This window comes from Lotus japonicus, chromosome 3, assembly GCF_012489685.1.
Source record: "Lotus japonicus ecotype B-129 chromosome 3, LjGifu_v1.2".
In the NCBI taxonomy this organism is placed as follows: Eukaryota; Viridiplantae; Streptophyta; class Magnoliopsida; order Fabales; family Fabaceae; genus Lotus; species Lotus japonicus.
This window is the reverse complement of record NC_080043.1, coordinates 37,530,958-37,603,046: the sequence shown is the minus strand read 5'-3', so window position 1 is coordinate 37,603,046 and position 72,089 is coordinate 37,530,958. Positions and strand designations below refer to the sequence as shown.

The 72,089-nt window shown below is 41.0% G+C and overlaps 3 protein-coding genes across 3 annotated transcripts; 1 reads left to right on the top strand and 2 right to left on the bottom strand.

Annotated features, from left to right (window-relative positions):
• Positions 1-12,434: 12,434 nt before the first annotated feature.
• On the bottom strand, positions 12,435-16,165 carry LOC130744085 (uncharacterized). The gene is made up of 5 exons (XM_057596280.1): positions 15,266-16,165; positions 14,534-15,202; positions 13,903-14,481; positions 13,016-13,704; positions 12,435-12,930 (listed from the first exon to the last, which is right to left on the bottom strand). The coding sequence occupies exons 1-5, from the start codon at positions 16,163-16,165 to the stop codon at positions 12,435-12,437; spliced, it is 3,333 nt and encodes a 1,110-aa protein (XP_057452263.1).
• A 15,660-nt stretch (positions 16,166-31,825) lies between these two features.
• On the bottom strand, positions 31,826-32,602 carry LOC130744084 (uncharacterized). Its single transcript, XM_057596279.1, has one exon. The coding sequence runs from the start codon at positions 32,600-32,602 to the stop codon at positions 31,826-31,828; it is 777 nt and encodes a 258-aa protein (XP_057452262.1).
• Positions 32,603-56,234: 23,632 nt separating this feature from the next.
• Positions 56,235-57,269, top strand: LOC130744083 (uncharacterized). The gene has a single exon (XM_057596278.1). The coding sequence runs from the start codon at positions 56,235-56,237 to the stop codon at positions 57,267-57,269; it is 1,035 nt and encodes a 344-aa protein (XP_057452261.1).
• Positions 57,270-72,089: the final 14,820 nt, after the last annotated feature.

Here is a 72,089-nt window from a genome sequence, read left to right as displayed (position 1 = left end):
TGGTTCACCTTGCATTAATGATGAATAACGGGAATGGTTCATCATTCGGTGAATAACGGGAATGGTTCACCAAGGATGAATAACGGGAATGGTTCATCCAGGATGGATAACGGGAATGGTCCATCCATAGTGAAAATGCTTCACTTGTGGCGAACGGGAAGGCGTCACAAATCCGGATTCATATTGTGCATTTCACGCATACATTCATGCTGACTGAGACTGTGTGCTGTTTGTTTATTGAAGCAATGTTAGAGCCATAACATGCTAGGATTACTTATATGCTTATATAACAACTTATATATATACCCTGTCACATGTTGAGTGTATATGTACTTATTGCTGTGAGTTGACCCTAGCGCCTTGGCTTTGGTTGTATGTTTGTGTTTGGGCGGTCGGCCTGCTGCCAGATGTCGATGGCCGACTGGTTCTCGGTGGTCTCTCCCTCGGGGGGGATCAAATATGAGCTGCAGGATCGGGATGCCCACCGCTTGGGTGATCGATGTTGCTGGTCACCGGGCGACGTATCGGGGAAGGGTCATGGAGGACCGGACTGACGAGCGTGGACGTCTGACGAAAGGAGTTCTATGGCGCATGGAGTTGAGCTTCAACTTGCCGACTTCAGATCGTTGTGGGTTTGGCACTGGGAGGTTAGGTTTGGGCAGGCGCCATGTTTTGTGTAGAGCTCTGATTCGTTTTGCTTTTGGGATCGGGTAGGTTTCCGACGCATGACTTTTCGTGTGGTTCTCTTACTGAGGGATCACAGTGAGTCAGTTGGACCATAGGGGTCTTTGCTTAGGCCATATTGAGGCCGACTTTCTCCTAGTGGTTTGTAATTATAGTTTTCTCATTTACACTTCTGGGTCTGTATATATTTGCTTACGGGCACACTGCTTTGGAGTCACTGCGAGTGCGCGTGACGTGGGAGTGCAGCTGAGGCTGTACATGTTTATATTTGATGTATGTTGGTTAGTTTAGTAGTTGGGTTTTGTCTTTACTTCCTTATCGTTTTGATTTAAAGGAAAGAAAACGAAAAAAAAATTACCTGTTTTCAGCGTAAAGTCTATTTTTGGTTACTAAAGTGACACCTGGAAATCGGGGTGTTACATTGTGGTATCAGAGCTTAGTCGAGTCTTTTGGGAGTCTTTGGGGAATAGGTCTTCTGTGCTAGGTTGTGTGACTCTGCAAAGAGTGAAAATTGATTGTCTGCAGAGCGATTTTCGCTCTAATTGCTTGCGTTACTACTCAATCGGATTGAGTGGTTTGTCTAGTGCTACCGTATGGTTAGTACTAATCGGACGTTCGATGGGATATAGGATGGTGGACCTTAACCGGATGGCGGGGGCAATAGCTACACTGATCGAGGCAATGATGAACCAGGCTGCGGAAGACGCTTATATGCGCGCTGAAGAGGCTGCACGTGAGCATCACCAACAATTGATGGCGACGGCGATGTATCAACAAAGAGGAATGAACCGAACAGGAGCTGGGGACCAATGAGGTCAGGATCTCAAGGCTACAACAGAAGGGAGAGCTACCATCAGTGGGGACCGTATCAGCGTTTCAAGGGAAGAGATCTTATCTCAAGAGTCTACAAACCAACGACTGCTGATACTGGAGGGGAGCCAATTGGTGACAAAGGAGTGACATGTACTCGTTGCAGAAAGTTTGGGCATTTTGCTAACAAATGCTCAGTGATTGGACGGAGATGCTTCAAGTGTAACCGAGAGGGGCATCTAGCTGTGAACTGCAAGACACCCCAGGAGGAAACGTCTGATAGTAAGATGAAAGGGAATGATGCTACCGAAGGGACATGAAACAAGACTTCGGGAAGAGCAGTGACGTGTTACAGGTGCAGGGAAGTAGGGCACTATGCTAGTAAGTGCAAGACCAAAGAAAGTCTATGCTTCAATTGCAACCAACCGGGACATTTCTCCCAAGATTGCAAGGCACTCAGGGGCGAATCATCAGGGAATGTTGGGAAAGGAAAACAACTTGCTACAGAGGAAAGGATTCATATCAAGGGAGGAGCAAGAGTTGAGGAGTCGAACGAGGAAGAACGTGGGAACGATGGTAATATTTTAACTGTTCTCGTATTCTAGAATAACTTACTCTTTTATATTCAAGCGAGTGTGACGCGCCTAACTTGTATTTACTACTTAGACTATGATCCTATGATTATTATCCCTAGTAGGACCTTATTCGAAGTTGCTCGTGATTTAACTATAGAGGTTACACGAGATCTAGAATAGCACGCGGAGCTAGGGAGTTGTTTTACCGAGGCGTTGATAAGGAAGCTAGGATCTCAGGGAAATTCCTTATGGGTACGAATCGTAGGATTTTAGGGCGTTTAGTTTTGAAGCGGAGTCGTTAGAGGATCTTTCGGCAAAAGGGATTCATTCGACCGAGTGTTTCACCGTGGGGAGCGCCAGTGTTGTTAGTCAAGAAGAAGGACGGAAGGTCGAGATCGTGGGTGGATTATCGACAATTGAACAAGGCGACGATCAAGAACAGATACCCGTTGCCGAGGATAGATGATTTGATGGACCAACTACGAGGGGCTACCGTATTTTCCAAGATAGATTTGAGGTCAGGCTATCGTCGGATCAGAGTGAAGATTGAGGATATACCGAAGACTGCTTTCAGGACACGTTAAGGACACTACGAGTACCTAGTGATGCCGTTTGGAGTGACGAATGTACCTGCTGTTTTCATGGATTACATGAACCGCATCTTTCAGGAGTTCTTAGATCGGCGTGTGGTGGTGTTTATTGAGGACATATTGATCTATTCGAAGGACGCGAATAAACATGAAGGACATTTGCGCCAAGTTTTACAAGTGTTGAGAAAGAAAAAGCTGTATGCGAACCCTTTCAAGTGTGAATTCTGGCTGGAGGAAGTCAATTTCTTAGGCCATGCTATCTCGAAGGAGGGCATAGCTGTGGATCCGGCGAAAGTGGAGACTGTTTTGGCTTGGGAGCAACCGAAGATGGTGACAGAGATCAGAAGTTCTGTGGATTTAGCTGGATATTATAGACGCTTCATTGAGGGATTTGCCAAGATTGTTGGACCTTTGACTCAATTGACGAGGAAGGATTAATCTTTTACATGGATTGAGGGTGTGTGGTTCCGTAGCGGAATCGTTAGGAACTTGATATCAGGATATTTGTGGTTGCTGAATGTTAGGAACTCATTGTCTGTTCCAGTGGGTTTTTCTAAATTTCCACCTTCGATGTATTAGGCCTGATCAACCTAATATTGAGGGGGTGATATTCGGAATCACAGCTGATAATGGACCTTGATAGAAGGATGTGTAAGATGAATTTGAATTGATTGAGGATTAGTCGGATTTGGGAGGAGAGTTCGTGTTAAGCATTTGATTGTGAAAGATTAAGATTTAAATCTTTGGAAGTTGATGAGTGTCGTATAGACGTTAACTGGTTAGTTCGTGTGATTACTCCAAGTAGAGGTAGACCAAGTCAAGAGATTTAGTGCTGGAAAAGTATTAAGTAGTTTCTCGGAAGTTATGAAGTCATAGGTTATGTGATTGCTGAGGGGAGTTGTTAGAGACTAAATAAGTTGGATTTAATCAGGTTTTAGATGATACCTTGATGGTAGCAAGAGTGAGAAGAATTAACTCTGAACTAGATTGTTATAGTCGAGTTCGAGCAATAAGTTTCGCTAAGCGTTTGATTAATATGTGGAGACATTATAGTCTTAAGAGATGAATTTTTGCTTGAAAAGTGTTGAATTAATGATTAAGTTGGAGAAAGAAAGTTTTAGCATAAGTTGAATACTTGAGGTTGGTGATATGGATTCCAAGGAAATATGCTGAGATTACTAAGTGAGATTTACTAAGTTGGATTGAAATCTTAGGGTTAAGATTGAATCTTGAGAGCCGAGAATCACGTACGAGTAGGAGATCTTATGGTTGTAGGTGTGACAATAGGAGTTGAATCTTAGAAGATTGAAGACCTGAAGGTGAGTTTCGGGTTAAGACCATTGAGGTGTAGTATAAGAGAGATCTTGAAGTAAGGGAATTCTGGGTTGTGTGGAGTGTTAAGGTTGGTGATCGATTGATGTTGATTATGAGGTTGCGGACATAATGACCATGTGATAAGATTTGAATGATGTTAGCATAATAAGTTATGATTATGGATATCAGGACCAAGGGGTGAGTGTGGAAGCATGACGACACTTATCAGGTCGTTGGGTAAGTGAAGGAGTTATAGTTTTTAAGAAACGGATATTCATTTAAGAAGTATTGAAGGATTAAAGGTCATTAGAGGACCAAACTTGGTGAAGGTTTAGGCTTTAAATCTATGAATGTCTATCTAAGGTGTGTACGACTCGAAGTTTGTCAGAATTTGATTGAGAGATTAAGAGGTTGATTGACAAGATGGTGATTGAGTGACAAAAAGGAAAGTGTTAGTATTAAGATGAATACTTGAAGTTGTTATGTTTGATCAAGTTTCTTAGAGCTTAAGAGTGGATGAAACTTTGTTATGGATTTTGATGATGCATATTACGGTTAACAAGTGAATTTTACTAAGGTTGAATGAGAATCCTAGGGCTAAGGTTGACCTAGTGAGCTGAGATTCATGTACACATACGAGATTTAGTGGTGTTAGCGGTTACGATAGAGTTAAATCTCAGAATGTTGAAGGATCGGATGATAAGATGGCTAGTTAAGTCCCTTGAGGTATAGTTATGATGTAATCTACTAGAGGATAAGTCTCGATTTATGCGAAGTGTTAGGGATTTCAGTAAGTGTAAATAGGTTTGAGTGAGGGAAGTTCTAAGGAAGAAAACGATAATAATGGATTGTTAGATATTAAGAAGAGGATTATCTTATAAGTTGTTGGTAACTTGATGTTGAAGGGGATAAGATTAGTGAAGGACAAGAAATAAGGACATAAGTCGTTTTTTAATTCGAATGGTGACTAAGTAGGAGATTGATTTCATTGTGCGAGTGATGATAGTTACGAAGTTGGATGTGACGTTAATGGACTACTAGATTCCAACGCAATATTTCGTCTAGGAGTTATCGAACGGACAAGTGGAGTTTTGGACTGTAGATGAAGATCACGAGGACGAGTTGAGTATTTACCTTAAGATGACAGAGAGGCACCGAGTTTAAGAAGAATTTCGGACGACCGAAAGTAAAGAAGTAAGTGGCTAAGATTGTGCGACTGCACGGAATGCCAACCGGTATCATTTCAAGCAGAGATCCGACGCAAGTGATCGAGCCAGACGACATGAAGTTGAATGATGGTTTGTCTTTTGAGACACCGACAGTTAGCAGTGGGGATAGAAGAGTGAAACAGTTAAGGGGAAAACAACTGGCTTAAGTAAAGGTTATGAGGAACAATGACACGGGCAATGCTACATGGGAATTGGAAGATAAGATCAAGGAACTGTATTCCGAACTTTTTGCAGAGCTCTGAGTTTCGAGGACGAAACTTTCTTTTTGGAGGGGAGTATTGTAAGACCTGGATTTTCAGAACAAGTTAAGTTTCCGACTCACACGTAGAAATAGTGTAAGCGTGACAGGAGTTTGACATTTGAGAAAGATTAATGAAGAAGAAAGTTCAGGAATTGCTTGAGGAATGTTGCGTAGCTGTTTTCGGAGTTAGTGCGAGTCGTCTGCACACCTGCCTTATGGCAAGCGTGTCCAGAATAGGCTATTTCGCTCTTAAAGCAACGTTTTGAGTGAGATTTCGAACTCTCGGAAAATTTAAAGATTCTTTTTATTTTTCCATCGACCAGCGTTTCATTTCGGAACTCTGGACTGTACGCACGATAGGTTTCACTTTTCGGATGTCCGCCGACGCTAATTTCTTTGCTTCGAAACCCTATTTTCGAGCAATGGATGAATACTTTTTCTATTCGGGACTTCTAACGAAGATTCCGTCCGCGTAGTCAGACTTGTTTCGACGTTTCCAATCTTTCTTCAGTTGGAAGTTTTGTCGTTTGAGCATCACAGCAAAAAGTAGTTTTTCGGGGCAGATTAACCGACACCGCTTTTGAGTTTTTCGATATCGTTTTTCCCAAATCCTAGATATTTGTTTTGAGTTTTGGAATTCTGACGCTAGAATCTCTCTTAGAATTCCACGGTGATGGTGCTGCAAAAATCGGAATCGCGAAATTTTCATTTTCCCGCGATTTCACCCGCCTATAAATAGGCGAAAAAGCAAAAATCTTGCCATTTTCACCCATTCTTGGCCGCGAGTTCTAAGGGGAGGGGAGGAGAAGAATTTTTCGCGAAATCTTGACCAATCTTCGTGCAGTTCGTCCCTACTTCTAGGTATCGAGGTAACTATCATGAATCCTGCCTCTGATTTCTGTTTCTGCTGAGTTTCTGAAGTCGTTTCTGTGCTCTAAGTTTTGAGCTTTTTCTAAAATTGTCCGATTTCTCTGATTTCTCGCTTGGGTTATGTTCCTTATGTTCCCCTGAGTCTAAAACCTCTGTCAGTAAACTCTGATTGCGATTCAGTTGTCCAGGATCTGAAAAATTGACTCAAAACTCTTTTTGTCTCACATTTCGAAACTTTATTGTCGAAAAGACTTAATCTGACTTCGTGCCTTTAGGATTTGTTGTCACGGATGTCATGAGGATCATTGCTGTCAAATTTGTTTTCAGAACGGATAACTTTGAAGTTTTGAGCCTTTATTTTGGACCAAAATGCCCCTGCGTAGTCGTATTTCGGCCCGATTGTCCGAAAATTGTTCTGACAGTTTCTTTGCCTTAGTTTTACCCTAAAACTACCTTGTAAACTGATTTGATCGAAGAAAAAGAGCCGAAGCTCTTTTCTCCTTATGGCCGTGGGCTATTTCCTAAGGGGGGGGAGTTTTTCGTTTTCGAAAACTTGTCTTTTCGTACCTGATTGTCCTATTCTGAAGCTTTAATGCTTTGTCTATCGTTTATGTATTGTTTTGCGATCGAACTAATCGATTTTGTTTGGATTCTGCTTTGTTTTTCTCCGAGGTTCAGTTGAGGGAACTTTGGAAGACTCAGAGCAATTGTTTGAGGAGAACTTTGTTTGCGAAGCTGGAACAGCTCGAGGTTAGGGCAACTTACTATATATTAGCTATGACTGCATGATAGGCGTCGATAAATTCGACTTATGTTTTATCTGATGTTGTTTTTGATGATGAGTTGATGTTATGATGCTTTTCCATACTTGTGATGTTGTGCTTTTGTTGGATTGAGCGTTTTGACGCAATTTCGGAGTGGAGATTCATTGATCTGGTGATCTTTGATATTTCGGGTTGGATGAACAACCCTAGGCAAGTCCAAATGTGGGGTTTGAGACTTAGCCATATGTTGGAATTCTTAGACTTTCTCCGGGAAATGTATTTTGGGTGGTTGATCTTTGAAAACTTAGAATGATAGAGCTTTGAAAAACTAAAGACTTGGGAAACTTAGACTTTGAGAAATAAACTCATAACTTGACTAATTCGAATTGAAACAATTTTTATTAACGTTTAAGCATAGGAGAACTGAAGGGGAAAATATTTACGAAAGACGGGGAAAAGTCGACTTTGTTGTGGGTTGGAGAGTTATCGGAATTGGGGGAAGCCACTAAGGTGAGCTATGGTGATGATTGAAAGTCACCGAGTACTCTAGTACTCTTGGGGAGTGTTGTGGAGCCGTGTTGTATTGACCGACACCTGGTGCTCTTGTTGTTTGGGCTGTGTTGTATTGACCGACACTAGACCCTTGTGTTTTCTTGTTGGAGTTGTGTTGTATTGACCGACACTTACTCCGAGTTGTGTTGTATTGACCGACACTAACTCATTGGGTTTGGTTGAGATTGGGTTGTGAGCTAGACACTTTCGTGGTAAGGACGATTCGTTGTTTGGCTAACCACGTTGCATTCAATCGGGTGAATAACGGGAATGGTTCACCTGTGCATATCATGGTGAATAACGGGAATGGTTCACCTTGCATTAATGATGAATAACGGGAATGGTTCATCATTCGGTGAATAACGGGAATGGTTCACCAAGGATGAATAACGGGAATGGTTCATCCAGGATGGATTTCATCCAGGATGGATAACGGGAATGGTCCATCCATAGTGAAAATGCTTCACTTGTGGCGAACGGGAACGCGTCACAAATCCGGATTCATATTGTGCATTTCACGCATACATTCATGCTGACTGAGACTGTGTGCTGTTTGTTTATTGAAGCAATGTTAGAGCCATAACATGCTAGGATTACTTATATGCTTATATAACAACTTATATATATACCCTGTCACATGTTGAGTGTATATGTACTTATTGCTGTGAGTTGACCCTAGCGCCTTGGCTTTGGTTGTATGTTTGTGTTTGGGCGGTCGGCCTGCTGCCAGATGTCGATGGCCGACTGGTTCTCGGTGGTCTCTCCCTCGGGGGGGGATCAAATATGAGCTGCAGGATCGGGATGCCCCACCGCTTGGGTGATCGATGTTGCTGGTCACCGGGCGACGTATCGGGGAAGGGTCATGGAGGACCGGACTGACGAGCGTGGACGTCTGACGAAAGGAGTTCTATGGCGCATGGAGTTGAGCTTCAACTTGCCGACTTCAGATCGTTGTGGGTTTGGCACTGGGAGGTTAGGTTTGGGCAGGCGCCATGTTTTGTGTAGAGCTCTGATTCGTTTTGCTTTTGGGATCGGGTAGGTTTCCGACGCATGACTTTTCGTGTGGTTCTCTTACTGAGGGATCACAGTGAGTCAGTTGGACCATAGGGGTCTTTGCTTAGGCCATATTGAGGCCGACTTTCTCCTAGTGGTTTGTAATTATAGTTTTCTCATTTACACTTCTGGGTCTGTATATATTTGCTTACGGGCACACTGCTTTGGAGTCACTGCGAGTGCGCGTGACGTGGGAGTGCAGCTGAGGCTGTACATGTTTATATTTGATGTATGTTGGTTAGTTTAGTAGTTGGGTTTTGTCTTTACTTCCTTATCGTTTTGATTTAAAGGAAAGAAAACGAAAAAAAAATTACCTGTTTTCAGCGTAAAGTCTATTTTTGGTTACTAAAGTGACACCTGGAAATCGGGGTGTTACACCATACACATAGAAGAAGTGGGAATCACCCACATGATTGTCTTGAGGATGGAGCCAAGGGCGCTCAAAGGATGAGCAAATTCCGTAGTACATAAGGTTGTCAAGGAGTTTCTCGTGACAAAACCCACCAGATTCCGAAGAAATTTCTTGAATGGATGGCCATTCCTCCAAGCTAGACGGTTGGTTAGGCATCGTCCCGGCGGGAAGGGCTCTTACCGCGGGAACTGGCAAAGACTCCAAGGTTCTCGTTCGAAAGGCAACAATGTCTTTTTCCTCGAGTGGAGCTCCCCCCGGGGGGCGGGTCGACGGGAGGAACCACCTTAAAGGGGTGGCGACGGTGATGTTGCGATTAGAGTTTCTGGTTTAGCGTTTCGAGGTCATTTCGAAAAAAGGGGATAGGAAGTAGAGGTTATTATAACGATGGGAAAGCTCGCCGGGAAAGGGGTTGGCGCGTGGGAAGCTGTGAAGGCAGAGGCAATGATCTATGAAGGGGAACTCGCGCGTGAAAGAGGAATCAAACGGTCGTGGTTATGAAAGGATTAAAGGGTAAAATGAGCAGCGTCTTTATAAGCAGGGAGGGATGATTGAGGGAGAACGTGTGAAGGGAAGCCGGGGGCAGTTGTTGGGGAATGTGGAGGAAAGGTGGGAGATCGTGTCCCATAACAGAGGAAAATGATTGCAGTTGCAAGATTTAGGGAAGTGGGAATGACACAGTAAGTGGAAAACTGCAGCGGTTAAGGATAATTGGTCCAGTATCCAAGCTGACAGGCTTTATGGAGATTCGAGGGGACATTTTGGAAAGACAGTTGAGATTTTGCAGACCTCGACTGACACGTGCCATAAACCTTGTGCACATCAGAAAATCACAAATTAGAGTACGCACGTAACGGTAACAAGGCAAGCAAACCAAGCGTCATCGCCACAAGCTCACTTGTGGACTTGAGCCGCCAGAGGAACGTAGCAAAAAGTTCAAAATGATAATTTTTTAAGTTTTAATTACCAAGCCATGTTGGCCATTACTCTATGTTGTTAGACTTAAAGTTTTAGCATTAAATTGGCTTCTCATGGCCATCGCCCTAGTTTTTCTACTAAAAGACACACTTAGCTCTCATGCTTCGAGCTCGGTGTCTTGTGGACTTGTTGACTGGGCGAGACCCCAGGGTCCCTCACCCAGGAGCACCAGCTTAGGGCGACGAGTTGACCAGGGACTTGGGCCTCCTCCCAGAGGCCCAACCAGCCCATTAGGAAGGGTTAGGGACGTCAGGCCCAACTCCACATCTATAAATAAGGGATGAACGTCAATTGTAAAGGACTCTTGGCTCATTTGAGAAATAACAAGATTGAAATTCATTTACTATCTCTCTCTAAAGCGGTTACGCTCTCATTCTCTCTAAGAATCTCGCATCATGTTCCTTACACTCTAGGTACTATACCTCATCTCAATGTTCATGGATAGAACAAGTAATGAACCCCTCTTAATTACCAATTAATCAGAATAAAAGCCAAATAAAACAAACAACTTCTCCCCCAAGCAAAGCTAAGTGTCCGGCGACCACATGGAACATTAGGGTTCCAAAACCCTAATTTCCATCTTCTCCCAAGCCCAAGTCCAATCCTTGCCCGATTAGGTTTTATCACACTCCACTTAAGCCCACAACCTCTGATTAGGTAATTAATTAAACAATTAATCACTAATTTAAAGGAATAATACAAAATGCAATTTCTTACTTTTAGCAAAATTCGTAAGAACTGTACAGCCAGACCTACAGTCACTAAAACGTGAATATATCGGGCTACAGAGATCGGAATGACATGAACCAACGAGAGATTTTAGCTAACTCAGAGAGCTAATACTCTCATGAAGAAAGCTTCTCAAGATTAGGTCGTTAAGACCTCTCACAAATTCACACAAAGTCACGGACAGATTTGCAAATAACTCAAACTTCACTAAAACTTGACTTGTATTCATTAACTCACATAAGCAATACATTAGTAAGTTTAGGGTCTTACATCCAACACATCATTGATGACTTGAGTTGCTTCTTCATTGGGAACACCGTCTTCTTGATCAACATCAACCTGGGGGTCAGGCACTGACTCATCAGAGATGTCCTGAACACTAGAAGCTTTTTATGTTCCTTTATTGACAACAACATGCTTGATTCTCAGACTTCTCGTCCTCTTGGCTGGTCCAGAAGATTATGGAGAGGCAATTTTAGCAGAGGAGCGTGTAACCCTAGAGAGTGTGGAGGATGAAGTCTTCAATCCAAGGAATTTGACTCCATGAGAATTCTGAACAGGCTTGGGACCGGCAACGTTCTTCTTTCCTGAATCTTGAGTCATGATTGTGAATAACTTGAGACAAATACAAAAGTAACCGTTAGAGGTTAGAGAGCAAGATGAGTGAGAATAACTAAAATTTGTGGAATCAAGAAAGTGTAATACTGTGACTTCCTCAATCTCATCAAGGGTGGTTAAATAGTGAGAAAAGTAGTGGTTGCCCTTAACATGTGTAAATAACTGCTATAAGTCAATTATTACACAATTTCCTAATTTTCCTCTAAGTTTTTCACACTTTGCCACATCCAAGGCCTTAGTAAAAATATCTGCTAACGGCAGATCACTTTCCACATGTTCAAGAGTGATAACTATTTCTTCAACCAAATCTCTGATAAGGTGATGACAGATATTAATATGCTTGGTACGACTATGTTGAATAGGATTCTTTGAAAAGCTGATGGCGCTCAAGTTGTCACAGTATAATGTCATAACATCTTGTAAGACATTGTATTCCTTCAACATCTGCTTCATCCACAGCAATTGAGTGCAACCACTTCCAGCAGCTATATACTCAGCCTCAGCAGTGGATAAGGAAACACAATTTTGTTTCTTGCTGAACCAAGAGATAAGATTATTCCCCAAAAAGAAACATCCACCCGAAGTGCTCTTCCTGTCATCTGCATTTTCTGCCCAATCTGCATCACAGTACCCTACAAGACTGGAGTTTGTATGATGAGCATAAAAGATGCCATAATCACTAATTCCACTAACATACTTGATAATCCTCTTTACTTGTATAAGATGGCTTTCCTTAGGAGCAGCTTGATACCTTGCACACACTCCTACTGCAAAGGAAATGTCAGGTCTAATAGCAGTGAGGTACAGAAGACTTCCTATCATACTCCTGTATAGACTTTGATCAACATCAGGTCCACTATCATCTTTTGTCAATTTAATGTGAGTGGTTGCTGGATTTCTCTTATGAGTTGAACCTTCAAGACCAAACTTCCTGACTAATTCTTTGGCATACTTGCTCTGTGAAATAAACTTAGACTCTTTCATCTGTTTCACTTGCAATCCCAAGAAATAGTTTAAATCACCAACCAAACTCATTGTCTGACATCCCTCCAAAGACAATGTCATCAACATATATCTGGGCTATCATGATATTTTCACCATCATTTTTCACAAATAGCGTCTTGTCTATCCCTTCTTTGTTGTATCCCTTGTTTGTCAAAAATTCAGTCAGTCTTTCATACCAAGCCCTTGGTGCTTGCTGTAATCCATACATTACCTTTCTCAACTTGTAAACATGATCTGGAAATGTTGGATCTACAAAGCCCTTTGTTTGTTCTACATAGACCTCCTCATTCAGATAGTCATTCAAAAAGGCACTATTTACATCCACCTGATACAGTTTGAACTTCAGTAGACATGCTACTCCCAACAACAATCTGATTGAATCCAAACAAGCAACTGGAGCAAATGTCTCATCAAAATCAATTCCTTCAATCTGAGTATACCCTTGAGCAACTAATCTGGCATTGTTTCTCGTTACAGTACCATTTTCATCTGACTTTTCTGAAAATCCACTTGGTACCAATCACATTCACACCATCCGGTCTTGGAACAAGATCCCACACTTCATTTCTCTTGAATTGACCTAGTTCTTCTTACCTGACATTCATCCAGTACTCATCTGTTAGAGCTTCCTTGATGTTCTTTGGTTCAATCTTGGAGATAAAACATGCATTTTCTATGATATCTATAGATCTAGTAATGACTCCTTCATTTAGATTCTCTATAATGTTCTTTTTGGGATGAATTTTCTGAATCTTGATTGATGGAACAACCTCCTTTGGTGACACATGCTCATTTTGTTCTTCCGACTCAATGTCAGACCTGATGTTTGTGACATTTGTTCTTTCATCAACTGTCTGAGGCACATTATCATCTCCATCTGCATTGTCTTCTTCCAGATTGTTTCCACTATCATCAACAACAACATTTATAGACTCTTTCATTGTCTTTGTGCGAGAATTAAAGACCATGTATGCCTTACTATTCATTGAGTAACCCAAAAATATCCTTTCATCACTCTTGGGATCCAGTTTCCTTCTTTGTTCTCTATCAGTCAAAATGTAGCATTTACTTCCAAAGACATGAAAGTATTTAACAGCAGGTTTCTTGCATTTCCACAACTCATATGAAGTAGAGTCAGTTCCTGAACGAACAATTACCCTATTGTAAATGTAGCAAGCAGTGTTTATGACCTCAGCCCATAAATGATAAGGAACTTTCTTTCCATGAAGCAACATTCTAGCAGATTCTTGCAGAGTTCTGTGCTTTCTTTCAACTACACCATTCTATTGAGGAATGATAGGAGTTGAAAATTCATGCTTGATTCCTTCATTGACACAGTATTATGAGAATTTACTATTCTCAAATTCCTTTCCATGATCACTTCTAATTCTCACAATTCCATTTCCCTTCTCTCTCTGGAGTTGCTGACTTAGCTCTCTGAAGATTTCAAAAGTTTCTGATTTTTCTGCAATAAAGCTCACCCAAGTGAATCTTGAAAAATCATCAACACAGACAAAGACATGCTTTTTCCACCAAAGATTTTCTTTCTGCATTGGTCCCATTAAATCCATGTGTAGCAGTTCCAAAGATCTTGTTGTAGCAACATGAGTTAGTTTCTTGTGAGAAGTCTGAGTCTGCTTTCCAACCTGACATTCTCCACACACTTTGTCCTCTTCAATCTTCAGTCTAGGAAGGCCTCTGATAGCTTCCTTAGAGATGACCTTCTTCATGCTTTTAGGATTGAGATGCCCTAGTTTTTTATGCCATAGCTTTACCTCATCTTTCTTTGACATGAGACACATTGAAGTCAGAGCCTTGTTCTGTGGAGACCATATATAGCAGTTGTCTTTGGATCTCACTCCAATCATGATCACTTCCTCATTCTCATCAGTAACTTTGCAACCAGCTTTGTTGAATGAGACATTCAGATCCAGGTCACACAGTTGACTTATACTGATTAGGTTTGCAGTTAATCCTTCCACCAGTAGCACATTATTCAGATTTGGAGAGCCACCACTAACAATCTTCCCAGATCCTTTGATCTTTCCTTTAGCACCATCCTTTGGTAGAATATGGCTTGATGTTGTCAAGATACATCTTCACGCCTGTCACATGCCTGAAACAACCACTATCAAAATACCAATCCTCCTTAGAAGACACTCTCAAAGAGGTGTAGGCAACTAGTGATGTAACATTGTTCTTAGGTTTCCATTCTCTTCTTTTTGGATTAGCATAAGTATACTTCTGAATGAGTTTCCAGTTCTGAGGAGCCCCATAAAGTCTGTAACAATAAGGTCTTATATGTCCATGCTGACCATAGTGATGACATCTCCAACTTGAGCTTCTCACTTTCTGAACCAGAGGATAAGAATCATCAGCATAGCCTAAACCTGTCATATCCTTTGCCACTTTTCCTGTTTCCAAAATCAGATCAAACACATCAGTCCCTTTATTCAACATACGAACAGATTTTATCATACCTTCAATCTTTGATTTCAACACAGTGACTTCTTCTTGAAGATTGTCATTTACGATCAGCAAATTCTGCTTCTCAATTTCCAGATCCTTGACAGTCCCTTCCAATTTCTTTCCCTTTTCACAAGCATCCTTCCAGTTGTTGAACAAGAGTTTATAGGTTTCAACAAGTTTCTCCTCAGATACTTCACCATCACTTGACTCAGTTTCAGAATTACATTTCACAGTGAGACCCATGACTTGAGGTTCATCTTCCTCTTCTGAATCACTATCTGACCAAGTAGCCACCATTCCTTTTCCAAGCTTCTGCAGATAAGTTGCACATTCTGCCTTAATATGACCATATCCTTCACATTCATGACATTGAACTCCTTTGCTTTTGTTAGGTTTGTATTCTTCCTTGTTTCTGTGAGCATAACCAGAGTTCTTCCCAATGTTAGACCGCTTTTCTGGCACATTTGGTCTAGGCCTTCTTTCAAACCTCCTCATAAATTTGTTGAATTTTCTTCCAAGCAGTGTTATTGCCTCAGACAGATTTTCATCAGACTCTTTCTCACTTAGATCGTCATCTTCAGTATTTGACACAAATGTTATGCTTTTATTCTTCTTATCTGACCTTTCATTAAGTGACATCTCAAAGGTTTGCAAAGAGCCAATGAGTTCATCAACCTTTATAGTACCAATATCCTGAGCTTCCTCAGTAGTTGTAACCTTCATATCAAATCTCTTAGGTAAGGACCTGAGAATCTTCCTGACAAGCTTTTCTTCAGACATTTGTTCTCCCATAGCAAATGATGCATTTACCATGTCTCGCACCCTCATGTGAAATTCAGAAATAGTTTCATCCTCCTTCATCTTCAGGTTCTCCAATTGAGTAGTGAGAAGTTGAAGTCTTGACACTCTCACTCTTGTAGTGCCTTCATGAGCCAACCTAAGGATTTCCCAGGCATCCTTTGCCACAGTGCAGGTGTTGATCAATCTGAACATGTTCTTGTCCACTCCATTGAAGATGGCATTCAGTGCTTTTGAGTTACTGAGTGCTTTATCATCTTCTTCCTTGGTCCATTCTTCCTCAAGCTTCAGTTCAGTGGTTGAAGTTCCTTCTTTGTCTCTCTTCATAGGGTGCTTCCAGCCTTTGACAATAGATTTCCAGGTCTTGCTATCAATAGATCTAAAAAATGCAATCATGCGTGCTTTCCAGTAGTCATAGTTAGTACTATCCAAGATTGGTGGCCTATGAACAGATCCTCCTTCCTTGTTGTTGTCCATAATACCAGAAGTATTTTCCTAGATCTCACCCAATAGCAGAACAGGGGTGCCTGCTCTGATACCAATTGAAATTATGGCAACTGTAGGACATATGTTTTACCAGATGTCTAAGACATCTTGTACAACATTACACAAAACACAGCAAACACTTAAACAAGTTAAAGTCAAGAAAAGCTAAAAATCACACAAGAGATTGTTAACCAAGTTCGGTGCAATATCACCTACGTCTGAAGGGTTTTCACCCGAGAAAGATAATCCACTATTATAGAGAAATTGTACACAAAAGGTCTCAACAGAACTGCCCCAGTTCAACTACCTTTTCTACCTATCTCTACCTGTTGCTTATTACTTAGTTCTCCCCCTAAGTATGAGAATCCCTCTCACTTTATTACTCTCAATCACTGGCACAATTATTGAACTCAAACAAGAGTACAAAGACAGATCTCAAGATCACACGGCTAACACAACTCTTAGCTTACAACAATGGCATATAGCTGCTAAGAGAACACTCAGAATGAACTCAATAAACCCTAATACAAAACACACGGTCAGCACAGAGTCCATAAACATGCAATTGGGAAGTTGTTTCAGAAACAAAGAAGTAACAAATCTGCATAGAATCTCCAGACCGTGAATAAGGTGCAGATACAAACTTCCACAAATAACCCCAAATCAAACCCTCGTGAGCCGGATTTGATAACACTAAATATCTCCTTTGACGACGCACAGAAGCTTCCAACAATAACCTAACTTGATCACAAAGTAATCAACACAAAGCTTCAGAAAAACTGCCAAGTAACAGAACGTCTCCCAGGGACAAATGTCATAGCACGATGTTACAACATCTTGTCCGACAACTTGGCACACACAAGCATCAGCTAAAATGCAGACAACCATAACAATGGAACAACAATAATAAATTATCGATCCCTCGAGGATTTTGATTCAATACTAATTCTCTTAACTTCTAAGATTTAGATTATGAAAATAAAAACCAATTTTAAGGATTTTGAAGATTGTAGAAATCACTCATAAAAAGTAAGAACGAAAATTAAAATAGTTTGAGAAATCAGTTGAGAAGATAGGACTTGGGTCTTGTTTCACCTATTCGGCTTATGCCTTCATTCTAACAATGTTCATATGAATCTAATAAACTTCTATACGATGATTTAGCCTATGTTCTAAGATGTTGATATCTCACACGCCCTAGACTTTCAATTCAATTACTAAGTCTGTTTTACGAGCACCTACACCAGGGAATTGAAGATTAAGTCCTGTTTAAACTAGGCAACGCAATTAGGTTCTACTCTTGAATCAAGCAGTAGGGAACGCCTAATCTAATTGTTTCCTTGTTTCTCTAATTCCTAGTCAACTTTCGTTCTTATAAGAATCAGTAAATTACTTGCATACATTCAAGTATAATCAAGATAAATTGAAATAACTACGTAGATTGGAAAATAGAATTCATATGAAGCAAATGTTCGAATCAAAACATAATCCTAAAAAGGATCCACAAACCAAGTACTAAAAGAGGTTTACTCAAGCATGTCCATAATCAAGATTACAAGAAAGAAGAAATAAAATCTAGAATCTCCAGTAGAAGCCTTGGAAAGGCTCTGAAAACCCTAAGAAATTCGTGCTCAATTGCAATCCTGAAAGCTCAAAGTGTTCCAACGTGAAAAAGGGTAAAGAGATCATATTAAAATCAGGTTTTATACCCTTTCAAGAGGAGTTTGGCAAATTTTCGCCAGGAAACACATAAATTTGCATGAAAATTCGGGCCAAAATAACACAACACGATAATTGCACGAAATAAGGAAGGAATTGAGCGAATTTTCACGCCAAAAATTCCAGCAACCATGATGCTCAAGTATTTGCGCGAGAAACAAGCTAAATTTGCACGGATTTCATGCCAAAATCTCCAGCCCCTCCATATATTCTTCTTTTCTTTATTTCCTTTAAATATTAACCTAAAATAACAAAGGGAAATAATTAATAATTATAACCAGAATTAACTAAAAGATAGAAAAAAATAACAACTTCAAATAACTTGATTAAATCCTAAAGAAATCTAGAAAAATAACCTAAAAACTATAACAAGATAATAAAACTAATTAAAATAACAACATACTAAAATAATGCAAATACTTAACTAAAAATAATGAAATAACTTAAATAAACCCCACAAAACATGTAAATTACCACATCAAAGAACCATAGAACCGTGGGTTATCACACCTCTATACTCAACGACAGCTTGTCCTCAAGCGTAAACTTAAGCAAGCTTGTTCTCAAGCACAAAACAAATTAACTCCAAGATAAATGCCAAAACAAGTAGTAAACTAGATACACATGCTCAACAAAGGCAATTAGTTCATGAGCATACTGAACCAAGAAATAAGGGACCTAAATCAGAGAGGGTGAAAACACTAGGGCAGTGGGGATCATAAATCACATCAAACACTCACCCACACAAACATGCATCATCAATCATTTAGTGCATCTGGCAATACAAATACTATGTCTCGATTCAGATAATCAATCACATCAAAACAGACAACGTAATGTTATGCAACCAGTAAGAGATTCAAATGGGTTGCTATGTGGCTAAGGTGTAACGTTAGGTAGGATAAGAAAAGAACGCACAAGGCTACACACAAGAGCAGCTAAGTGATCTATTTCATTGATAACTCAGAGCATTATTCAAAAAGCTCTTAAGGTTCTTGTCTCTCCTTTTATTCATTTTCGTTCTATTCCTTCTTCTTCTTTTTTTCTGTTTTCTTTTCCTTTTTGTTTCCTTTTCACATTTTCCATTTTTTTCATCTCCACAAACTTTGTAACATTTTCACTTGCACTAAGAGAGAAAGAGAACCTTTTCACACACATTTTATGATTATCTCTATTCACGGCTAAGATCACTTAACAATTCACAAATATGTTTACAATTAGAGATCAAGAAAATATTACAATCATGTTCAACTTTGGCAACTAAGGATTAACTAAAACAATATCTGAAAGCCATAAAATATGCCTAAAAATCTTACACCCGTCACAAGCATAACACTATCAATTCAACATGCATTTCAAAGCAGAACCAGAAAAGTGCAAGTAAGTCAGGAATCAGTATAAAACATTCAACACTCAGCAAAAACAAGGGGTAAAATGATGGACCCCGAATGAATTCAGACCAACACCACCCAACGGCTCACCCCGCAAACCTAGAATTCTCTCACCTCTCTCAACAGAATGTCATGTCCCAATAACTTCACAGAACAAGTGTATCGAAAACTTTTGAAGACAAGGCATTTAGCCAGAGTTAAATCCACTTGAGAGGTTAAGCATATGAGAAATAATAACTAAGGTTAAAAGAATGTGCAAAACTAGTGTTTGCAACTAAATAACTTAACGCATAATGCATAATCATAAAATTAAATGAGAGATGAGTGGTTTAATAAAACTCTCTGTACTCAATTTGGGTGCAAAAAGTGATAGCATCAGGGCTCTGTCAGTTGGCCCCTCCAACTCAATTTCAATCATGTAAAATTCTTAGTCCTTGCAAAAATGAGCACACTAAGACTCAGCATAAAATGAAGAGTCAAACTAAAAAGTAAAATATTTTGTTTTTTTAAACTTAGGTTGTCTCCCAAAAAGCACTATTTATAGTCTTTGTTAGAATCTCCTCCCCACTCAGTTGGGAGGGTCAGTCTGCAATATTGCCTTCCCTCTAAATATTTCTCCCCCATAGTAGAGTTTCAACCTATGTCCATTGACAGTGAAATTATACTTTGAGGTTGGGTTCTCAATCTCAACAACACCATGGGGAGAGACCTTAGTAACCACGTATGGTCGTGACCAGTGAGACATGAACTTACCAGAGAACCATCTTAACCTAGAGCTATACAATAACACTTGTTCCTCAGGCTCAAACTCTGGCTTGGTCCAACCTAAAGCAGATTTAAACTCTCTCAAAATTTTTAACGATTTCTCTTCTTATAAAGGAGAAAAAGAACTACTTAAGATCACAGGTGGTACCTCTCCTTCCTCAAGATAAGCATTGTAAGACCTGGATTTTCAGAGCAAGTTAATTTCCGACTCACGCGTAGAATCATGTAAGCGTGACAGGAGGTTGATATTTGAGAAAGATTAATGAAGAAGAAAGTTCAAGAATTGCTTGAGGAATGTTGCGTAGTTGCTTCCGGAGTTAGGGAGAGTCGTCTGCACACCTGCCTTATGGCGAGCGTGTCCAGTATAGGCTATATCGCTTTTAGAGCAACGTTTTAAGTGAGATTTCGAACTCTTGGAAAATTTAAAGATTCTCTTTATTTTTCCTTCGACCAGCGTTTCATTTCGGAACTCTGGACTGTACGCACGATAGGTTTCACTTTTTGGAAGTCCGTCGACGCTTATTTCTTTGCTCCGAAACCCTAGATTCGAGCGATGGATGAAGACTTTTTCTATTCGGTACTTCTAACGAAGATTCCGTTCGCGATGCCAGATTTTTTTCGACATTTCCAATCTTTCTCCAGTACAAAGTTTTGTCGTTTGAGCATCACAGCAAAAAGTAGTTTTTCGGGACAGATTAACTTACACCGCTTTTGGGATTTTAGATATCGTTTTTCCCAAATGTCAGAGATTTGTTTTGAGTTCTGGAATTCTGTCGCCAGAATCTCTCTTAGAGTTCTTCAGTGAACGTGCTGCAAAAATCGGAATCGCGAAATTTTCATTTTCCCGCGATTTCACCCGCCTATAAATAGGCGAAAAAGCAAAATATCTCTCATTTTCTTCACATTGGGGCCGTGGATTGAGGAGAGGAGAGGGAGAGGAGATTTTCGCGAAAACTCGACCAATCTTCGTGCAGTTCGTCCCTACTTCAAGGTATCGAGGTAACTAGCTTGATTCTTACCTCTGATTACTGTTTCTACTGCGTTTCTGTGCTCACAGTTTTGAGCTTTTTGTAAAACTGTAAGTTTTCTCTGATTTCTTGCTTGGGTTATCTTCCCTACGTTCACAAGAGTCTAAAACCTCTGTCATTAATCGCTGATTGCGATCGAGCTGTCCAGGATCTGAAAAACAGATTCAAAACCCTTTTTGTCTCACATTTCGAAACTTTATTGTCGAAAAGACGTAATCTGACTTCGTGCCTTTAGGATTTGTTGTCACGGATGTCGTGAGGATCATTGCTGTCAAATTTGTTTTCCGAACTGGTAACTTTGAGGGTTTGAGCTTTTATTTTGGACCAAAATGCCCCTGAACGGCCGTATTTCGACCCGATTGTCCGAAAATTGTTCTGACAGTTTCTTTGCCTTAGTTTTACCCTAAAACTACCTTGTAAATAGATTTGATCGAAGAAAAAGAGCCGAAGCTCTTTTTCCTTAAGGGCCGTGGGCTGTTCCTTTAGGGGGGGGGGGGGGAGTTTTTCGTTTTCGAAAACTTGTCTTTTCGTACCCGATGGTCGTATTCTGAAGCTTTAATGCTTTGTCTATCATATATGTGTTGTATTGCGATCGAACTAATCGATTTTGTTTGAATTCTGCTTTGTTTTTCTCCGAGGTTCAGTTGAAGGAACTTTGGGAGTTTCAGAGCATTTGTGTGAAGGAGATTTTGATTACGAGGCTGGAGCAGCTTGAGGTTAGGGCAACTTACTATATTAGCTAAGATTGCATGATAGGCGTCGATAAATTTGACTTATGCTTTATCTGATGTTGTTTATGATGATGAGTTGATGTTATGATGCTTTTCCATAACTTGTGATGTTGTGCTTTTGTTGGATTGTGCGTTTTGACGCAATTTCGGAGTGGAGATTCATTGAACTGGTGATCTTTGATATTTCGGGTTGGATGAACAACCCTAGGAAAGTTCAAATGTGGGGTTTGAGACTTAGCCATCTGTTAGGATTCGTTTGAATACTTAGACTTTCCCCGGGAAACTTCTTTTGGAGGGTTTTTGGAAAACTTAGAATGATTAGAATTTCGAAAACAAGAGACTTTGGGAAACTTAGACTTTGAGAAATAAACTCATAACTTGACTAATTCGAATCGAAACAATTTTTATTAATGTTTAAGGATAGGAGAACTGAAGGGGAAAATATTTACGAAAGATGGGGAAAAGTCGACTTTGTTGTGGGTTTGGAGAGTTATTGGAATTGGGAAAGCCACTAAGGTGAGCTATGGTGATGATTGAAAGTCACCGAGTACTCTAGTACTCTTGGGAGTGTTGTTCGAGTCGTGCTGTATTGACCGGCATAGACTCTGGGCTTTGTTTGTGGGTTTTGTTGTGGGAGTTGTGTTGTATTGACCGACACTAACTCCGAGTCGTGTTGTATTGACCGACACTGACTCTGGCTTTGATTTTGGGTTTTGTTGTTGGGGTTGTGTTGTATTGACCGACACTAATCCCATGGGTTATCTGTTGTTGGAGCCGTGTTGTATTGACCGACACTTAGTGCTTTTGTTGTTTGGGCTGTGTTGTATTGACCGACACTAGACCCTTGTGTATTCTTGTTGGTGGAGTTGTGTTGTATTGACCGACACTTTCTCCGAGTTGTGTTGTATTGGCCGACACTAACTCTTGGGTTGTTGAGATTGGGTTGTGAGCTAAACATTTTCGTGGTAAGAACGATTCGTTGTTTGGCTAACCATATTGAATCAATCGGGTGAATAACGGGAATGGTTCACCTGTGCATATCATGGTGATTAACGGGAATGGTTCACCTTGCATTTACGATGAATAACGGGAATGGTTCACCAAGGATGAATAACGGGAATGGTTCATCCAGGATGAATAACGGGAATGGTTCATCCATAGTGAAGAACGGGAATGCTTCACTTGTGGCGAACGAGAACGCGTCACAAATCCGGATCATATTGTGCATTTCACGCATACATTCATTCTAACTTGAATTGTGTGCTGTTTGTTTATTGAAGCATTGTTAGAGCCATAACATGCTAGGATTGTTTATATGTGTATATATCAACATATATCTATACCCCCTATCACATGTTGAGTGTATATCTACTTAATTCCGTGAGTTGACCCTAGCGCCTTGGCTTTGATTTCATGTTTGTGTTTGGGCGGTCGGCCTGCTGCCAGATGTCTACGGTGGAGTGGATTTCGACGGTCTCTCCCTCGGGGGGGGGGGGGGGAATCAGGTATGAGCTTGTGGATCGTGCTGCCCCACCACTTGGATAACGATCTTGTGTGTCATCGAGCGACGTACCGGGGAAGGGTCATGGAGGACCGGTCTGACGAGCGTGGACGTCTGACGAAAGGAGTGCTATGACGCATGGAGCTGAGCTTCAACTTGCCGACTTCAGATCGCTGTGGACTTGGACTCTGACTCCGACGCCGAAGTTGACTGTTACTCGCCGAGCGACGAGGATGAGGAGGAGGAGCTAGAGCGGTACCGGAAGGGTAGGTTTAGGCAGGCGTCATATTTTGTGTAGAGCTCTGATTCGTTTTGCTTTTGGGACAGGGTAAGTTCCCGACGCATGACTTTTGTGTGGTTCTCTTACTGAGGGATCACAGTGAGTCAGTCGGACCATAGGGGTCTTTGCTTAGGCCATTTTGAGGCCGACTTTCTCCTAGTGGGTTGTAATTAAAAAATTTCTTACTCACACTTCTGGGTCTGTATATTTTTGCCTGCGGGCACACTACTTGGAGTCCCTGCGAGTGCGCGTGACGGGAGAGTGCAGCTGAGGCTGTACATGTGTATATTTGATGTATATTGGTTAGTTTAGTGGTTGGGCTATGCCTTAATTTTCCATCACTTTATTTAAAAGGGATCATCGGAAAAAAAAATTACCTGTTTTCCGCGTAAAGTTTATTTTTGGTTACTAAAGTGACACCCAGAAATCAGGGTGTTACATTATGTTATCAGAGCTTAGTCGAGTCTTTCAGGAGTCTTTGGGGAATAGGTCTTCTGTGCTAGGTTGTGTGAGTCTGCAAAGAGTGAAAATTGATTGTCTGCAGAGCGACTTTCGCTCTAATTGTTTGCGTTACCACTTAACCATCTTGGATGGTTTGTCTAGTGCTACCGTAGGGTTAGTACTAATGGGACGTTTGATGAGACATAGGATGGTGGACCTTAACCGGATGGCGGAGGCAATAGCTACACTGATCGAGGCAATGATGAGCTAGGCTGCGGAAGACGCTTACATGCGCGCTGAAGAGGCTGCACGTGAGCATCATCAACGACTGATGGCGACGGCAATGTATCAACAAAGAGGAATGAGCCGAACAGGAGCTGGGGGACCAATGAGGTTAGGTTCCCAAGGCTATAACAGAAGGGAGAGCTACCATCAGTGGGGACCGTATCAGCGTTCCGATGGAAGAAATCGTATCTCAAGAGAGTACAAACCAACGACTGCTGATACAGGAGGGAAGCCAGTTGGAGACAAAGGGGTGACATGTTTCCGATGCGGAAAGTTTGGGCATTTTGCTAACAAGTGCTCAGTGATTGGACAGAGATGCTTCAAGTGTAACCGAGAGGGGCATCTAGCTGTGAACTGCAAGACACTTCAGGGGGGGACGTCTGACAGTAAGATGAAAGGGAGTGATGCTACCGGAGGGACAGGAAACAAGACTTCGGGAAGAACAGTGACGTGTTACAGGTGCAGGGAAGTAGGGCACTATGCCAGTACGTGCAAGATCAAGGGAAAACTATGCTTCAATTGCAACCAACCGGAACATTTCTCCAGAAGTTGTAAGGCACCCAAGGGCGAATCATAAGGGAATGTTGGGAAAGGAAAACGACTTGCTACAGAGGAAAGGATTCATATCAAGGAAGGAGCAAGAGTTGAGGAGTCGAACGAGGAAGAACGTGGGAACGATGGTAATATTTTAACTGTTCTCTTATTCTAAAATAACTTACTCTTTTCTCTTCGAAGCGAGTGTAACGCGCCTAACTTGTATTTACTACTTAGACTATGATCTTATGATTATTATCCCTAGTAGGACCTTATTCGAAGTTGCTCGTGTTTTAACTATAGAAGTTACACGAGGTTGGGAATAGCACACTAAGTCTAGAAAGTAGTCTTCCACCGATGCGATTATGAGGAAGCTAGTAGCTGAAGAACGAATCTTAGGGACATTCCGTATGGGTAGTATACGTGATATGTTGAGGGTGTGTAGTTCCGTAGCGGGATCATTAAAGGATTTAGTATCAGGATATTTGTGACTACTGGAGGATAGGAACTCATTGACCGTTCCAGTGGGTTTTTCTAAATTTCCACCTTCGATGTATTAGGCCTGATCAACCTAATATTGAGGGGGTGATATTCGGAATCACAGCTGGTAATGGACCTTGATAGAAGGATGTGTAAGATGAATTTGAATTGATTGAGGATTAGTCGGATTTGGGAGGAAAGTTCGTGTTAAGCATTTGATTGTAAAAGATTAAGATTTAAATCTGTGGAAGTCGATGAGTGTCGTATAGACATTGATTGGTTAGTTCGTGTGATTACTCCAAGTAGAGGTAGACTAAGTCAAGAGATTTAAGGCTGGAAAAGTATTAAGTAGTTTCTCGGAAGTTATGAAGTCATAGGTTATGTGATTACTGAGTGGAATTGTTAGAGACTAAATAAGTTGGATTTAATCAGGTTTTAGATGATAGCTTGATGGTAGCAAGATTGAGAAGAATTAACTCTGAACTAGATTGTTATAGTCGAGTTCCAGGAATAAGTATTGCTAAGCGTTTGATTAATATGTGGAGACATTATAGTCTTAAGAGATGAATTTTCATTTGAAAAGTGTTGAATTAATGATTAAGTTGGAGAAAGAAAGTTTTAGCATAAGTTGAATACTTGAGGTTGGTGATATGGATTCCAAAGAAATATGCTAAGATTACTAAGTGAGATTTACTAAGTTGGATTGAAATCTTAGGGTTAAGATTGATCTTGAGAGTCGGGAATCGCGTACGAGTAGGAGATCTTATGGTTGTAGGTGTGACAATGGGAGTTGAATCTTAGAAGATTGGAGATCTGAAGATGAGTTTCGGGTTAAATCCATTGAGGTATAATATAAGAGTGATCTTGAAGTAAATGAACTTTGGGTTGTGTAGGGTGTTAAGGTTGGGTATAAGTTGGTGATCGATTGATGTTGATTATGAGGTTGCGGACATAATGACCGTGTGATAAAATTTGAATGATGTTAGCATAATAAGTTGTGAATGTGAAAGCATGACGACACTGGTCAGGTCGTTTGGGTAAGTGAAGGAGTTATAGTTTTTAAGAAACGGATATTCATTTAAGAAGTATTGAAGGATTAAAGGTTATTAGAGGACCAAACTTGGTGAAGGTTTAGGTTTTAAATCTATGAATGTCTGTCTAAGGTGTGTAGGACTCGAAGTTTGTCAGAATTTGATTGAGAGATTAAGAAGTTGATTGACGAGATGGTGATTGAGTGACAAAAAGGAAAGTGTTAGTATTAAGATGAATACTTGAAGTTGTTATGTTTGGACAAGTTTCTTAGAGCCTAAGAGTGAATGAAACTTTGTTATGGATTTCGATGGTGCATATTACGGGTAACAAGTGAATTTTACTAAAGTTGAATGAGAATCCTAGGGCTAAGGTTGACCTAGTGAGCTGAGATTCCTGTACACATAAGAGATTCGGTGGTGTTAGAGGTTACGATAAGAGTTAAATCTCAGAATGTTGAAGGATCGGATGATAAGATGGCTAGTTAAGTCCCTTGAGGTATAGTTATGATTTAATCTTCTAGAGGATAAGTCTCGATTTGTGCGAAGTGTTAAGGATTTCGGTAAGTGTAAATAGGTTTGAGTGAGGGAAGTTTTGAGGAAGAAGACGATAATAATGGATTGTTAGATATTAAGAGGAGGATTATCTTATAAGTTGTTGATAAATTGATGTTGAAGGGGATAAGATCAGTGAAGGACATGAAATAAGGACATAAGTCGAGTGTTAATTTGAATGGTGACTAAGTAGAAGATTGATTTCATGGTGCGAGTGATGATAGTTACGAAGTTGGATGTGACGTTAATGGACGAGTTGAGTATTTACTTTGAGATGACAGAGAGGCACCGAGTTTAAGAAGAATTTCGGACGACCGAAAGTAAAGAAGTAAGTGGCTAAGATTGTGCGACTGCACGGAATGCCAACCGGTATCATTTCAAGCAGAGATCCGACGCAAGTGATCGAGCCAGACGACGTGAAGTTGAATGATGGTTTGTCTTTTGAGACACCGACAGTTAGCAGTGGGGAAAGGAGAGTGAAACAGTTAAGGGGAAAACAGCTTGCTTAAGTAAAGGTTATGAGGAACAATGACACGGGCAATGCTACATGGGAATTGGAAGATAAGATCAAGGAACTATATCCCGTACTTTTCGCAGAACTCTGAGTTTCGAGGACGAAACTTTCTTTTTGGAGGGGAGTATTGTAAGACCTGGATTTTCAGAGCAAGTTAATTTCCGACTCACGCGTAGAATCAGTGTAAGCGTGACAGGAGGTTGATATTTGAGAAAGATTAATGAAGAAGAAAGTTCACGAATTGCTTGAGGAATGTTGCGTAGTTGCTTCCGGAGTTAGGGCGAGTCGTCTGCACACCTGCCTTATGGCGAGCGTGTCCAGTATAGGCTATATCGCTTTTAGAGCAACGTTTTAAGTGAAATTTAGAACTCTTGGAAAATTTAAAGATTCTCTTTATTTTTCCTTCGACCAGCATTTCATTTCGGAACTCTGGACTGTACGCACGATAGGTTTCACTTTTCGGAAGTCCCACGACGCTTATTTCTTTGCTCCGAAACCCTAGATTCGAGCGATGGTTGAAGAATTTTTCTATTCGGGACTTCTAACGAAGATTCCGTCCGTGTTGCCAGATTTGTTTCGACATTTCCAATCTTTCTCCAGTACAAAGTTTTGTCGTTTGAGCATCACAGCAAAAAGTAGTTTTTCGGGACAGATTAACTTACACCGCTTTTGGGATTTTAGATATCGTTTTTCCCAAATGTCAGAGATTTGTTTTGAGTTCTAGAATTCTGTCGCCAGAATCTCTCTTAGAATTCTTCGGTGAACGTGCTGCAAAAATCGGAATCGCGAAATTTTCATTTTCCTGCGATTTCACCCGCCTATAAATAGGCGAAAAAGCAAAATATCTCTCATTTTCTTCACATTGGGGCCGTGGATTGAGGAGAGGAGAGGGAGAGGAGATTTTCGCGAAAACTCGACCAATCTTCGTGCAGTTCGTCCCTACTTCAAGGTATCGAGCTAACTAGCTTGATTCTTACCTCTGATTACTGTTTCTACTGCGTTTCTGTAGTCGTTTCTGTGCTCACAGTTTTGAGCTTTTTGTAAAACTGTAAGTTTTCTCTGATTTCTTGCTTGGGTTATCTTCCCTACGTTCCCAAGAGTCTAAAACCTCTGTCATTAATCGCTGATTGCGATCGAGCTGTCCAGGATCTGAAAAACTGATTTAAAACCCTTTTTTGTCTCACATTTCGAAACTTTATTGTCGAAAAGACGTAATCTGACTTCGTGCCTTTAGGATTTGTTGTCACGGATGTCGTGAGGATCATTGCTGTCAAATTTGTTTTCCGAACTGGTAACTTTGAGGTTTTGAGCTTTTATTTTGGACCAAAATGCCCCTGAACGGCCGTATTTCGACCCGATTGTCCGAAAATTGTTCTGACAGTTTCTTTGCCTTAGTTTTACCCTAAAACTACCTTGTAAATAGATTTGATCGAAGAAAAAGAGCCTCCTTAAGGGCCGTGGGCTGTTCCTTTAGGGGGGTGGAGTTTTTCATTTTCGAAAACTTGTCTTTTCGTACCCGATGGTCGTATTCTGAAGCTTTAATGCTTTGTCTATCGTTTATGTGTTGTATTGCGATCGAACTAATCGATTTTGTTTGAATTCTGCTTTGTTTTTCTCCGAGGTTCAGTTGAAGGAACTTTGGGAGTTTCAGAGCATTTGTGTGAAGGAGATTTTGATTACGAGGCTGGAGCAGCTCGAGGTTAGGGCAACTTACTATATTAGCTATGATTGCATGATAGGCGTCGATAAATTTGACTTATGCTTTATCTGATGTTGTTTATGATGATGAGTTGATGTTATGATGCTTTTCCATAACTTGTGATGTTGTGCTTTTGTTGGATTGTGCGTTTTGACGCAATTTCGGAGTGGAGATTCATTGATCTGGTGATCTTTGATATTTCAGGTTGGATGAACAACCCTAGGAAAGTTCAAATGTGGGGTTTGAGACTTAGCCATCTGTTGGGATTCGTTTGAATACTTAGACTTTCCCCGGGAAACTTCTTTTGGAGGGTTTTTGGAAAACTTAGATTGATTAGAATTTCGAAAACTAGAGACTTTGGGAAACTTAGACTTTGAGAAATAAACTCATAACTTGACTAATTCGAATCGAAACAATTTTTATTAACTTTTAAGGATAGGAGAACTGAAGGGGAAAATATTTACGAAAGACGGGAAAAAGTCGACTTTGTTGTGGGTTTGGAGAGTTATTGGAATTGGGAAAGCCACTAAGGTGAGCTATGGTGATGATTGAAAGTCACAGAGTACTCTAGTACTCTTGGGAGTGTTGTTCGAGTCGTGCTGTATTGACCGGCACAGACTCTGGGCTTTGTTTGTGGGTTTTGTTGTGGGAGTTGTGTTGTATTGACCGACACTAACTCCGAGTCGTGTTGTATTGACCGACACTGACTCTGGCTTTGATTTTGGGTTGTGTTGTATTGACCGACACTAATCCCTTGGGTTATCTGTTGTTGGAGCCGTGTTGTATTGACCGACACTTAGTGCTCTTGTTGTTTGGGCTGTGTTGTATTGACCGACACTAGACCCTTGTGTATTCTTGTTGGTGGAGTTGTGTTGTATTGACCGACACTTTCTCCGAGTTGTGTTGTATTGGCCGACACTAACTCTTGGGTTGTTGAGATTGGGTTGTGAGCTAAACACTTTCGTGGTAAGGACGATTCGTTGTTTGGCTAACCATATTGCATCAATCGGGTGAATAACGGGAATGGTTCACCTGTGCATATCATGGTGAATAACGGGAATGGTTCACCTTGCATTTATGATGAATAACGGGAATGGTTCATCATATGGTGAATAACGGGAATGGTTCACCATAGTGAAGAACGGGAATGCTTCACTTGTGGCGAACGGGAACGCGTCACAAATCCGGATCATATTGTGCATTTCACGCATACATTCATTCTGACTTGAATTGTGTGCTGTTTGTTTATTGAAGCATTGTTAGAGCCATAACATGCTAGGATTGTTTATATATGTATATATCAACATATATCTATACCCCTATCACATGTTGAGTGTATATCTACTTAATTCCGTGAGTTGACCCTAGCGCCTTGGCTTTGATTTCATGTTTGTGTTTGGGCGGTCGGCCTGCTGCCAGATGTCGACGGTGGAGTGGATTTCGACGGTCTCTCCCTCGGGGGGGGGGGAATCAGGTATGAGCTTGTGGATCGTGCTGCCCCACCGCTTGGGTAAACGATCTTTTGGGTCATCGAGCGACGTACCGGGGAAGGGTCATGGAGGACCGGACTGACGAGCGTGGACGTCTGACGAAAGGAGTTCTATGACGCATGGAGCTGAGCTTCAACTTGCCGACTTCAGATCGCTGTGGACTTGGACTCTGACTCCGACACCGAAGTTGACAGTTACTCGCCGAGCGACGAGGATGAGGAGGAGGAGCTAGAGCGGTACCGGAAGGGTAGGTTTAGGCAGGCGTCATATTTTGTGTAGAGCTCTGATTTGTTTTGCTTTTGGGACAGGGTAAGTTCCCGACGCATGACTTTTGTGTGGTTCTCTTACTGAGGGATCACGGTGAGTCAGTCGGACCATAGGGGTCTTTTCTTAGGCCATTTTGAGGCCGACTTTCTCCTAGTGGGTTGTAATTATAAACTTTGTTACTCACACTTCTGGGTCTGTATATTTTTGCCTGCGGGCACACTACTTGGAGTCACTGCGAGTGCGCGTGACGGGAGAGTGCAGTTGAGGCTGTACATGTGTATATTTGATGTATATTCGTTAGTTTAGTGGTTGGGCTATGTCTTAATTTTCCATCGCTTTATTTAAAAGGGATCATCGGAAAAAAAATTACCTGTTTTCCGCGTAAAGTTTATTTTTGGTTACTAAAGTGACACCCGGAAATCGGGGTGTTACAAGCATATTTGAGGGTAGGAGCAAGAGGTTTTAGCTCCAATTTTTCATAACTAATCGAAGTCTCCTCATCTCTTTTTAATTCTTCTCTGCAAACATTCCTAACCAAGAGAGATTAGACTGACTCCAATTGATTCACAGTTTCAGTATCACATTCAGAGAGATCGGGCTCAAGTCCTTCCATGATCACAGCTTCTAACGAGTCTTTCATAGATATCTTCATAAATTCCTCACAACCCAACTCATCCACTACCTCAACACTAAAAACACTCTCATCATTCTTATGTTTCAATGACTCAAAGACATTAAACCTCACTTTCTCTTCTTCTGCTTCTAAAGATAGAATTCTCTTCCTAAAATTAATTTTTGCATTGCCAGTTGCTAAAAAGGGTCTTCCTAGGATGATAGGTATTCTAGCAGCTTCTTCCATATCTAATATAACAAAACCGGCAGGGATAATAAATTTATCCACCCTAACAAGAACATCCTCTACGATCCCATAAGGAGTTTTGAGTTACCTATCAGCTAGTTGTAGGTTGATCATGGTGGGAGTGACCTCTCCTAAACCCAACCTCTCAAATATTGTGAGAGGCATCAAATTAATGCTTGCTCCTAAATCATAGAGAGCCTTAGCAACAGGTAGACCTTCAATTTCTACAGGAATTGTGAAACTACCAGGATCCTTCATCTTCTGAGGGAGCTTCCTTTGTAAAATAGCCCAACACTCGTATGTCATCATTATGGTTTCCTTTACGTCACTCAATTTTCTCCTCCCATACATAATATCTTTCATGAATTTAGCATAAGCAGGCATCTGTTCCAAAGCTTCAGACAATGGAATTTCAGAAAATGGAATATTAATTTGCAATTTTTTGAAAACTTGAAGAAATTTAGAAAATTGCTTCTCTAAATTCTTTTTCACCAAAGCTTTTGGAAAATATGCCTTGCAATTTCTATCAGTGGGGATGGTAGTGCTAGTTTTGTTCTTGTCCTTTTTTTTCTTTTCAGCTTCTATCTTATTCTCTCCTAAAGGGTCAATATCTCCTACAAACTCATCATTGACATTACTATTTTCTACCTTTTTTTGTTCAGACCCATTCAAGGTAACACCACTCCTAAGAGTTATGGCAGAACAATTTTCTTTAGGATTAATGGCAGTGTCTGAAGGAAACATACCTGGGGGCCTTTCTGTCATTTGTTTAGCCATCTGTCCCATCTGAGTCTCCAAATTTTTTATAGCAGCTTCATGATTTTTAAGACCAGTCTCTGATTTGTTGATGAAATTCTCCATCAGTTCTTCCCATATTTTCTTCCCACTTCCACTGCCTTGATCCTGAGTTTGTTCGGGTCTTGAATTCTGAGACTGAAATCTTTGATTTGAATATTGCCTTTGATTATTACCTCCTTGATTGGAGTTGTTTTGTTCCCTCCAGGAAAAGTTAGGATGATTCCTCCATCCTGGATTGTGATGTTGGAATAAGGATTATTTTGGGGATTGCCCAAAACCTTGACTTCCTCTTCAAAATCTGCTATGCAATCTTAACTGGCATGAGGACCACCACATGATCCACAATGGATGCTATCCACATTAGATATATTGGTTGTCTGGAACTGTCCTTGCATAGGTTTCATTTGTTGAGATAATTGCTTGTTTGAAGCAACCATCCTATCATATGCTTCTATTTCCCGTACACTCTTTCTGTTTTGGCGATCATTGGTACAGTTAATTGCCTTGCAGCCATTTTATCGATTAAGTCCCAACCTGTTGGAGCTGAAAGAGCATCAAATTTGCCACTAGTTGTTGCATCCAAGTATGATCTAGCAGAATAATCCAAACTGTCATAAAACCTCTCCACCTGCTCTCCCAAAGTGAGGTTGTGCTGAGGGGACTTCCTTAACAGTTTCTTGAACCAAGGATAACTCATTGGTCGGCGGTCTCAACCAGCACCCCTGAGTGACCCCTTGGCGCTCGCCTTTTTGACAATAGATTGTTCGCGGATATTCCTGCCTCATTCATCATTCCCATTGCATCGCCCACTATTGAATTTCCTTAATTTAAAAATTTGGATTTCTACACAGAATGTCAAATGTTAAATAAGTGAAAATGATTAGGGGCGGGCAATACCTCGTCATCAATCGGGCCGCTTCAATCAAACGTCACTCCATCCTCAAACACACGTTTCTGCGAGTTCCAAGGAGAGTTTCCATCATTATCATTGATGTCAGTTGTCTTTTCGCGCACATTATGAGAATTTCCCTCGTTTGGTGAAAACCCTAGGGTTTCCCAGCATGTCGTTTCGCAATCTCTTTCTCTCTCTTCCATATTGCTTATAAAAGCAACCCTTTCCATCATTTTTCAAAACTTTTCAAACTTCTCCGAGTCGTTCTCGTTCACCTAGGACAAACGTGTTACACAATGTTCAGGACATTGTGTACAACATGCAAAAATAACGATCATAGTCAATTATGCTCTTAAGAAAACAATAACATAAAACACAAAAGAATACACAGAATTGGTAACCCAGTTCGGTGCAACGTCAGCTATGTCTGGAGGGTTTTCACCCAAGAAAGGAAATCCACTATTATTAGTTTAGGAACACCCGGTCTTACAAGAACACACCTTGTTCAAAACCTTACAACCTAAACCCTACCCAATGTATTTCTACTTAGTACTCCCTCTAGGTATGAAAGCACATCTCACTTTCTCTCAATCACTCACCATAGTGATTGCTTCAAAACAAGATAAAGATGTAGAGATTGAAACTCAACTAAACACAACAACTTAGTGCCTAAGTTAACAATGGCAGCACTAGAGTTGATTACAATACTCACACGATGGACTCACAAAGAAACCCCTAATAGCATAAGCAACACACTAACAATCCACAAGGCAGTTAGGGTTTCTTGATCTCCTTAAGTAGACGTTCTTCTCAGACCTTGTCTTCAATGGGCTGAACGTTACCGAGTCCATGCAAAAATAGAACCAAATCTTCATGCTTTGATTGGTTCACACAGAATTAATCCTGATAACCTGATTAGATTAATTATAACAAATACTCAGAATGTCTTCACAACTTGAAACGTGTATTACCATATCATCTTATGAACAAATAACACTTCAATCACACAGGATCCAGTAGCATAATGTTCCGCCATATGCTAGCACAATTGGTTGCACATCAGACAAAAAATATTGTTTAACACAACACAACCAATACAATTACACCTCATACTAGAACATATTGTTTAAGCAAAATGCAACCAATCCTACAACCAAAATACTCAACAGGAATAAGTAAAATAATACCAAATCCAGCACTTGGCCCGAATCTCTCTGCCTGACCAAGACCGTGCTATGCTGGCAGTCATGTCCTCGTCGAGAACCCGCCAATGACGATTATGAGGTCCTTATCTTGAATCTCGCTTGTACTTGTGGCGGGTCCTAGACTTGTGAAGGACTCGCCTAGCCCACAAGACATTGTGCTCGAATGTTCTGAGAGCTAAGATGTCTTAAGATACTTTAGCTTTTCATGGGTACAACTCCTACTTCCAATCTCTAGGCGTTATCCTAGCCCACAGAACATCATACCCAAGTATGATGAGGGCCATGATGTCTTAGATCTGAAGGTGCGAAAAACACTAGAAAGGGGGGGTTTGAATAGAGTTTTTGAATAAAGGATATACTTTTGGAAGTTTTTCTAACTCAAAGATAAGAACTAGATGCTGAAGGATAAGAAGTGAAGCACGCAAGTATTTTATCCTGGTTCACTCGAGATAAAAGCTCAAGCTAATCCAGTCCACCTGTGAAGGTGATTTCTTCCTTCTTCTGATGAAGGCAATTCACTAAAATCAATGAGTGTTACAACTGCACTTTGCTACCTGCTAAGTGACTAACAATACACTGATTTTCTCACTAGTATCCTCTTAAGAAGCTGATCTACCGATCCTCTTAGGACTAGCTAAACACTGAATCAACCTTGATTCAGTCCTCTCAAGATCCGACCAACCTTGGCCTCTTAAGGAACTTTACAATGTAATGTAAAAGGTTTCGGGTTTACAAGAAGTGCTTCTAAAAAGCTAATAGTAAACTCAGATGTTTAAGAACAGTGAAGAAATAATGCTAAGAGATTGGTTCGTATATGTTGAATGATTTCAGCAAAGTTTCTTAGCCTCTTTCTTCTTTCTTCAGCCTTTATATACTCCGAGACTTGTGATGTAGCCGTTGCTAGGGTTTTGTCCATTGGAGTGGCAGTCTTGTAATATCAGACTGCTAGGCTGAACAAGGTAGGTGGCGGACAGACTGAGGCTTGTACGATGTTGTACTATGATAGCGACCTGACCTTTCACCAGTTGACTTGTGATCTGAAGTGCTTCAGATGAACGTTGGTGAAGTTTATGATCATCGTCAGATTAAAGCTTGGATTCTTCTGACCTTGCAACTTCTGCTTCTGAACAAGTTCCTCAGAACTTCTGAACGTCAGAGCTAGAATAGCTTGGGTCTTCAGAACCAACTTCTTGCAGGTCTTCAGAACTTGAGTCTTCTACTTCTGGACCGTTCCGCTAGAACATCTGGTCTTCAGAACTTCTGACTCTGGTTCTTCAGAACCTCTTGAGAGCTTGTATCTTCAGAACTTCTGAAGGATTTGCCACTACTCTGAACGAACATGGTACGCTTTAGAGCTCTCTTTTTAGTATCCCTTGGTTCTTCTTCTTCTGAATAAATAGGCTTGGGTTTGATTCAGAACCTGTTTGTCACAACTAAAAAAGACAAACGTTAGGGTACCACAATTGTTCATCATCACAAACCTTAATTGTAATCATCAAAATATAGAGATGCAACCACTGATCAAATCTTGATCTTACAAGATCTTCTCAAGGTACCAAACAGTTGAGTCAAGGATAACTCATTGGTCAGCAGTCTCGACTAGCACCCCCTTGGCGCTCGCCTTCCTGCCTCATTCGTCAATCCCATTGCATCGCTCGCTATTGAATTTCCTTCATTTAAAAATTTGAATTTCTACACAGAATGTCAAATGTTAGATAATTGAAAATGATTGGGGGCGGGCAATACCTCGTCATCAATCGGGCTGCCTCAATCAAACGTCACTTCATCCTCAAACACACGCTTCTGCGAGTTCCGAGGAGAGTTTCCATCATTAGCATTAATGCCAGCTGTCTTTTCGTGCACTTCCGAGAAATTGCCTCGTTTAGTGAAAACCCTAGGGTTTCCCGGCATGTCGTTTCACAATCTTTTTCTCTCTCTTCTCGATTGCTTAGAAAAGCAACCTTTTCCAACATTTTTCAAAACTTTTCAAACTTCTCCGAGCTGTGCATGTTGAAAGTGAAAATATGTTGTGTTTGTGTGTATATATGTAAGTGGTTTAGATTTCATGTTTGGATCAACATATCAAAATTAATATGAGATATAACTAATTTTTGTAAAATTAATTATAGTAATAGTGAGAAGTAGCATGGGAGACCTAATTGGTTCTTGTTGATACTCAAATCCTCATGTTCAGGGTCTAAATCATGTCGGTAAGTAGATTAGTAATAGTGATTTTAAACAGAGGTAATTTATTTGAATACATTTCATAAAGTAATATAATTTGGATGAGTTTTGTGATAAGTTCAAATGCTGATTACATCGTTTATCGTATTTTGAATGATAACAATTTTCAAGAGTATAACTGTAATGGTTAAAATTTCATTTGAATTATATTTTAGAAAACAATACTTCTGACTCACATCCCTCATTGTTTGATGTCCAAATTGCAAGACAAGGCAAGAAGACATTCCATTCAAGAGAAGAAAGGTCAAAGCTACAAGGTAGACTCTACTAGCAAAGAAACGTTTAATCCACTAGATCATCTGAAAGAAGAGAAGACTACACTTAGTGAAGATTTTCATCGTCTATCTCTAATCCACTTAGTGAAGACTACATTGAAGATATCTCTCGGACATTCTTGAGGAGAAAGTCAAGTGCCAAGAATCACGTGATATTCTACAAAGCACATTGATCAATGAAACAAGTACAACGTTGCCAAAATCAAGTTTCATTTTTCTCTCTCTAAAGGACTGGAACGATGCTGCATATGCTACCAACCAACTAACAAGATACACTTTGTAGCAATTTGTCTTAGCTAAAGGACACAATGCATTTAATGCACCTGACGAGAATACCGTTTAATCCAACGACTAGAACTCAAGATGCTCTATACGCTTCAAAGGCTATCATCTAAATCTAAACAAGCTATAGAAAGATTGAAAGAAGAATGAGTGAAGCAGAATGATGTCTGAAGGAAGGAAAGACGATTGAAGCAAAAGAACGATGAAAGCATAACATATGAAGGAAGCAACATCTATCATAGAAGGAAAGCTGCAGTGCCTGAAAAATGACCGTTGCAATCAAATTGGAAAAGAGCTCAGAATAGCTTCTTGAAGAAGTCTCGCAAGACAAGATCACATGTTCTGCAAAGTACAATGGTGTCACTATCAAATTACCATATCTTTACACCAACGGATAAAAACTCAGACCTATACCACCTACTAGTTGACAGAATACTCATTTCTGGGAAAAAAGGTCTTCATCAAACAGTGCCATGCATTTAATGCAACTGGCATCAAGTACACAAAAGCACTGTTTGATCCAACGGCTAAAAGCTTTGTGAAGAACACGCTCCTGTGGCTATCTATCTCTCACATAAGACTCAGAAGTATAAAGGGAAGATATGAAGACCTGCAGTAGTAGCTTTTAGCGCTAAAAAAGAAAATAGTTATTATGCTCACGAATGATAAGCCTTAGTACTCACAAGAAAGAAGCCTTCGGCTCACAATTCAAAAAAGATCATTATCATTGTCTGCTTCAACATGAAGAGAAGATTTTGTAAGATCAAGTTTTGATCTAGTAGTACAACTCTATGTTTTGATGATTACAAGTTAACCTTTTGATATGAACATTGTGGTACTCTAACGTGTTTTTCTGAGTGTGCTATTTACAGGCTCTGACCTCAACTCAATCTCACACAAATCAGAAGCACTGTGTATAAAGAGCAACCCAAGCAACGCTTTCGCATTCACCATGTTCAGTATGAACAGTGGAAAAGCTTCAGAAGTTCTGAAGTTATACAAACTCTGATGTGGACTCAGTCACTAGAAGTTCTGAAGATCCAGAAAGTCTGATAACCAAGAAACACTGAAGGCTCAGATATTCTGATGGTGTAGAAGACTCTGAAGATCTAGAAGCTGATTAGTGAAATTCTGTTGTCCAGAAGCAAGATACTCTGAAGACCATGTTCTTCCCTCTGAGTTCAGAATCAGAAGAAACAATGGTCAGAGGATCTGGGCTTTCCCTCTGACTCTGATCAACCGGCTTCACAAGTTCCAATATGAAGCATTCCCCTGATCAGAAGTCTCCTAGGTTTAAAGGTCAAGTCGCTATCCAAGTACAAAAGCAACTGTACCTTCCTGACGACCTACCTAACAGTCTCAGACACAGCAGAAGCTGGATTTTCCAGAACTGCCCTCCAACGGTAGCATTTCCCATGCAACGCTCAACCCTAATCCTTGGAGTATATAAAGAGGCTGAAGACTGAAAGAAACGGCTAGAAGCATTCACATACGCGCAAGACAAATTCAAATTCTTCTAAGCTTTCTTTCATCTGAAATTCATTGAGTTTACTATTAGCTTTTTAGAAGCAAATCTCTTGTAAACAATTCTTTGATAAACAGTTTGTTTAGTTCCTTTAGGAGATCAAGGCTGATCGGATCCTAGAGAAGACTAAGAGAGTGAATCTTAGTGTGAGCTAAGTCAGTGTAATTGTTAGTCACTTGTAGGTTTCAAGTGCAGTTGTAACTCTTACCTGATTAGTGGATTGCCTTCATTCTAAGAAGGAAGAAATCACCTTAACGGGTGGACTGGAGTAGCTTGAGTGATTTATCAAGTGAACCAGGATAAAATCCTTGTGTGCTTTTCTATCTCTTATCTTTAGCACTTAAGTTCTCGAAAGATTTGTCAAAATCTTTAAGGTGGAAGTTTTATACTAAAAACGTTATTCAAACCCCCCCCCCCTTTCTACCGTTTTTCATACCTTCAATTGGTATCAGAGCGCAAGTTCTGATTACCACACCTAACAGTGTTCAGTGATCCGGGCCGGTGTGCAAAACAATGGCTGCCACCACCAGTGAAACTCAAAGAGATGGTTACAATGCAAAGCCTCCTATGTTCGACGGTCAAAGGTTCGAATATTGGAAAGATAGACTGGAAAGTTTCTTTCTGGGTTTCGATGCAGATCTCTGGGATATTATTGTGGATGGCTACGAGCGTCCAGTTGATGCAGATGGCAAGAAGATCCCAAGGTCAGAGATGACTGCAGATCAAAAGAAGCTGTACTCACTGCATCACAAAGCAAGATCAATTCTTCTAAGTGCTATTTCCTATGAAGAGTACCAGAAGATTACAGATCGTGAGTTTGCGAAAGGCATTTTCGAATCTCTGAAGATGTCTCATGAAGGAAACAAGAAAGTCAAAGAATCAAAGGCATTGTCTTTGATCCAAAAGTATGAATCCTTCATCATGGAGCCAAATGAGTCCATTGAAGAAATGTCCTCCAGATTTCAGTTGCTTGTAGCTGGCATACGACCTCTCAACAAGAGCTACACAACAAAAGATCATGTCATAAGGGTCATCAGGTGTCTTCCTGAAAGTTGGATGCCTTTAGTGACTTCAATAGAGCTCACGAGAGACGTTGAGAATATGAGTTTAGAAGAACTCATCAGCATTCTGAAATGCCATGAGCTGAAGCGCTCAGAGATGCAAGATCTGAGGAAAAAGTCCATAGCCTTGAAATCTAAATCTGAAAAGGCTAAGGTTGAGAAGTCAAAAGCTCTTCAAGCTGAAGAAGAGGAATCTGAAGAAGCATCAGAAGATTCTGATGAAGATGAGCTGACTCAGATCTCCAAGAGACTCAATCGCATCTGGAAGCACAGGCAGAGCAAATACAAAGGCTCTGGAAAGGCAAAAGGAAAGTCTGAATCCTCAGGTCAGAAGAAGTCCTCACTTAAGGAAGTCACATGCTTTGAGTGCAAAGAATCAGGGCACTACAAAAGTGACTGTCCAAAATTGAAGAAGGACAAGAAGCCAAAGAAGCACTTCAAGACAAAGAAGAGTCTGATGGTGACATTTGATGAATCAGAGTCAGAGGATGTTGACTCTGATGGTGAAGTCCAAGGACTCATGGCTATTGTCAAAGACAAGGAAGCAGAGTCAAAGGGAGTTGTTGACTCTGACTCAGAATCAGAAGGAAATCCTAACTCAGACGATGAAAATGAGGTATTCGCTTCTTTCTCTACCTCTGAACTGAAATATGCATTGTCTGATATTATGGATAAGTATAACTCCTTATTGTTTAAGCATAAGAAGCTGAAAAAGAACTTATCTGCTGTTTCCAAGACTCCTTCTGAACATGAGAAAATTATTTCTGATTTGAAAAATGATAATCATGCCTTGATGAATTCTAACTCTGTGCTTAAGAACCAGATTGCTAAGTTAGAAGAAATTGTTGCCTGTGATGCCTCTGATTGTAGAAATGTATCTAAGTATGAAAAGTCTTTTCAAAGATTCCTAGCTAAAAGCGTGGATAGAAGCTTAATGGCTTCAATGATCTATGGCGTAAGCAGAAATGGAATGCATGGCATTGGCTATTCTAAACCAATTAGAAATGAGCCCTCTTTGTCTAAAGCTAAATCCTTGTATGAATGCTTTGTTCCCTCTGGTACCATATTGCCTGATCCTGTACCTGCTAAAGTTGCTAAAAACCCTCTTAAAAAGGGATCTATCTCTATGACTAAATATCATGCAAATATTCCTTTAAAATATCATGTTGAGACACCCAAGGTGATCAGAACCTCTGGGGTAACTAACAAGAGAGGACCCAGAAAGTGGGTACCTAAGGACAAGATTATCTATGTTGCAGATATCCTTGATAGCTCCACTGAAACACCAATCATGGTATCTGGACAGTGGATGCTCGCGTCACATGACGGGAGAAAGGCGTATGTTCCGAGAGCTGAAACTTAAGCCTGGAGGCGAAGTTGGCTTTGGAGGAAATGAAAAGGGTAAAATTGTTGGTACTGGTACAATTTGTAGTCCATGCATTGATAATGTGTTATTGGTAGACGGCTTAACACATAACTTATTGCCTATAAGTCAATTAGCTGACAAGGGTTATGATGTTATATTCAATCAAAAGTCCTGCCGGGCTGTAAGTCAAATCGATGGCTCTGTTCTATTTAACAGCAAGAGGAAGAACAACATTTATAAGATCAGATTATCTGAGTTGGAGGCTCAGAATGTGAAGTGCCTTCTGTCTATTAATGAAGAGCAGTGGGTATGGCATAGACGGTTAGGGCATGCCAGCATGAGAAAGATTTCTCAGCTGAGCAAGCTAAACCTTGTCAGGGGCTTACCCAATCTGAAGTTCGCTTCAGACGCTCTTTGTGAAGCATGTCAGAAAGGCAAATTCACAAAAGTCCCTTTCAAGGCAAAGAATGTTGTCTCAACCTCAAGGCCGTTAGAACTTCTGCATATCGACCTTTTTGGACCAGTGAAAACTGAGTCTATAGGTGGCAAGAGATATGGGATGGTAATCGTTGATGACTATAGCCGCTGGACATGGGTAAAGTTTCTAACCCGCAAGGATGAGTCTCATGCTGTGTTCTCTACCTTCATTGCTCAAGTGCAAAACGAGAAGGCTTGTAGGATTGTGCGTGTCAGAAGTGACCATGGTGGAGAGTTTGAGAATGACAAGTTTGAGAGTCTGTTTGATTCCTATGGAATTGCACATGATTTCTCTTGTCCCAGAACTCCTCAACAAAATGGTGTTGTTGAGAGGAAGAACAGAACTCTTCAGGAGATGGCTAGAACCATGCTCCAAGAAACTGGCATGGCTAAGCACTTTTGGGCAGAGGCAGTAAATACAGCATGTTACATTCAGAACAGAATCTCTGTGAGACCAATTCTGAATAAGACTCCTTATGAATTGTGGAAGAACATAAAACCCAACATTTCTTATTTTCATCCTTTTGGCTGTGTTTGTTATGTTCTCAATACTAAGGATAGATTGCATAAATTTGATGCTAAGTCTTCTAAATGTCTATTACTTGGTTATTCTGAGAGATCTAAAGGTTTTAGATTTTATAATACTGATGCTAAGACTATTGAAGAATCTATTCATGTTAGATTTGACGATAAGCTTGACTCTGACCAGTCAAAGCTAGTTGAAAAGTTTGCAGATTTAAGCATTAATGTTTCTGACAAAGGCAAAGCTCCAGAGGAAGTTGAGCCAGAGGAAGATGAACCAGAGGAAGAAGCTGGTCCCTCTAACTCACAAACTCTGAAGAAGAGCAGAATCACTGCAGCTCACCCTAAGGAATTGGTTTTGGGCAACAAAGACGAACCAGTCAGAACCAGATCTGCCTTCAGACCCTCTGAAGAGACCTTGCTCAGTCTGAAAGGATTGGTGTCCTTAATTGAACCCAAGTCCATAGATGAAGCTCTTCAGGACAAGGATTGGATTCTGGCCATGGAAGAAGAATTGAATCAATTCTCCAAGAACGATGTTTGGAGCTTAGTGAAGAAGCCTGAGAGTGTCCATGTTATTGGAACGAAATGGGTATTCAGAAACAAGCTGAATGAGAAAGGAGATGTAGTCAGAAACAAGGCAAGGCTAGTTGCTCAAGGCTACAGCCAGCAGGAAGGAATAGACTACACTGAAACATTTGCTCCAGTAGCAAGACTGGAGGCAATCAGACTGTTGATTTCTATTTCAGTAAATCACAACATAGTTCTACATCAGATGGACGTGAAGAGTGCCTTCCTAAATGGTTATATTTCAGAGGAAGTCTATGTTCATCAACCCCTAGGTTTTGAAGATGAGAAGAAACCAGACCATGTGTTCAAATTGAAGAAATCACTCTACGGTCTGAAGCAAGCTCCCAGAGCATGGTATGAGAGACTTAGCTCATTCCTTATGGAGAATGAGTTTGTAAGGGGTAAAGTAGATACAACTCTTTTTTGCAAGACTTATAAAGATGATATCTTAATTGTGCAAATTTATGTTGATGATATTATATTTGGTTCTGCTAATCAATCTCTATGCAAAGAATTTTCTGAGATGATGCAGGCTGAATTTGAGATGAGTATGATGGGAGAATTAAAGTACTTTCTGGGAATACAAGTTGATCAAACACCAGAAGGAACATATATCCATCAGAGCAAGTACACTAAAGAACTTCTGAAGAAGTTCAATATGCTGGAATCTACAGTGGCCAAGACTCCAATGCATCCTACATGCATTATGGAGAAAGAAGATAAAAGTGGTAAAGTATGTCAGAAGCTCTATCGTGGCATGATAGGTTCACTTCTATACTTAACTGCATCTAGGCCAGACATACTATTTAGTGTTCATTTATGTGCTCGTTTCCAATCAGATCCAAGGGAAACCCACTTAACTGCTGTTAAGAGGATCCTAAGGTATCTGAAAGGCACCACTAACCTTGGCTTGATGTATAAGAAAACATCAGAGTATAAGCTTTCAGGTTACTGTGATGCTGATTATGCTGGAGATAGAACAGAGAGAAAAAGTACTTCTGGAAATTGTCAATTTCTGGGAAGCAATCTAGTCTCATGGGCAAGCAAGAGGCAATCAACCATTGCACTATCAACTGTAGAGGCTGAATATATCTCAGCAGCAATATGCAGCACTCAGATGCTCTGGATGAAACATCAGCTGGAGGATTATCAGATCCTTGAGAGCAATATCCCAATCTATTGTGATAACACTGCTGCAATCTCATTGAGTAAGAATCCTATCTTGCATTCAAGGGCAAAGCACATTGAGGTAAAGTATCACTTTATTAGAGATTATGTACAGAAGGGCGTACTTCTTCTGAAGTTTGTTGATACTGACCATCAATGGGCAGATATCTTTACAAAGCCCTTAGCAGAGGATAGATTTAATTTTATTCTGAAAAATCTAAACATGGACTTTTGTCCAGAGTGAAGATGGATCAGAACCTCTGACTATGATACTTCTTGATCAGAAGATGTCTAGTCCAGAAGGTAACTCAATCAGAGTGTGTGTACCCACTGGTACTGACTCTGAAGCTGAGACAGCAACACGTGTGTCAGTATTTCTGATGCATAGTTCCTTGTGCCCGTGTGACAGTCTGTTATGATTGCGTGTAGATGTGCTTCTCTCCTGTGTGTGATTTGTGTATTTACTGTTACTATCTATCTTTAATTTTCAACCGTTGATCTTAAATTGCTTTTTGAATCAACAACGGTTATTTGTCAAAACCCACTATACACACACGATCTCCTTCACTTCCGGTTTTTACTCTCTCTCTCTGCTATTTCGAAACCGCTTATCCTCGTTTTCTCTCTCGATCTCTCTTCATATTTCAACCTTCATCTTCTACCTCAAACCTTCAACCGCTTCAAAAATGGTGAGTCAAACCAGAAGAGCTACTGCAGATGCAACCCAGTTTCCTCACATGGTAGTTGGTCTAGCAACGGGTCAAAGGGGCCCTGAGAATCCGACACAAGATCAAGGTCAAGCTCAAGAGCAGATTATTCCAATTGCAGAACGGGGCTGTGCCGTACACTGCGTATATGCTCCTGAGGAACTTCAAGTCCTGGCAGAATGGAGATTCGACCTCGACAACCTGGCTACAAATGGGTATGATCTTCGTCCTGAAGTCCAAGTTCAAGGTTGGGGAAATTACTTCAACAGACTTCGAGGACCGGTGTATGATAAACTGGTCAAGGAATTCTGGAAGCACGCCGACTGCGATGATACTCAGATGATATCTCACATTCTTGGAAGAAAGATCATCATCACAGAGAAGTCCTTCGTGAACTTGCTGGGTGCAGAAACTGCTTTTGGGTATCGTTTCCAATTCACGGAATCGAAGCTGAAACCCAAGACGAAGGATGAGATCAACAAGGCCCTGTACACCAATTACAAACCGGGCAAGACGAATTACAAGGTGATGGACCTTCATCCCAAGCTCAGGATCTGGCACAAAATTTTGCTCCACTGCATAAACCAGAGACCAAAGGGCAGTTCCCCAGACTACATCAACTTCAACCAGAAGGTGATGTTGTTCTTCATCCAAGACCAGAAGAAGATCTGCCTTCCCTACTTCCTGTTCTCCTACTTGAAGGAATGTATCCGGAAGTCTCGTACCACTGCCTCCATCAAGTCAGCGATCAAGTATATTCCCTTCGGGAGACTTTTGTCTGATCTCTTCATTGAGAGTGGCCTCATTCAAGATCTGATAAATGCTGGATGCACAGAGGATCTGACCACCATTGTCAGTGATGTCTTCACGGCAAATTCTCTAAAGAAGATGGGCCTAATCAAGAAGAAGATTGCTCCTGCCCATGAAGACACATCTTCTGAGATCAGAAGTAGAGGGATGCCTCTGAATGACTACCCTTTGTGGACACAGGCAGACAATCCTGACGCCATTAGGTGCTATGTTGAAGACCTAAGGGCTCAAGGATTCGAAATTGATCTCGATGACTTCTTCAGCAGACTGCCGCCAGCTCCAGAGTTTCCTTCTTCTCCCAAGAAGAAAGTTCAGAGGAAGATGATCCTAGAAGAATCTTCTGAGGAATCAGATGTCCCTCTGATAAAAAAGAAGAAGGCTGGTCAATCCAAGAGAAAGCAAGATGAAACCAGCAAGCCTGATGATGGTGATGATGGTGATAATGAGGATGGTCCTCCTAAGAAGAAGAAGAAGCAGGTCAGAATTGTGGTGAAGCCTACTCGGGTGGAACCAGCTGCTGAAGTGCTCCGAAGGACTGAAACTCCTGCCAGAGTGACAAGATCATCAGCACATTCAAGTAAGTCTGCAATTGCTTCTGATGATGATTTGAATTTATTTGATGCACTCCCCATATCTGCCATGCTCAAACACTCTTCAAATCCCCTCACTCCTATTCCTGAATCCCAACCAGCTGCACAAACCACCTCTTCATCACATTCCCCAAGGTCTTCATTTTTTCAACCTTCTCCTACTGAAGCACCTCTCTGGAATTTGCTCCAGAACCAACCCTCTAGGTCAGATGAACCAACCTCTCCCATCACCATTCCATACAACCCATTAACTTCTGAACCCATCATTCTTGAACAACCAGAGCCTACCCAAACAGAACCTAGACCCAGAACCTCTGATCACTCTGTCCCAAGAGCATCAGAACGTCGGGCTCTCAGACCCACGGATACAGACTCTTCCACCGCCCTTACACCTGTATCCTTCCCAACCAATGTTGCTGACTCTTCTCCCTCCAATAACTCTGAATCCATTAGAAAATTCATGGAGGTCAGAAAAGAAAAGGTGTCTACCTTAGAAGAATATTATCTCACTTGTCCAAGCCCTAGGAGATATCCTGGCCCTAGACCTGAACGTCTAGTTGACCCAGATGAACCTATCTTGGTCAATCCTTTACATGAGGCACACCCTTTGGCTCAACAAGCTCACCCTGCCCCTGACCAACAAGAGCATATTCAACCAGAACCTGAACCAGAACAATCTGTGTCTAACCAATCCTCGGTTAGATCATCTCATCCTCTGGTTGAAACTTCAGAACCTCACCTTGGAACCTCTGAACCCAATGCTCAAATGTTTAACATTGGCTCTCCACAAGGTGCCTCTGAAGCTCACAGCAGCAATCACCCAGCCTCACCTGAAACCAACCTCTCCATAATTCCTTACACTCACCTCCGACCCACATCTCTCTCTGAGTGCATCAATATTTTCTATCATGAAGCCTCTTTGATGCTACGCAATGTGCACGGTCAGACTGACCTAAGTGAGAATGCTGAACGTGTGGCTGATGAGTGGAACAACCTGGGCACTTGGCTAGTGGCTCAAGTTCCAATTATGATGCAGCTCCTGCTTGCAGAGGGCAGTCAGAGGATTGAGGCTGCAAAGCAAAGGTTTGCTCGAAGGGTGGCTCTTCATGAACAAGAACAGAGACATAAGCTTCTTGAAGCTATTGAAGAAGCCAAGAGAAAGAAAGCTCAAGCAGAAGAAGCTGCGCGTCAAGCAGCAGCTCAAGCTGAACAAGCCAGATTAGAGGCAGAGCGACTTGAAGCTGAGGCTGAAGCTCTTAGATGCCAAGCACTTGCACCAGTAGCGTTTACTCCTGCTGCTTCTGCTTCCATTCCAGATCCTCAAGCTGCTCAGCATGTTCCTTCCGGTTCTACTCAGTCAAGCTCATCCAGACTCGACATCATGGAATAGCGTCTTGACACTCATGAATCCATGCTAATTGAAATGAAGCACATGATGATGGAACTTCTGCGTCGCACTGATAAACCCTAGTTTTAGGATCTCTTCATTTCTTTCTTTTTCCTTAACGTTGTTTTATTTTGTTAACTTCTGTTTCTTTTTACTTATTTATTCTACTTTGTTCGTTTGTGATTATCTATGCATATCTATATATATTTTTGTCACATGTGTTTGCAAAAAATCCTTTTATTCATAATCTCTTTATGTTTACATCATACATTCTTTCCCTAAAAGTCTAGAATGGAGGATCCCTCCTCATTCTTCTGCACTCCTGGCGCTGCTCTGACCTATCCTTCTCCAGACGCTCCAGTGCATACTGGATGTTGCTGAGCCTGTCTTTTAGCTCATCCCTCTCCAGAATCTCTTCTGCAGTCTTGAGCTTCTCTTCCAAAATCTCTTTTTCTTCCAGCAGCTTGAGTTCAAGCCGGCTGAGTTCTTGCACCTCCTCCACGAAGGCAAGAAATTCCCTCAGGTCTCTCTTCAACTCTGGACGCAGGTCCTCCTCCAGCAGTGTCCGTGTTAGCTCCGAGATGGTCGTTGTACCCTCTGGATGCCTGATGTTCAGGAACAAGTCCTCCTCGAAGGCCTTCTTCCTCAGCTCTTCTAGTGCTACGATGAATGATGCCATTTTTTTCTTACTGAAAATTGTTCGAGGTGTGAAGCTTACCTCTCTCTCCAACGCTTTATATAGGCTTCACTTTCTCTCTGAACGTTAATGCTCCTACGGTTTCTCGAGGTTAAGTTCTTGGTAACTGACCCTTCTCTTTACTCCCTTGACCGGTAGTAAACGTTCTTCTCTTGCATTAACTCTTCTATTTATTTCGCCTAACTCTGATTCTTGCATAGTTTTCATTTTCTTTAAACTTAGACCTTCTCTAAGGGGGAGTACCTTGTACTTCAAACTAAGTTTTTCACACCCCAAGCTTTTTGCTTATGACAAAAAGGGGGAGTACACCCAGTTTTTGATGTGTAAGATGTGTTAGTGTGATTTATTTTTTTTTCTTTGGAGAATTTAAGAGTTCCACCTTCATGACCATAGATGTGTCACTGGGCAATTACAAGGAATACATTTCACTTCTTCTGAAGTGATTCCAAGTTGACTCTGATACCCAAGACTCTGATACCTTGTCCGTGACTCTGATTACTTATGCGCTCTGATTACTCGATTCTCATCTATGTCATAAGTTTTTCACTCTGAACTCTTATATCATTTAGCTCAGAATCTAGACTTTACTAACGTTTTCATCAAGTATTAGATTCAGGGGGAGCTAAGCTCAGAATCTAGCAGTGACTTGAATTCAGAATGAGCAAGATAAACTATTCACATCAGGATAAGTATTATTCTATATCTCTAAACTCTGAGTGAATTTAGTTTAACGTTTAAGAATTGTTCATCAAAAATCTTAGTTTTGTCATCATCAAAAAGGGGGAGATTGTAAGATCAAGTTTTGATCTAGTAGTACAACTCTATGTTTTGATGATTACAAGTTAACCTTTTGATATGAACAATTGTGGTACTCTAACGTGTTTTTCTGAGTGTGCTATTTACAGGCTCTGACCTCAACTCAATCTCACACAAATCAGAAGCACTGTGTATAAAGAGCAACCCATGCAACGCTTTCGCATTCACCATGTTCAGTATGAACAGTGGAAAAGCTTCAGAAGTTCTGAAGTTATACAAACTCTGATGTGGACTCAGTCACTAGAAGTTCTGAAGATCCAGAAAGTCTGATAACCAAGAAACACTGAAGGCTCAGATATTCTGATGGTGTAGAAGACTCTGAAGATCTAGAAGCTGATTAGTGAAATTCTGTTGTCCAGAAGCAAGATACTCTGAAGACCATGTTCTTCCCTCTGAGTTCAGAATCAGAAGAAACAATGGTCAGAGGATCTGGGCTTTCCCTCTGACTCTGATCAACCGGCTTCACAAGTTCCAATATGAAGCATTCCCCTGATCAGAAGTCTCCTAGGTTTAAAGGTCAAGTCGCTATCCAAGTACAAAAGCAACTGTACCTTCCTGACGACCTACCAAACAGTCTCAGACACAGCAGAAGCTGGATTTTCCAGAACTGCCCTCCAACGGTAGCATTTCCCATGCAACGCTCAACCCTAATCCTTGGAGTATATAAAGAGGCTGAAGACTGAAAGAAACGGCTAGAAGCATTCACATACGCGCAAGACAAATTCAAATTCTTCTAAGCTTTCTTTCATCTGAAATTCATTGAGTTTACTATTAGCTTTTTAGAAGCAAATCTCTTGTAAACAATTCTTTGATAAACAGTTTGTTTAGTTCCTTTAGGAGATCAAGGCTGATCGGATCCTAGAGAAGACTAAGAGAGTGAATCTTAGTGTGAGCTAAGTCAGTGTAATTGTTAGTCACTTGTAGGTTTCAAGTGCAGTTGTAACTCTTACCTGATTAGTGGATTGCCTTCATTCTAAGAAGGAAGAAATCAACTTAACGGGTGGACTGGAGTAGCTTGAGTGATTTATCAAGTGAACCAGGATAAAATCCTTGTGTGCTTTTCTATCTCTTATCTTTAGCACTTAAGTTCTCGAAAGATTTGTCAAAATCTTTAAGGTGGAAGTTTTATACTAAAAACGTTATTCAAACCCCCCCCCCCCTTTCTACCGTTTTTCATACCTTCAGATTTTCCTAAGAGTCAAATTTCTTTTAAATCTCTCATGTAATAGAACATAAAGTGTAGTATTAGAGTCAAATCTCATTCCAAAATACATAATGATTCATGGACTGAATTGTTTATACCTTCACTCTTTGAAGAAGAGAAATATGTAGAGGGAAATGATCTTGTGAAAGATTATATAAGAAGTCCTACATACTTTGTAAGGAGAAGTCCAACTAATAATGGTAAATAGAAGTCCTAATAATATTTGTTAATGCTTGAAGAGGCAGTGGCAAAAGAATACTTGGTTTTCCTGGAGTGGCAGTGGTGAAAGAGTACTCAAGCAACAATATTCTTAATCGTTAGGAAATCCAAGTTTCTGTACGGCACAATTCAAAATCCCATTTCTTGTGCTACTTCTGATCAATATCATTTTGGTTAAGAATAATATTTTATCTTATGATGAGAAGTGGCATCTAAAAATATTTAACGACTGCTAGAGAAACCGAAAAGATCTGTTTGTCGCTAATACAAAACTAGTTGTTAGGGAAATAGTCGAAGGCTTGGAGTTAGTTGTTCACGTGACTAGATGAAATAGCAAGATAAAAGAAATCATGAATGTTGAAAAATTTTGAGGAAAGATATAGAAGCTTGGGCACGAATATGAAAATATCTCAAAAGCTTCTAGAACACCTTCACGTGCAAAAAGCATTAGCTGGTTCAGTATGTGAAAGTAGGGAAGGTGGTTTCAAATAACATTCCAAGCTAGCTAGGAGAGATGAAACACTAACACTCTATAATCTGTGAATGCTTATAAAGATTGAGAATGTTGGTTAATGGTAGGTGATTATCAACAGCTGTAAGTTAGACGAATTTTCCCTATAAATAGGGAAATAGTCTTTTGTACAAGACACAACTCAACAATCAATCAAAATCTACAAATTTCACATATTTCCTTTCGTCATTTATTGTCATGCCTTTACTCTTTCAGCAATTTAACTTCCAACACTTTACTGTGTTTACCGTTTTTCAGTCCTTTACATTTCTGTCATTTATTTCAACCTTTACATTTCTGCTTTTAAGTCTAAGGTAGTGTTTGGCCCAACTTTTTTGTAGCTTAAAAGCTTCTTAAAAGTAAAAGTTAAAAACAAGAGCTTAAAATAAAAGTTAAAAGTTATTTGTCAAAAAAACATTGGGTGAAAATCACATTTTTAACATTTATCTCATCTCCTCCATCTTGTAACATCTGCATCATCAATTTCTTTACATTGGACCAATTTTAACACAGTTTTTAACTTTACCAGAAAATTCACATTGCCACCATCTCATGACATCTGCATCATCAATTTCTTTCAAACAATCTTGTTATCTGTAATTTTTTATTTTCCAATTCCAATTACAAATCGAGGAAGCCTTTTTCTAAAAAAAATATATCTCCACCACCATCAACCTCCTCAACACATCTATCGGCCAAACCCTCCCTCCCTCCCCACCAAATAGCCATTTGTAATAACTTTGTTCACCCAGAATCCTCTCACGAGTCCCCTTGACGCTCATGTACGTCCAGATGGTCTCATGTCGCTTGATCTCAGATTGTTCATCAGAGTACCAAAAGAGGTCGCCTAAGAGGAAGATCGGGGAGTTGACAGATTGGGGAGCCTGATGGACTTTGCCACGGAGAAGAGGACGCAACGGAGAAGAAGAAGAAGAAGAAGTCGTCGGAGGGGAGGGACGCGATAGAGAAGAAGAAGTCGCCGGAGGTGAGGGACACGACGCAGAAGAAGTCGCCAAAGGGGGAGGAGAGTGGACCAAGGTTGCTTAGCGGAAGATATTATCACAGAGAAAGAGGAAGAGGAAGACGGAAAGCACGATAAAATAAAAAATAAGTTACTTTTTAGAAAAAAGTTACTCATATTAACTTGGCTTAATTTCACTTTTCGTCCCTGATCTATCATGATTGTGCAATTTTGATCCCAGTTTTTTAAAGCAAGCAATTTACATCCCTCATGTTTGTGTCGTCAACAATTTTGATCCTTCTGTTAAAAAACTAACAGAATACGCTTACGTGGCCATCATTAAATGATCTGGATGCCCACATGTGAGCCATGTAGATCCGTATTATAATTATTAAAAAAATAATTAGGTTTAAAAAAAAGGAAAAACATTAAAAAAACCAAATGTGAAATCCCTAACCCTCTTCATCTCGTGAAATCCAGAAGGGAGAAAAGAAACCTCCATTATTTCATCATTTTTGGGTTTATATCTTCTTTCTCCTATCCTTCAAAAATCTTTTCCTTCATCATATATACCCAACACCATACCAGAATTGACCAAGAGGTGAGAACCACTCCACCTTCAGAACACGGTGCCTCCACACATACAAATGGGAATAGAAGAGAACGAGGTCAGCGAGAGAGAGAGAGGGAAGATGCATCAGAGGAGGAATAGAGGAAGAAGCAGTGACGGAATCCGACAGCGTGGTGGCTCAGAGGTCAACACCGAGGAGATCGCGAGAGAGACGACGCAAGGCTTGTACCTTGCAGTGTTCTGGTACGGAGGCGAGAGATCAAGCAGTGGTTGTTGCGGTGCGCAGCTGGCATCGGCGCGGTGCGGTACAGTGTGGTGGCTCTGGTTTTGATGGAGGCCGAGGAAACAGTGGGGAAAGGGGTTTGGGTTCGACGGTGGCTGGTGTGATGGCATTGAGGTCGCCGGCGGCAAAGGTGTTTGACGGTGTTGGTTCAAACTAGAACTTGGATTTACTAAGTGGTAAAAGGATTTTTTTTGTGGCTTGATTTTCTCCTTCATCTTTAAGCTAGAACTTGGGTTGACTGTGGTATTTTGATTTGTTCTTTCCTCACCCAACACCTGCACCAGTGACAGATCCAGAAATTTTATGTAATGAGGAAAAAATATACATATAAGTTCGTAATAGAAAAAAATTAACATATATTATTAGAAGTGAGAACATTTTTTACCAAAAGAGACACGAGTGAAAACATTTTTTACCAAAGGGGCCACCAAGAACCACATATTTTTACTACTCAAGTGAGAGCATTTAATAATGTGGGGCACAAGTGAGGGCAATTTTTATCAAAGAAATCATAAAAAACCACATACTTTAACTACTCAAATTTTTTTCTAAAGCATTTTTTCATATTCAAGTGAGGGCACTTGCCCTCATACTTGTCTACTTAGATCTGTCACTGACCTGGACTATTCTCCCCCCAGATTTAAGATCTGGAATGTCGTCTTCTTCCTTCTTTGTTTGGGGCTCTGTTGAAATTGGCTCTGTGATGTTCTGGTTCAGATGGGATTCTAAGAGGGGAAGAAGGTCTCGGGTTTGTTGAGATTCTGAGAGGGGAAGAAGATATGAGATCCATATCTCCAAACTAATGAACTATTCAGATTCTGTAAAAGACCCTTGAAGAAAGAGGTTGAAGAGATGACAACTATTCATCTTTTTCTTGTTTAGGATTAGTTGATTTGTTTTTAAGTTATGTTATGTTTTGTTATTTGTAAATACTAAATAATAATAAGGGTTTAAGGTAAAATTAGTCACTGTGTTTGTACCCTCTTTTGATATTAGTCCCTCTCCGAAAAATACTTGTCGGTTGCTTCTTGCACTTGCTTTCATTTAGGACTTAGTCCTCACCGGAGCTTTGACCTCCGGTTTGACTCCAAATGGCATGGTGACCTGTCCACTTACGTACATGTGGCTTTTATTTTTTGTTTTCATTTAATTTTAAAACAAAAATAAAGCCTGAAATCCCCCAAATACCCCCCTTAATTTCCCCCAATTCTGAAATTCCCAAATCCCTACCCATTCGATGCTCTTACTCTAAACTAAAACATGTCCAGCAATTGCTAGCTGGATTTCTTTGTTACACTTACACACTCACATCTTCCTTCCTTCCTTCAATCATCTCTTTGGTGAGTGGAATTTCATCAACATATCCATGGACGCCGCCGCCGCACCGGAAAATTACCATGTTAGGGTTCAACATATTTGAACACGCTTTTGGAGAAAACAATTGGTTCACAAGTCCAAAATCTACACAGACCCTGCTTTGGGAAAATGGGAACAATTTTCGGTGATGGTTTGTTCTGGAAAAACTGAGAAAAAGTTCAACAATTTCTTCAACTTTATCAGAGAACCTCATGGAATAAGGTATTACTTCACTATATTCATTCTATGGCCGTTAGTTGTTGTTAATTTAGCTTGATCTTATAGTTACTGTAGAGTTACTACTCTAATAAGTTTCCTGTTTTTGGTGACGAAACCACCTTGTATTTACTTTAAAATGCAGTTATGACAACTTGGAGACTTAGTTTCTCATCTTTGCATATTTTTCCTTTTTCATTTTCAGAAAAAAAACCACCAAGATAAAGCGCGCCATCTTCTTCTCCATTGATATTTAGAGTAAGAGTATGGAATGGGTAGGTATTTGGGAATTTCAGAATTGGGGGAAATTAAGGGGGTATTTGGGGGATTTCAGGTTTTAGTTTTGTTTTAAAATTAAATGAAAACAAAAAATAAAAGCCACGTGTATGTAAATGGACATGTCATCATGTCATTTGGAGTCAAACCGGAGGTCAAAGCTCCGGTGAGGACTAAGTCCTAAATGAAATCAAGTGCAAGGAGCAACCGGCAAGTATTTTCCAGGGAAGGACTAATATCAAAAGAGGGTACAAACACATGGACTGATTTGACCTTAAACCCTAATAATGATTCCTTTTAATTTTTTAATTCTGTATATTGACATGGCATCTATGTCGATGCTGTGTTGGAGTGTCAAGTCATTAAATGAGAGCCACATAAGCACATGCCGTCACTATTTGGACAGAATATTAACGAAAGGACCAAAACTGTTGACGGCAAAAACGTGAGGGATGTAAATTGCTCATTTTAAAATAGTGGGATTAAAATTGCACAATTATGATAGATGAGGGATGAAAAGTGGAATTAAGCCTATTAACTTTTATTTATAGAGGTTTTATTATGTTTTCCTTCATAAAAAATAATTGACTTTTAATTTCAGGAACTTTTTAGAAAAACTGTTTGGCCCAACTTCTACTTTTAACTTTAAGGAGCTTTTAAGCCACAAAAAAGTTGGGTCAAACACTACCTTAATCAATTTTAATTGTTACTGGGCTTACCGATTTTGTATTAATGGGCCAGGCGACCCATGACCCGGACGGGTCAAAACCTCATAATATATAAAGAGGACACTGCCCAAGCGGTGGGGGCCAACACTTTTTTACTCATTTAGTACTTTGCCATATATTGTGATTGCTTTCTAATTGCTTAGCCCTGACCGGAGTTCTTGATCGGAACATTGGCGCCCATCGTGGGGCCGAGGAATTCAATCCTAGGCTTCAAACTCATTGAAAATGGTGAATCGATCTGGAGCAAATGGAAGGGACAATCATGTTAATCATGAAAATGTTCCGCCCGACATTCTGCAACAGATCATGGCGGATCTGACTGATCTCCGCCAACACAATCAACAACTGCAGACTCAACTTGCTAAAATCAATCAAGATCGGGGCCTGAACGAGGGTGATCGAAGAATGGCAGAGATGGTAGTAGATTTTCAGCCATTCACAGATGACATTGCAAATACCACCGCCCCAGATAATTTGAAGACTTTGATTCTCGATTCATATTATGGAGATTCTGACCCAAAGGATCACCTGGTGTACTTCAACACCAAGATGGTCATTGTGGGCGCATTAGATGCTTTGAAGTGTAAAATGCTTCCTTCTACTCTCAAAAATTCAGCAATGACTTGGTTTACCACACTTCCACCGCGTTCAATTGATGGATTTATGGATTTATCCGCGAAGTTTTTGTCGCAATTCTCAACTAGCCGCGCCTAGAAGGTGACTCCAGCGGCTTTATTCAACGTGCAGCAAAGGCCCAATGAAAGTCTTCAATCTTTCATGGGGCGTTTCAATCAATTATCGGTTCATTTGGAGGATAAGATGCCAGAAATTTGCATAGCATCTTTTGAACTGGGACTTCAATCAGGAAGCTTGAACAGCAGTTTAAGTCGTAAGCCCGTGGAAATGATGGCGGAACTGCGAAGTCGAGTACAAGGTTTCATTCGGGAGGAGCAAAGTGATCGCATCAAGAAAAACCGCAAGAATGCAGCGGTTACCGGCCAACAGCAGCAATCAGATTCAAAGAAGGCGACGGTTAATGATCAGCGTTCGGGCGGAGCAGTTACTAAAGGAGAGAGAAATTATAATAGTTCAAATCGTTTTGATAACCGCTCCAACTTTCGAAATCGTGTTCAGCCTTATGGAAATCGTGGTTATGGGCAATCGATGACGTGGAATAGAAACCAACAAGACAGGCCGACCCCACTTGCAGTTAATTTAACTGAAGCATTGCACATGTGCTTAGAGGCTAACACGATTCGTTTCCCAAAACAACCGAAACGCCCACTAGGCAACGTCGACAGAAATAAATGGTGCGAATATCATCGAATTGCAGGACATAATACTGATGACTATTTTACTTTAAAGAAGGAGATCGAGGCTTTGATAAAGGCAGGCTATATGCGTCAACTGGAAGGGCGAAAGGAATCAGATGGAGCTGGAACTTCAACGAAGCGTGATGAGACAGGAAAGGAAATTGAAGAGGCAGAGCCAAAGAAGCAAGCTGGAGGTGAAACTAAAGGGCGTATCCATTCTATATTTGGAGGATTTCGGGGAGGAGGCATGACCAACTCTTCCAGAAAGAGGTATGTTCACTCTATAAATGCTGTGTATGCTAATGATTGGGGGAGTTGGGGAATCAACCAGCCCGATATTATATTTACCGTCAAAGATTTTGAGGGAGTTCAGCCTCATGAAGATGATCCCATTGTGGTGATGCTAAAAATTGCTGATTATGAAATTGAGAGGGTACTGTTGGATCAAGGAAGTTTTGCAGATTTGATATATGGCGATGCATTTGAGTACAGAAGCTGATTTATTGCCATATGATGGGGCGTTATTTGGTTTCTTAGGTGAGAAAATATTTGTTAGAGGGTATGTGGAGCTAAATACCGTGTTTGGTGAAGTTAAAAATGAGAAAGCCTTTGCCATTAAGTTTCTTGTGGTAAAGTGTACGTCGTCGTATAATGTGCTTATTGGAAGGCCATCGCTCAACAAAATTGGGGCAATTATTTCAACAAGACACTTAACAGTTAAGTATCTGTTGGACAAGGGTAGAGTTGGAACTTTGAAAGCTGATTAGGTGGTTGCTAGGAAATGCTATTCCGACAGTTTCAAGCAGTATGGTCACATGGGAAAAAGAGCAGTGAAGGAGGGACACCGAGTTTTTGGGGTTGATGTTGATCGAGATGAGGTTAGTTTGGACCCGAGAGAGGGCTTTTCTGATTTCAAAATGACTCCAGAAGAGGAAACAAAGACAGTGAAAGTGGGCGAAAGGAATTTGAAAGTCGGGGTAAACTTGACTCCAATCCAGGAAAGCAGACTGGAGCAACTATTAGCTGAGAAAATAGACTTATTTGCTTGGAGTGCACAGGATCTTCCGGGAACCAATCCATAATTTATTTGCCACAAATTGGCATTGAATACTAGTGTGAAACCAATCGCCCAGTTGAAGCGTAAGATGGGCAAAGAAAAGGCACTTGCAGTGAAAACAGAGACTAATAAATTAATCGATGCATGTTTTATAAGGGAAGTGAAGTATCCTACTTGGTTGGCTAATGTCGTTATGGTCAAGAAGAGTAATGGAAAATGGCGAATGTGCACAGATTATACAGACTTGAACAAACATTGTCCAAAAGATTCATATCCGCTGCCAAACATTGATAAATTGGTTGATAGGGCTTCAGGATTTGGAATGCTAAGTTTGATGGACGCGTACTCGGGCTATCATCAAATTCGCATGTATGCGCCAGATGAGGAGAAAACTGCATTTATGACAAATCAAGCAAATTTTTGCTATCAAACTATGCCATTTTGGCTTTAAAATGCAGGGGCTACTTATCAGAGGTTGATGGACAGGGTTTTCGAAAAGTAGGTAGGGCGCAACATGGAAATTTACGTGGATGATATGGTGGTCAAATCAGAAGAAATGGGCGGTCATTGTTTGGATTTAGCTGAAGCTTTTGGGGAAATCAGAAAGCATAGCATGCGTTTGAATCCGGAAAAATGCTCTTTTGGAATTCAAAGTGGAAAATTTTTGGGCTTTATGATTACTAGAAGAGGAATTGAAGTTAATCCCGATAAGTGCAAAGCAATTTTGGACATGCAAAGCCCAACATCAGTGAAAGAAGTGCAGAAGCCAACAGGAAGAATTGCAGCTTTGTCATGATTTTTACCATGCTCGGGGAGTAAGGCGGCTCCATTCTTTCAGTGCTTGAGGAAGAACAAAGCTTTTCAATGGACAGATGAATGCGAGCAGGCTTTCCAAACTTTAAAGGAGCATCTGGCTAAGCCTCCAATATTGTCAAAACCAATTCCAGGTATTCCGTTATCAATTTTCATTTCCATATCAGATAATGCTGTGAGTTCTGTCTTATTGCAAGAATGTAAAGATGAATTGCGAATTATATATTTTGTGAGCCATGCTTTACAAGGGGCTGAGTCAAGGTATCAAAAAATAGAAAAAGCTGCACTAGCTTTGATTGTCACCGCCCGCAAGTTGAGACCTTATTTTCAAGGTTTTCAAATCAAAGTCAAAACTGACTTTCCTCTACGCCAAGTGCTGCAAAAGCCTGATTTAGCAGGTTGTATGGTTTCTTGGGCTGTCGAATTGTCAGAATTTGGTATAGTGTTTGAGAAGAAGGGACAGATAAAGGCGCAGGGCTTAATAGATTTTGTGAATGAGATGTCTCTAGAAGAGAGAGTATCAGAAGAAGTGGAATGGGTTTTGTCTGTTGATGGTTCGTCAAATGTGAAAGGAAGTGGAGCTGGCATAGTTTTGGAAGGTCCGGGCGGAGTGATTATTGAGCAATCTCTCAAGTTCGATTTTAAAGCAAGTAACAACCAAGCAGAGTATGAAGCAATCATAGCAGGAATGCGGCTGGCCAAAGAAATGAATGTGCGTTATCTTTTGATCAAAACTGATTCTCAGCTTGTGGCAAATCAGATCAAGGGAGAATACCAGGCGAAGGATGTTCAGTTGGCAAAGTATTTGGTGAAGGTTCAGGAATTGTTGAAACAGATGGACAGAGTTCAGGTTAATCATGTGCCAAGGGAGGAAAACACCAGGGCGGACATCTTATCCAAATTAGCAAGTACAAAAAAGCCAGGTAACAATAAGTCAATGATTCAAGAAACTTTGAAGGGTCCAAGTGTAAGTGAAGGTGATGTTGTGATGGCAACAGGCGGAGCGGCTCTAGATTGGATGGATCGAATTCAAATGTGTTTGGAGGCGAAGGGGTCAGATCTAGCTTTGTTTTCAAAAGATCAGATTCGGGAAGCAAGTCACTACACAATGATGGGAGAGCAGCTTTACAGAAGGGGCGTTGGAGTTCCTTTGTTGAGATGCATCAATAGAGAAGATGCAGAGAGAATTATGTTCGAAGTACATGAAGGAGTCTGTGCAAGTCACATAGGAGGAAGGTCTTTGGCTTCGAAAGTGCTGAGAGCGGGTTTTTATTGGCTAACTCTAAAGGGCGATTGTATGGAATATGTCAAAAAGTGTGACAACTACCAAGTCTTTGCTGATCTTCATAGGGCACCTCCAGAAGTTCTAAGTTCAATGAGTTCTTCATGGCCATTTGCAATGTGGGGCGTTGATATTTTGGGACCATTCACTCCAGCTGGGGCTCAAGTTAAGTTTGTTTTGGTAGCAGTGGATTATTTTACAAAGTGGATTGAAGCAGAATCAATGGTGAAGATTACAGCTGAGAAGGTTAAGAAGTTTTATTGGAGGAAGATAATCTGCAGGTTTGGAGTGCCAGCAACAATTGTTTCTGACAATGGAACACAGTTCACAAGCAGGAAAGTCAAAGATTTTTGTGCAAAAATGGGAATTGAAATGCGGTTCGCATCAGTGGAACACCCACAATCCAATGGGCAGGTTGAAGCAGCAAACAATGTGATTTTGAATGGTGTGAAGAAGAGATTGGGCGAAGCAAAAGGATTATGGGCTGACGAATTGATCACAGTGGTTTGGGCTTACAACACAACACCCCAATCCACTACTGAGAAACACCTTTCAAGCTTGCTTACGGAGTTGATGCAATGATCTCAGTGGAAATACAAGACATGACTTTTCGAGTGGCAACGTATGAGGAGAACCAAAATCGAGAGAATGTTCTAGTGGATTTGAATTTGGTAGATGAAGTGAAAGCAGAAGTTCATTTAAGGGAGGCTGCGGTCAAACAAAGGTCAGAAAGGCGTTACAATACTCGAGTGGTATCCAGAAGCATGAAAGTGAGCGATTTTGTATTACGTAGAAAGGCGAAGAGTTCGACTGATTCAAAACTGACACCTAATTGGGAAGGCCCATATAGGATTCTGCGTGATTTGAAACAAGGGGCTTATCATTTGGAGGAGTTATCTGGGCGCAGGGTTCCAAGAGCATGGAATGCACAACACTTGCGCTACTACTACAGTTGAAGTTGTGTTCTGTTTGTTTCGTTCCAGTTTGTTTTATTCTGTGCAAAGACTACGTTGTGTTTGTGTGCTTTGTGGTTTCTGTACTTGTTTAAGTGTCAAGACTATGTGGTTGTCTATTAAGACTTAGTAGCATGCACTCTTTTCTCTACCTCAGTAGGGAGAGTTTTTAACGAGGCATGATGTTATATTTTAATGAAAAAAAAACAGGTATGCACTTTTTTCTCTACCCCAGGCGGGAGAGTTTTTAACGAGGCATAACCTTTAAAAATTTCTTGAGTGTTTTGTTAGCATTTAAGTTACTTTTCAACTTAGGTCTATCAATTGGGCGATTCCAGGCAATTGAGAAAGAGTAAGTCTCTTAAAACTAGAGCATTTGGCCACGAATTCATAAGCACAGCCTTAACTTGGATTAAGCTTGTCCAACTTAAGCACAAAGCCTCCAAGCGAGCAAACTGATGTATCAGAACAAATTTCGCTTCTGATCTTTTCCTTTTTGATTCAATTCAAAAATGCAAAGGCCTTATGAATTCAAAGAATAGTTGTTAAAGAAACATAACAATTTTCTACCTTATGAAAATTTGATAAAGCTCAACGCTTCAAGTTTAAAAGAAGTCAATAGTTGTTAAAGAAACATAACAATTTTCTACCTTATGAAAATTTGATAAAGCTCAACGCTTCAAGTTTAAAAGAAGTCATCAAGGTTTTCTTTGTGTAAAAAAAAAAACTTGTTAAGCCCAACGCATTGGAGATGAAAGAATCTGGATGAAAGGTACCTTCGCAGTAAATTATTTTCGTGCTATCAGATTGTTGATTTAATTTTTTAAGTTTAGAGAACACGATAACCTTTGAGTTAGATCTTTGGGCTATCATTTTTTAGATAAGGGGGATGATGTTGATTCCTAACTTAGCAATGACAACGAAATCTTTAACATAGACGCGCTTGCATTAATATTAAAAGGGAGCGGTACAGTTTGATTAAAGCGGGAAAGTTGAAAGACTGGAAAGCAAAAACTAAATCAACCCTTTGGTATAAGACCAAAGAGGGCAAAACATCATTTTCAATTTTTCTGGCGAAGGATCAATGGTTTTCTCCTTCGCCCTCCTGTTGGTTGGCGTTGTTTCTTCCTTCTTCTTCTTCATCTCCTTCCTCTTCTTCTTCCTCAAAGTTAGGCAGAATTAGCTTCCCATCAATGATCCTTGCATAAGGATCAATACCTTCAGTGTTGATGGGTAGGTTTGGATTGAGGAAAATAATTTGTTCTTTGGCCTTGTTAAAGCCAGCTTCAAGTTGGGATAGGATGGAAGCTTTCAAGGAGACGGTCTCAGTGGAAAGGTCAGCAATAGATTCTTTCAAATTTTTATTTTCAGAGGCGAAAAGCTTTGCCTCTTCCTTCACTTTCTTGTTCTCTTCCTCTTTCGCCTTCATCAAGGCTTGATCATCTTGTAAGGTCTTCTTCAATTTTTCAAGTTCTAAAGCCAGATCTGCGGCTTTCTTCTCACTGGCTTGGTTAGACTTTTCTATCAACTTCATAGCCGATTTCAACTTAGCATTTTCTTTCTCTTGATCCTCAAGCTTTTTGGAAGCGGAAAGCCCATCAAATCTGCGAGACTCTATCTCAATCATTTTGGAGATGGCTGCAATCTCTAAGCCTTTAGTCATCAAAGCTTGACACACCTCTTGTAGACCAATTTTCCTGATTCCCTCCCTGTCAGCCTCAAAAACCAGGTTAGCGTCCACCAAAGAGTTGAAGTTAACTCGGGAATCCCAAAGTGAGGTGACTTCATCAGAAGTCATATAATCAAACTCTTTAAGGGCGTACTTCCATGAAGGTGGTGGGACGCTGGAGGATCCATATTGATTTCCTCCCCTTGTCGTGAATCTCTCCATGGAAGATTGGACGGGAGTTTTCTCAGCGGGCTTCTCAGAGGCCTGATTCTTTCTTGTCTTCTTCGCGGGCTGATTCTTGTTTGTCTCTGAGTGACTTCCTTCGGGTTCAGTTAGAGTTTTGGCAGGAGAGGGTTTGTTCTTCAATGCCTGTTGCTCACGACAGAAACGGAGGATATCATCTTCAGAAAGGTGTGCCATCTTAGCTGAAAGGGAATAAGAGAAAGTATAGAGTCAGAAGTCAGTGAAAGAGATGCGTGATAGAAATCTTAAAAGGGTGATTCTTACGGACAAATTTCGCTAAGTTTCTTTTTTGGAATGCGTCGTAAAAATCAGTGAGGTTTAGATTAATCGTTGACAAGAAGTCAACATCCAATTTTTCATCAATTGTCAGAGAGGTTTCGGGTATTTTGTAAATGAGTTCAGGCTTATCAGTCCAGTAAAAAGGGAATCGGGGGGTGTCATCATCAAAGTAGAAAATATCTCTACTCTGCTCAGATTCTCTAAGTTTGAAAAATTTGGCTTTCCAATGTTTGTAGTTGCTCCTAAAAAGGGTGAATAAGCCACTTCCTCTGGCAGAAGACAGAGAAATGTATACGCCCTTCACCTTCATTCCAGCAGTTTCAAATAAGGAAAAGAACTTCTTGCAAGTAGGGACTATATTTAAGCAGATGCATAACAGTTCAAAGGCTCTGAGGTAAGCCCAACCATTAGCAGATAGTTGAGTTGGGGCGATATTCATTAGGGTTAGGCTAGAACAGGTGAAGTCGGAAAGGAGAAGTTTGTACTCAAGGTCCAGGAAGATGGTTTTGAAGAAATATGTGTGATTTCTACCACTAGAATCAGGTTCTCCAAAACAACAAGGTTCATCAGGGGCGCAGGCAATGATGTCTAGATGGGCATCATTTCCATCAGCCCTAAACGTGTATTTGGTTAGCAAATCCAATACTTTGGGAATGGTACGAAATTCACTGAACCTAGTTGCGATTTTGCATGAGATCCATAATGAATCGGCAGCTGTGGGTTTCTTACGGTTTTTAGGTGCTTTACGAGGGTTTTTGGCAACCATTTTTGAGAACCTACCTGAAATTAAAGAAAATGAGGTTGTGAGGGAGAGGATTACGGTGAGCAATTCGTAGTGGTATGTATGATGAGATGTGCTGGGTAACTAAGTTTTAAATTCTGGGTAAAATCTTTTGATTATGAAGAGTTTTGACACGATTTTGAAAAAGTGTAGGTAGAGGGGCAGGAGGAATAAAATAGCAAGTAGACAGTAAGTAGATATGTAAGAGGAAAGAAGAATTACCATAAGTAAAACTGAAGAGTGGTGAAGAAGATGAAGAACGCTCTTAGTAGAAATTCTAGAAATTCCTCAAACACTCAGGGACAAGCAGCGGACGCTCTTTAGATTTTTGGAGAAAATTACTTGAGAGATAGAAAAGGTAAAGATGGTAAGAAAGGAGATTGTGGTAGCATTTTTATAGTATGGGTAGGGAATAAACACGCCGTTCCAGGCTTTGGTTAAGAGAAATTGATTTGGAGGACGTGCCGTTTGTGAGACCATACGTTTTTACCTTCCAAACATCCTTAGGAAGCGAAGCGGTCGCGTCTTTTTAAGTTTTGAATGTAATAATTACTTTTATGTGTGTGCCATTTGTAAGACCCGGATTTGCAGAACTGGATTTAAAGTTTAAATTCCGACTCACGCGTAGAATCAGTGTAAGCGTGACAGGAGTTTGTTGTTTGGGAAAGTTCAATGAAGAAGAAAGTTCAGGAATTGCTTGAGGATAGTACCATAGTCGTTTAGGAGTTAGTGCGAGTCGTCTGCACACCCGCCTTATGGCGAGAGTGTCCAGAATAGGTTAATTCCGCTTTTAAAGCAACGTTTAAGCGAAATTCTAAATCCTTGGAAAAATAAGAAGTTCTCTTTATTTTTCCTTCGACCAGTGTTTCATTTCGGAACCCTGGACTGTACACACGATAGGATTCACTTCTCGGAAGTCCGACGACGCTAATTTCTTTTCTTCAAAAACCCTAAATTCAATCACTGAATGAAGACTTTTTCTATTCGGATCTTTTAACAAAGTTTCCATCCGCGTAGCCAGATTTCTTTCGACGTTTCCAATCTTTCTTCAGAACGAAGTTTTGTCGTCTGACCTTCACAGCAAAAAGTAGTTTTTCGTGGCAAATTAACTTATACCGCTTTTGAATCGTTTTTCCCAAATTCAAGAAACCTGTTTTGAGTTCTAGAATGTTGTCGCCAGAATCTCGCTTTGAATTCACCGGTGAACGTGCTGCAAAAATCGGAATCACGAAATTTTCATTTTCCCGCGATTTCACTCTCCTATAAATAGTAAAAAAATCAAAATATCTTACCCATTCACCATTTGAGGCCGCGGGTTTGAGGGAGCAAGGGGAGAAGAAGAACTTTGTCGTTTCTCGACCGATCTTCGAGCAGTTTGTCTCTATTTCACGGCATCGAGGTAACTTGCTTGATTCTTACCTCTGATCATTCTTTTTGTCGCGTTACTTTAGCTATTTCTGTGCTCAAAGTTTCGAGCTTTTCGTAAAACTGTCCGATTTTCCTGATTTTTCTGTTGGTATATCTTCTATGCTTGCCCAACAAACTAGAACACTCGCCGTTATTCGCCGATTTCGATCGAGTCGTCAAAGATCTGAAAAACTGTGTAAAAACCCTTTTTGCGCACATATTGAAACTTTAATGTCGAAAAGTCATAATCCGACTTAATGCCTTTAGGATTAGTTGCTACAAATGTCGTTGTGAACGTTCCCATCAAATTTGTTTTCCGAAGTTTTAACCTTGAGTTTTTGAGCTTTTATTTTGGACCAAAACGCCCTTGAGTAGTCGCATTTTGACCCGGTCGTTCTAAAATTTTTCCGACTGTTTCTTTACCCTAGTTTTACCCTAAAACTACCTAGGAATTAATTTAGATCGAAGAAAAAGCGCCGGAACCCTTTTTTCTCTTAGGGTCGTGAGCATGTTTAGGGGGGGTTTTCGTTTTTCGATAACTCGTCCTCTCGTGTTTGATTGTTGTACTCTGAAGCTTTAAATGCTTTGTCTATCGTTAATTAGTTGTGTGTGATCGAGCTAATCGATTTTGTATGGATTTCTGCTTTGTTTTCTCCGAGGTTCAGTTGAATGAACTTTGGGATCTACGGAGCAACTGTGTGAGGAGAACCTATACCGCGAGGCTGGAACAACTCGAGGTTAGGGCAACTTACCTATTAGCTAAGATTGCATGATAAGCGTCGATAAATTCGACTTATGTATGATTTTGATATTGGTTATGATGATGATTTATTGTTATGTCGTTTTCATAACTTATGATATTGATGTTGTATTGAACTGTGCGTATTGACGCGATTTCGGAGCGAAGAATCACTGAATTGATTCCTTTGATCTTTCGGGTTGGATGAACAACCCTCGGCAAGTCCAAACACGGGGTTTGAGACTTAGCCATTCGTTGGTATACTTAGACTTTCCCCGGGATTTACGTTTGATGGATTTTCGGCAAACTTAGAAAGAAAATAGAATTTTGGAAACTAGAGACTTTAGGAAACTTAGACTTTGAGAATTAAACTCATAACTTGACTAATTCAATTTGAAACGTTTTTATTAACGAATAAACCATAGGGAATCTAAATGGGAAAATGATTGCGAAAGACGGGGAAAAGTCGACTTTGTCGTGGGTTTTGGAGAATTGGTGGACATCACGGGGGTGAGCCACGGTGACGAGTGAAGGTCACCGAGTACTTGGGTACTCTTGTTGTTGGGGTTATGTCGTAGGGTCGGCATTAAACTCTTGAGTTTTGAATTTGTGAATTAAGCTAAACACCTGCGTTGGGAGGACGATTCGATGTTTGGCTAACCATATTGCATCATGCATACATTCGAGGTTTGTACGATCGAAAGATTGGGCCTCGGTGAAGTTGGGAAGGCTTCACGAAGGTTGGGACGGCCTTCATCGAGGAACACATGGATGTATCTTCGGCATAGCGGGCAGAGTGGCACGACCTAGGGTGGTTGGGGCTGATCCGACTATGCATGGGTTTGTAAGCGACACCCGAGCAGAGTTGTCGACACTAGGCCTGTGTCGGGCAGACTCGTGGTGCCCATCCCAATTGAACTATCCGAATCATATTGAATTGCATCTCACTCATACATTCACCCTGACTGGAATTGTATGCTATTTGAATTATCGAAGCATTGTTAGAGCCGATAACATGCTAGGATTATTTATATATATATATATATAAACATATATATCTATACCCCAATCACATGTTGTATGTATAAATTACTTTATTCCGTGACTTGACCCTAGCGCCTTGGCGGACTGGTTTTCGATGGTCTCTCCCTCAGGGGGGGTCAGGTTTGAGTTGGTGGACAGACATGCCCCCACCGCTTGGGTGATCGATGCTGTGGATCATCGGCGACGTACCGGGGAAGGGTCATGGAGGACCGTACTGACGAGCGTGGACGTCTGACGAGGGGAGTTCTACGACGCATGGAGCTGAGCTTCAACTTGCCGCCTTCAGTTCGTTGTGGACCAGGCAATGGTCGAGGACCACCTGCACCACCTTCATCTTCATCCGATGACGAGGACCCATCCGAGATTGAGGCTGATGTTGATGCACCTGTCGCGCCACTTCTTGCTACTGCTGTCGATCCTACCGACGTGGCGTCGTCCTCGAGGCTCGTGGAGCCGAAGAGGGAGCCTGTTGTTCCATCTGCCTCTCGCCGTTTTCCGTTTACTCCACCGCGCGGCTACCGTGTGGAACCCCTGGTTCGGGTGGTGGAGGAGGATGTCCTTACTGAGGAGGTAGATGTTGAGTTGAGCTCGACTAAGGTTGTTCGCAGGACAGTTAGGAAGGAGGTCGTGGACATGGATACCGAGATGATTACGGTGAATCTCTGACTCCGACACTGACGTCGACAGCTACTCGCCGAGCGACGAGGAGGAGAAGGAGGAGCTTTGAGCGGTACTGGGAGGGTAGGTTAGGCAGCGTCATATTTTGTGTAGAGCTCTGATTCGTTTTACTTTTGGGACAGGGTAGGTTCCCGACGCATGGCTTTTTGAGTGGTTCTCTTACTGAGGGATCACAGTGAGTCATTCGTACTATAGGGGTCTTTACTTAGGCCATTTTGAGGCTGACTTACTCTTGGAGGATTGTATTTATGACTTTTACTCACACTAATGGATCTGTACATATTTGCCTACGGGCACACTACTTTGGAGTCACTGCGAGTGCGCGTGACGTGGGAGTGCAGCTGAGGCTGTACATGTTTATATATGTTGTACATCGGTTAGTTTACTTCGCTGGATTATGTCTTTATTTTTCTATCGCTTATTTAAAAACAAAAAAAAATACCAGTTTTCCGCGTAAAGTTTATTTTTGAGTTACTAAAGTGACACCTGGAAATCGGGGTGTTACATTGTGGTATCAGAGCTTAGTTGAGTCTTTTGGGAGTCTTTGGGGAATAGGTCTTCTGTGCTAGGTTGTGTGACTCTGCAAAGAGTGAAAATTGATTGTCTGCAGAGCGATTTTCGTTCTAATTGATTGCATTGTTACTTCATCATATGGAATAGTATCAAGTGCTATCGTACGATTAGGACTAACAGTTTTCATGGGGTAACAGATGATGGTGAACACGAATCAGCTAGCTGAGATGATGGCCACTATGGCTCAGGCGATGACTAGTCAAGCGAATGACAACGCTCAGAGGCGTGCTGCGGAGGAAGCGCGTGAACAACACCAGCGTCAGAGGGAGGTGACTCTGGATCAAAACAAGGGGCTGAATTACTTCAGGAGACAGGATCCACCTAAGTTCTCGGGCGGTACTGACCCGGACAAAGCGGATCTTTGGATCGAGGAGATAGAGAAGATCTTTGGTGTGCTACAGACTACTGAGGGAGCCAAGGTGGGGATGGCAACCTTTCTGCTGTTAGGTGATGCTGAGTACTGGTGGAGAGGCGCCAGAGGGATTATGGAGGCAAACCATGTGGAGGTGAACTGGAATTCATTCCGTGCTGCTTTTCTGGAGAAGTATTTTCCTGATAGTGCTCGTGACGAGCGTGAGGTGCAGTTTCTGACTCTTCGTCAATGGAGCATGACTATCCCGGAATATGCTGCTAAGTTGGAATCCTTGGCCAAACACTTCCGATTTTTCCGTGATCAAGTTGATGAACCCTATATGTGCAAGCGCTTTGTGAGGGGACTGAGGGCTGATATTGAGGACTCAGTGAGACCGTTAGGGATTGTGCGGTTTCAGGCATTCGTTGAGAAGGCTACAGAGGTAGAATTGATGAAGAACAGGAGATTGAACAGGGCTGGAGTTGGAGGACCAATGAGGTTGACACCTCAAAGTTTTCTTAGAAGGGGAAGATTTCAGGCAAAGAAACCATATCAACGTCCTGCGGGGAGAGGGTTTACCCCAGGATCTTACAAGCCGATGGCTACTGCTGCTGCTTCTGGAGGGTCGGGAAACCGTACCCCAAACCGTGAAGTGACTTGTTTCAGGTGTGGAGCAGTCGGGCACTATGCAAGCAGTTGCACAACACCACCAAGATGCTTCAATTGCAATCGACCCGGGCATCTGGCTGTGGACTACAAGGCACCTAAGGTTGAACCGTCTGTGAATACTGCTAGTGGAAAGCGCCCAGCTGCGAGGGGAAGAGTTTACACAATGGATGGAGAAGATGCTGAAGGAGTGGATGGCTTGATCAGAGGGGAATGTGAAATTGACGGTAACCTTCTAACTGTACTCTTTGATTCTGGTGCAACTCATTCTTTTGTCTCTAAGGATTGCGTATCAAGACTGAATCTGCCTATTACTGCTTTGAGTTTTGATCTTATGGTAACTACACCTGCTAGGACCCTACTTACTAATGCCGCATGCATGCACTGTTCAGTAGTATATAGAGATGGAACTTTTCATGCCAATCTAATATGCTTACCCCTTAAAAACCTAGATGTAATCCTAGGGATGGATTGGTTATCCCACTACCATTGTCTTTTGGACTGTAATCGAAAGAAAGTGGTGTTCCCAGACTCGGATCTTTTCGAGTACCTTTCTACTAACCACATTAGTGCATCGTTGAGCGAGGGCACTCAGAAGTACTCTTCATTGCTAAGTCTGGAGGGAAGGAAGGACTCAGATGTTCATGGTATTCCGGTGGTTCGAGACTTCGCTGATGTTTTTCCTGGAGTACGTACCTGGATTACCGCCAGTACGCGACGTAGAATTCGTGATCAACATTGTACCCGGAACCGGACCGATTTCGATCGCACCTTACCGTATGGCACCTGCAGAGCTAGTAGAGTTGAAGTCTCAGTTAGAGGATCTTTCGGCAAAGGGATTCATTCGACCAAGTGTCTCACCGTGGGGAGCGCCAGTGCTTTTAGTCAAAAAGAAAGACGGAAAGTCTAGATTGTGTGTGGACTATCGACAACTCAACAAGGTGACGGTCAAGAACAGATACCCGTTACCGAGGATAGATGATTTGATGGATCAATTACGAGGGGCTGTTGTATTCTCCAAGATAGACTTGAAGTCAGGCTATCATCAGATCAGAGTAAAGACTGAGGATATACCGAAGACTGCTTTCAGAACTCGCTACAGACACTACGAGTACCTAGTGATGCCGTTTGGAGTGACAATGCTCCTGCTGTTTTCATGGACTACATGAACCGCATCTTTCATGAGTTATTGGATCGGTTTGTAGTGGTGTTTATTGACGACATTCTGATCTATTCGAAGGACACCAAAGAACATGAAGGACATTTGTGCCAAGTTTTACAAGTGTTAAGAGAGAAAAAGCTGTACGCGAACCCTTCCAAGTGTGAATTCTGGCTTGAGGAAGTCAACTTCTTAGGCCATATTATCTCAAGGGAAGGTATAGCTGTGGATCCAGCGAAAGTGGAGACTGTTTTGGCTTGGGAACAACCGAAGACAGTGACAGAAATTAGAAGTTTCGTGGGTTTAGCTGGATATTATAGACGCTTCATTGAGGGATTTGTCAAGATTGTTGGACCTTTGACTCAACTTATGAGGAAGGATCAACCTTTTGCATGGACTGAGGCGTGTGAATCAAGTTTTCAGACTCTGCAGGAACGTTTGACGACGTCACCTGTGCTTATTTTGCCACAACCGGAGGAACCTTATGAGTTCTACTGTGATGCTTCTCATCAAGGCTTGGGATGTGTACTGATGCAACATCGGAAAGTGGTGGCTTATGCTTCGAGATAGTTGAAGACTCACGAGAAGAACTACCCGACTCACGATTTGGAGTTAGCTGCTATTGTGTTTTCGCTCAAAATCTGGAGGCATTACCTCTATGGTTGTACTTTCACGATATTTAGCGATCACAAGAGTCTTAAATACTTGTTTGATCAGAAGGAGCTGAACATGAGACAACGAAGGTGGATGGAGTTTATCAAGGACTACAAGTTTACGCTGCAATATCACCCTGGGAAGGCAAATGTAGTTGTTGATGCTTTGAGTAGGAAGATGCATGTCTCGTCAATGATGGTTAAAGAGCTGGAGTTACTGGAACAATTTCGAGATATGAGTTTGGGTGTGACACCGTCTGAGGGAATGTTGAAGTTCGGTATGATCAGAATCGCCAGTGGACTGATGGAAGAGATTAGAGAGCGACAATTGCAAGATGTGTTTCTACTAGAGAAGAGAAACTTAGTGATTCAAGGGAAAGACCCGGAGTTCAAGATAAGAACTGACAACATCCTACGATGCAAGGACAGAGTTTTTGTACCCGACAACCCAGAATTAAGAAGGCTGATCATGGATGAAGGACACAAGAGCAAGTGGAGCATTCATCCTGGAATGACAAAGATGTATCAAGACTTGAAACTGAATTTCTGGTGGCCGAGAATGAAGAAACAAGTGGCCGAGTATGTTGCTGCATATTTGACTTGTCAGAAGGCTAAAGTAGAACATCAGAGACCTGTTGGTTTGTTACAGAGTTTAGACGTGCCAGAATGGAAATGGGATAGCATCTCCATGGATTTTGCGGTAGCATTGCCAAGAACACAGAAGAGACACGATTCGATTTGGGTAATCGTGGACCGTTTGACCAAGTCAGCGCATTTTCTATCAGTGAGAACTACTTACAACGTGGAAAAGTTGGCTGAGATTTATGTGGCTGAGATTGTGAGACTACACGGAGTTCCGACGAGTATTGTGTCTGATTGTGATCTGAAGTTTCCTTCGCACTTTTGGGGAGCTCATCATGACGCATTAGGAACCAAGCTGAGATTGAGTTCGGCGTATCATCCACAAACTG

What these genes read in the sequence shown, in the direction of transcription:
- LOC130744085 (XM_057596280.1), bottom strand. Translation starts at nt 16,165, where the DNA reads ATGGACAACAACAAGGAAGGAGGATCTGTTCATAGGCCACCAATCTTG. An exon ending in ATAGTGGTTGTTTCAGGCAT is followed by an intron (nt 14,482 to 14,533) that starts GTGACAGGCGTG and finishes ATTCTACCAAAG; the next exon opens with GATGGTGCTAAAGGAAAGAT. An exon ending in GAGTACTGGATGAATGTCAG is followed by an intron (nt 12,931 to 13,015) that starts GTAAGAAGAACT and finishes ATTGGTACCAAG; the next exon opens with TGGATTTTCAGAAAAGTCAG.
- LOC130744084 (XM_057596279.1), bottom strand. Translation starts at nt 32,602, where the DNA reads ATGGAGAATTTCATCAACAAATCAGAGACTGGTCTTAAAAATCATGAA.
- LOC130744083 (XM_057596278.1), top strand. Translation starts at nt 56,235, where the DNA reads ATGGGGCGTTTCAATCAATTATCGGTTCATTTGGAGGATAAGATGCCA.